Raw genomic sequence first — 72,089 nt, 5'->3', positions numbered from 1 at the left:
TACAGTTCCCCAAAGGGAACAGTGTGAGGATACGTACGATGATGACCTCTTGCGCAATGCACCTCCTTGGACCCTCAGTTGCAGATGCGAGGGGGCAAGTCGTGCAATTGTTAAATTTTTCATTTTATTGACATGTAAAATGTTGGCCCAGTAATTCCCTTCCAACTGCGCGAGTACGGTCGGGGTACTTACGCATCTGGCCGGATGAAATGCCGGTTTTCAGCATGCACAGTGCTTTTGGGGAAAACTGGCATTTACTGTCCTCTGAACGAAGGGGTTCAGAGGCAGAACGCGTGCGACTGCACAGGCAGCGCGTGCGCAGTATAATTCGCCGCTTTCATTACTGCTTTCAGTGAGGTCAAGTCATTGCAACTTACACATGAAAAAAGCATGGGTACAGTTGCTCCAGAGGCTGCGGAGGAAGATATTTATTATCGTGGAGCTTCTGACAGTATGTATGTCTGTATATATTCCTTTGCGTGTTATGTATATATTCCTTTACTTATGTGTATGAATGTATTATTTAATTATGACTTTCAGAGAAAGTAACTTATTGGAAAATCATACTTAAAAACATACATTCATACACATTAGTAAAGGAATATAAAACATACATACATATACGTAAAGGAATATATGTGGACATACATACATAACTCATTCTCACATTCCATTCACACAGCCACAATTGCTCCTTCTACCTACCGTTCTGAAAACCCTTTTAAAAAAAAAAAATTTTAACTTTAAAACTTACTTAAAATTTCTTAAAATAACTTCCCTCCCTTTCCCAAACAAAAATATTGCATTTCAGAAGCTCCACGATAAAATATTTCTTCCTCCGCAGCCAATGAACCACTTTACACTTGCTTTTTTCAAGTGTAACTTCTGAGGACTTACCCTCACGGATTTCATGAATGAAATCTACGAAGTTCACTGCGCAAGCGCTGCCTATGCAGTCGCACGCGCTCGAGGTCTGGAAATGCCGGCGTTCCCCGCATGCGCTGTTCATGCTGAACGCCGGCATTTCCAACGGCCAGATGCGTGAGTACCCCGAGCGCACTCACGCCTTTGGCCACGAATTTCTGGCCCAATCTGTTTTTTTAGTGATGTTCATTGAGGGATAAATATTGGCCAGGACCCCTGCTCCTTGTCAAAATAATGCCATGGGATCTTTTATGTCCACCTGAGAGGGCAGACGGAGCATCGGTTTAACGTCTCATCTGAAAGACGGCACCTCCAACAGTGCAGCACTCCCTCAGTACTGCACTGAAGTATCAGCCTAGATTTTTGTGCTCAAGTCTCTGGAGTGGGACTTAAACACACAACCTTCTGACTCAGAGGCAAGAGTGCTACCAACTGAGCCACGGCTGATACACAAATGTGTCTACAAGGTGGTGGACAACAAAATGGACACCAAGCAGGAGGGAGAAAGGGAAAAGAAGGGTTAGTTGGAGGAAAGCATGGCCAATAAGAAGGATCTTTTGGAAGTTTTTTTAAGCCAGTGAGGGAGATGACAGACACAGCTGATGATGAAAGGAGTTACAGGAAAAGGGTCATAGTGGGTGAAAGAACAGTCACTGATGGCGACTAACTTCAGTTGTAGGGAAACTGCTAGAGTCTATTATAAAGGATGTGATAACAAGACACTTAGAAAATTTCAACAGGATTAGACAAATTCAACATGGATTTATGAATGGGAAATCGTGTTTGCCAATCCTACTGGAGTTTTTGGAGGATGTAACTGGTAGAATAGATAAGGGAGATCCAGTGGATGTGGTGTATTTGGATTTTCAGAAGGCCTTTGATAAATTCCCACATAAGAGGTTCGTGTGCAAAATTAAAGCACATGGGATTGGGGGTAATATACTGGCATGGATTGAAAATTGGTTAACAGACAGGAAACAGAGAGTAGGAATAAATGGTTTTTTTTTGGGGTGGCAGGCAGTGACTAGTGGGGTACTGCAAGGATCAGTGCTTGGGCCCCAGTTATTCACAATATATATCAATGATTTGGATGAGGGAACCAAATGTAATATTTCCAAGTTTGCTGATGACATGAAACTAGGTGGGGTTGTGAGGAGGATGCAAAGAGGCTTCAAGGCGATTTAGACAAGTTGAGTGAGTGGGCAAATACATGGCAGATGCAGTATAACGTGGATAAATGTGAAGTTATCCACTTCGGTAGGAAAAATAGAAAGGCAGAGTATTATTTAAATGGTGCTAGATTGGGAAATGTTGATGTACAAAGGGACCTGGGTGTCCTTGTACACCAGTCACTGAAAGCAAACATGCAGGTGCAGTAAGCAGTTAGGAAGGCAAATGATATGTTAGCCTTCATTGCAAGAGGATTTGAGTACAGGAGCAAGGATGGCTTACCACAATTATACAGCGCCTTGATGGGACCACAACTGGAGTACTGTGTGCAGTTTTGGTCTCCTTACCTAAGAAAGGATATACTTGCCATAGAGGGAGTGCAGTGAAGGTTCACCAGACTGATTCCTGGGATGGCAGGACTGTCGTATGAGGAGAGATTGGGTGGACTAGACCTGTATTCACTAGAGTTTAGAAGAATGAGAGAGGATCTCATTGAAACGTATAAAATTCTGTCAGGGCTAGACAGACTGGATACAGGGAGGATGTTTCCCCTAGCTGGGTGGTCTAGAACGAGGGGTCGCAGCCTCAGGATATGGAGTAGAACATTTAGGACTGAGATGAGGAGAAATTTCTTCACTCAGAGGGTGGTGAACCTGTGGAATTCTCTACCACAGAAGGCTGTGGAGGCCAAGTCACTGAATATATTTAAGAAGGAGATAGATAGATTTCTAGACACCAAAGGCATCAAGGGGTATGGGGAGAGAGAGGGAATATGGTATTGAGATGGAGGATCTGCCATGATCATATTGAATGGCAGAGCAGGCTCAAAGATCCGAATGGCCTACTCCTGCTCCTATTTTTCTATGTTTCTATGAAGCAGAGTGAGCCAGAAATGGGAAATAAGCTGGTATTGGGAGAGTGGAAGGTGAGTACTCTGAGATAAAGTTGGGGGAGATCAGGGAGATACAGAAGCTTAAAGGGATTTGAAGGTGCGAATGAGAATATTAAAGTTGATTCTCTGAAGCCACTGGAGTTTGGCATGGCCAAGAATGGTGGGGATGTAGATCTTAGTGCAGTTGAGAACAGGGACTTTAGCATTCTGGATGTCTTGTAGTTTATGGAGGGTGGAAATAGAGACATTGGCAAGGAACGATTTCAGATAATAAAGGAAAGGATTAGACTTTTTCTGGAAAAGGGGGAGATGTAGGGGAAGAGGCAAGTGATGCTTTTGCAGGTGGCAGTCTTGGTGGTGGATCAGTGTAGAAGAAGAGGCTGAGCTCAGACTTAAAGAGTATGCCAAGGATTTGCATCTCTGGGATTAGCACAGAGGTTGACGGAGTCAAGCCTGGAGATGTGTAGCTGTTAATGGGAGTTTAAGCGATGGCTTCTATTTTGCCACCATTAAGCTAGAGAACATTATGGCTCATCCAGGCAGTTGGAGAGAAAGGCAACAACACGGGACCAATGAAGGAGGTGGAGAGATAGAGCTGAGTGTTGTCCCCATCCTTCTGGATGATGTCACTGAGAAATACCATTTAAATGATGAAGAGGAGGAGACCACCAGATGTTGTGTGCAGGCAGAGGAGGAGAAACCAGTGAAGGTGATGTGTCCACAATTAATTTTACAATAAATCGACAATGTCATAGCCACTGAGAGGCAACAGATCATTTGTTTCTGTCACATCAAGAACATTCTGAGATGTAATGTTTATTTAATTTCAACACCGAAATAAACTTTGATTATTTAATAATTAAACTTTATTAATTATTGTGCATCATTTTTTGGCAATGTTCCAAAGGAAAATTGGATGAAAAACCTTGTTCAGAGACAAGAAGGATTACTTCTTTAGAAAGACAAAGTATTTGTTGCATTTCATATCAGAAAGTGATTTAGTACTTAAAGAAAAAATAAAAGGGTCAAGAAAATGTCCTTTCTAGAGGCTTAGTTTAATGAGCACCGATGTCCTGTGCCAATGTCATTTATTGTTGTGAGATGCTAGGACTTTAGTTAGTATGCTGTGGAGCTAAAATTGATTTAGTGAGCTGGAAATTGAGTTAGAGAATGATGGAGCAGACGCTTACATTTGTTTTTGAAGAACATTAATTATACATAGCCAGTTGATCTTGCAGAACATTCATAATTATACTTAAATGACCTTTGTTCAATTGACAATCTTTTTTGCATTTATGACTGTTTGATAGTATTACATGGAGATTTTATCATGTCTTAATGGCATGGATTTCTAGAATTTGTTATGTAGCAGTCACTGTTACATAAAGTTTTCTTGCCATCTATTTATATTATAATACAAGCCAATTTGTGAGTTGTAATAATTTAAAATAAAGAGACAAATCAATTATTCAGTACGAGTTTTTAATTTAACTATAGAAACAGGAACGATCATTGTTTCTGAACAAGTAACTATTATGAGTATTAAAGTATATAACAGAAGGTAATCCTTGCCTAGATCATCACCCTGTGGGTGACCTACCAATTGTTTCCCTTCAGTCTTCAAGCCACACTTTCTTCAGTGTGTTGCTCATCCCACTCTTCAAACTTTAGAACATAAAGTCCAGTGAGGAAAATCCATGTCCCATCATGCCCACCCTATCCAGATTATTGTATCATGGACATTCCCTCTCCCAAAGAACCAGTGGATGTTCTACTTTAAGAAACAATGGGGGTGAAGTTTGATAAGGCCCGAAAATGGGCTGGGGGAAAGGGGATGAGAGATATGCTCGTGCCCATTCAGAAGGCGCAGGGAGCATGTCAATTTGGTGCTGCATGCTACTTTGCATGATAGGACCGCACAGTCTAACGACTAATGCGCTGCTGACGGTCTTTTTTTAATATTCGTTCATGGGATGTGAGCATCACTGGTAAGACCAGCATTTATTGCCCATCCCTAATTTCCCTTGAGAAGTTGGTGGTGAGCTGCCTTCTTGAACTGCTGCAGTCCATGTGATGAAGGTACTCCCACATTTATGTAGGGAGTTCCAGGATTTTGACTCAGTGACAATGAAGGATCGGCAATATACTTCCAAGTCAGGATGATGTGTGACTTGGAGGGGAACTTGGAGGTGGTGGTGTTCCCATGCGCCTGCTGACCTTGTTCTTCTAGGTGGAAGAGGTCGCGGGTTTGGGAGGTGCTGCCGAAGAAGCCTTGGTGAGTTGCTGCAATGCATCTTGTAGATGGTAAACAATGTAGCCATGGTATGCCTGTGGTGGAGGGAGTGAATGTTTAAGGTGATGGATGGCTGCCAATCATGTGGGCTGCTTTGTCTTGAATGGTGTTAAGCTTCTTCAGTGTTGTTGGAGCTGCACTCATCCAGGCAAGTCCTGGGGCTGTGATGATTGACCCCCAACTACCACAGCCATCTTCATTTGTGCTAGGTTTGACTCCAGCCTGTGGAGAGTTTTCCTCCCGATTCCTATTGACCTCAGTTTTTCTAGGGCTCCTTGATGCCACACTCGGTCAAATGCTGTCTTGATGTCAAGGGCAGTCACTCTCACCTCACCTCTGGAATCCAGCACCTTTGTCCATGTTTGGACCAAGGCTGTAATGAGGTCGGGAGCAGAGTAGTCTTGGCAGAACCCAGTCTGTGCACTCAGCAAGATACCCAAGTTTGTGTCGCTAGAGTGAGGCTGCCTTTACTTAAAGCTAGCCTGTTCCATTTCAAAGCAGTCTCTAGCCCTTAAAGCTGATCTGTCTTCTGAAAAATAAATCTCTCAGAACTAGGCAGTCTGCAGCTCTTAAAGCTGAACTGCCTTCTGCACATAAAACATGCTAAAAGTGCTTCAGCACAAACACAATGGCTCAACAGGCCAGGGAAATGGCACCCAGGGCCTTGAACTCAGCACTCCAGTTTTGTGCAGGGATTCAACACTGAAAGAGAGGTCCTCTACCCACAGGGGGCCAGTAGGACCTCCAGAAAGAAGGAAGTTGGACCAAATCACGGAGGCCATCACTGCCAGCAGTGTCACCTCCAGGACCTGGCTCCAGTGCCCAAAGAAGTTTCATGAGCTCAGATTACTGGTCAAGGTCAGTGAATGCATCTTCAAAAGCCACCTCCTATCAACTGCACCACTAGCCTCACACACTGCTCAATGCACAATTCCACCACCCCCTCCCCCCGCCCAATCACTCACCTACCAACAATCTGTACCAATTACGAGGCACACCTCCCATTCCTAGCCTCACCTCAGCATCATTTCAGCATTGTGGCCAAGAGAATGCTGTAAATGTTCAGTAACAGAGGGAAGGTAAGGTGTGGGACAAATGCTGAAAGAGGAATTGGGGTTGTTTTCACTGGTACCGCAGGCTGCTGATTCGACCCCGGATATCCTGGCCAGAAAGGGGCTGTCTGGGTTGCCTCCTTCCTTCCATTTTCTCCTTCCTTCCACTTCCTCCTCTTCTGCTTCCCCCTCTTCTGCTTCCCCCTCTTCTGCTTCCTCCTCTTCCCTCTGTGAGCAGCTTGTCACCTTTGCTGCTAGATTATTTCAGTGACCGATTCTCTCTCTAAGGTTGATCTAAATGAAAGTTTCATTATCCAGGTAACCATTAGTGATACTTTGTTAGTAACCATGCTGGGATATTCTGCTTCTGTGCTTGTCCTCTCACAGTTTTCTTCTCATTCACTTTAATGACTGGCAAGGGCAGAAGTGGAAGACCCCAGCCCAGTATTTAAGGAGTAGATATTGATGCAAAAGATAATTGCTATTAAATAATGAAGTGTGAATCCCTGCTAAAGGTAAGGTAGGGGAAAATTTTCAGTGTGGTAGGTAATGAAACCTTCAAAATGGTCAATGAGCCCAAGACGAGAGGAGATGAGCACCACAAGCCTTAAGCAAGGTTAGAGATTCGAAAAATTGATTTTCTCCGCTGGGAGTGATGATGAATACAAGCAGAATGTCAGTGTGGAGACGTAGATAACAAGAGCTGAAACCCAATTCAGATTGGAAGAATGGTGGAAGAATGGAAATTCTCAAACAGCTTAACCTTATTTGTCACAGTTGGTAACTTCACTATTCAACAAGGCTCATATTTGCCTAATGATGGACTTAGGAGTGTGTATTGGTAAGCTATTTTTTGCCAGGTAGCAGAGGAAACCCATCTCTTGCTCCTAGATTCAGCAGAATTCAAAGGCCTGTAAAGTGGGTGGGAAAGCATATTGTATGGAAGAGTCCATCCTGTATAGTATCATAGAGATGTGCCTAATGCCGATGTAAAGAGTTTTTTTATCCTCAACAATTAGTAGAATGATTTTCAATAGACAAAGATATCTCTGCTGTTACATTGTTGCTATGCTATCTCTAAACCAGGAAAGAAAGAACTTGTATTTATATAGTGTTTTTCATATCCTCAAACATTTAACAGCCAAATAAATACTTTTGAAGTAAAGTTAATATTCTAATGTAAGTAAACACTGCTGCCAATTTACATACACCAAGGTCCCACAAACAGTTTGAGATAAATGACCTGTTAATTTGTTGTTCAGTGGTGTCAATTGAGGGATAAATGATGACCAGAATTCCAAAATTCTTCTTCAAATAGTGACATGGGATCTTTTACGCCCACCTGAGTTGGTAAAAAAACATTTATACTGATTCCTGTTTTTGTTAATTATAACTATAAAACAGTTTGGACTGCAGTCAAAGTTCAAAGAAAGGCAAGACAGATGCTGACACAGCTTAGATCATTAAACTGCAATGAGAGACTCTTGCTGGAAGAAAGGATAAGGTGGAAAATGTACATGAATATAATGATCCAAATTGTAATTGGAAATTCTTGTGTAGACCTCTAGGTGCAACTTTTTTACAATCTGATAGATCTGTGTAATAAATTGCTACCATGTACTGTGAATCTATATTCTGTTGAATTATTCAGAAATAAATGGTGGTATCCCTTAATCAGCAGAAAATAGAGGGATATAAGCTTGGCTCTGCAACAAGCTAGAGATAAGGCATGGGCATACAGCCTGGATCTATACATTTGAAATAAGGTGCATAGTTTTTTTCATTCCTAGCAGTCTTGTAATTAATAAGGATGCTGAAAGCATTTTCCTTATTGTTTAATTGCACAATGCCAATACCGAAGGCTATGTTATTAGGTTAGTTAAATTAAGTAAGTTCTGTTGAAATAAATCAGCTAATTTTACAGTAGTAAAAACTGTTACAATTGTAAATTTGGTTAGCAAGTTTTAAAAGGCAAAAGCAACAAGAAGAGTTCAAAATGTTAAAGCGATTAAGGACTTTAGTTCTCAATTTATCTTATTACTGGCGTTTTTATTTCATGGGTAGAAAGGTTCAGTTTGTTACATTGTTAGGAAGATCATTGGAGATTTTTGATTGGCCTCATTCAGATCAGATCAAACTGATGAAGTATTCAAATAAACATTTGGGACTCAACCCAGAGCACATATTTTATGTAAATAAGTGGCTTATGCATATGAATGCACTCAATTAAAAGGGGTTATGGTTACATTGGAAATGATGTGGGAAAATTGGATTTTTAACCTTATGCAATGAAGAGAGTGATATGATTCTTGCAATTAAGATAACAGCTTCTCATTTGTCTCTTGACCTCCCCCCCTGTTTTTCTTACTTTTATTCATGAAAACTAATGTTTTTATTCATTAATCTACTAAACATTTTTGATCTGCAGAGTCACTGAGATAAAAGATGGGTCTCCTGGATATTTTATGTGAGAATTTATATCTAAATTGAGTTTTAAAATATCTGCAATATTTCAGGATTAATTTTCTTAGTACAGTTAGGACTGTTTTGTATTAAGATGAATTAATATACTAGCAGGATGTTAATAAGATGGACATAGAAGTTTGGGGGAAAAAACATAGAAACATAGAAAAATAGGAGCAGGAGTAGGCCATTCGGCCCTTCGAGCCTGCTCCGCTATTCAATATGGTCATGGCTGATCCTTTATCTGAATACCATATTCCTGCTCTCTCCCCATACTCCTTGATGCTTTTTGTGTCTAGAAATCTATCTATCTCCTTCTTAAATATATTCAGTGACTTGGCCTCCACAGCCTTCTGTGGTAGAGAATTCCACAGGTTCACCATCCTCTGAGTGAAGAAATTTCTCCTCATCTCAGTCCTAAATGTCCTAGACCCCCCAGCCAAGGGAAACATCCTCCTGCATCCAGTCTGTCTAGCCCTGTCAGAATTTTATACGTTTCAATGAGATCCCCTCTCATTCTTCTAAACTCTAGTGAATACAGGCCTAGTTGACCCAATCTCTCCTCATACAACAGTCCTGCCATCCCAGAAATCAGTCTGGTGAACCTTCGCTGCACTCCCTCTATGGCAACTATATCTTCTCTTAGGTAAGGAGACCAAAACTGCACACAGTACTCCAGGTGTGGTCTCACCAAGGCTCTGTATAACTTTAGTAAGACATCTTTGCTCCTGTACTCAAATCCTCTTGCAATGAAGGCCAACATACCATTTGCTTTCCTAACTGCTTGCTACACCTGCATGTTTTCTTTCAGTGACTGGTGTACAAGGACACCCAGGTCCCTTTGTACTTCAGCATTTCCCAATCTAGCACCATTTAAATAATATGCTGCCTTTCTGTTTTTCCTACCGAAGTGGATAACTTCACATTTATCCATGTTATGCTGCATCTGCCATGTATTTGTCCACTCCTCAACTTGGTCAACAAAAATGGTCTCTTATGGTCTTGCATTCTGCAACAGTTTTTATAGACGTCCAAGAGATGTCGTGGCCCCGATATTTACGGGGAGGTGGGGAAGGAGTAGAGGCAACTGTCTAACCGGAAAAATGGGTAAGACGGAGGACCTGCCGTGTTTAATGGTAGGACCTCATTAGGCTTTTTGTACTCAGTTTCCAGGTAGCCGCTGAGAGGCCTGTCGCTGTTGGGTGAGAAAGCTTGCTATACAAGACCATAGCCAAGGCACGGAGAGGAGGGAGGGAGAGATCGCTGGGGGCGGGGCGAGGGCTGTGGTCTGGAGATTGTGAGGAGGGAGGCAGATTGTGGCAGGTTAACTTGGGGGCACCATTGCGGGGAGCACTCCTACTACTCAAGGCTCACAAACAATGCTGGAAAGCACTTACTTGTTGGATCCAGCAGTTCTCTTCTTTTAGCTGCCGGGTTCCCTGAGCCCTGGGAAACCTGGCCCTCTGCTGTTAAATCAAATGGCTGCTAAAATATGAGCTTTGCAGCCTCACTTAAATGATGACCTGGAATTTTCGGTGGGTAATAACGCTGAACCACCAACGTTCATCATCATTACCCCTCTGAAACTGACTACAAATTCAAGATTTAGTGCATCCGCATCTAAATGCGGAAATCCTGAAGCTGCGGTCAGTCATTCACTGCTCCGACACTGGCTGTGCTGTGGACCACACCCCCCCCCACCCCCACCATAGCCGACAATCAGTGTAATCAGTGAAATCAGTGAAACTGATGAAAACTTGGGCTTTTCCACAGTAATATCACCGTTATAAACTCCATTAAATGTTAAGCCTTGTTGGAGTAGGTGTCACTGGGGTTTTAACAGTGTACTGACTGGTAAACAAACCTTCCGATCCTGAAAAGCTAATTTTTATATTTGTGAAGTGTCAAATTTTTCCGTTATGCTAAAAAAAATTACCATTTTTTAAAACTTGAAAAAAATGTTTTTCTAAAGTTTGTTCCTGATATTTCAGATTCTACCTTATCCCCATGTGAGAGTCCCAATCTTTATTTCACTCTCTGTAACATTTTTAAAAATCCGGATAAAGACAGCTTCTCATTTCCTGGTTTCCTGTCTGTGAGAATTCTTCATTGTGATTGGCTGCTGAGACAGCTTGTTGACGTCACTGCAGCATTGCCATAGGAATCCCCTATTCACAGTGCTGCAAACAATTGAATGCCGAAAAAGGCAAACTTCTCGCCACAGAGATTGCGAGATCTCTATTGGCAGCTTTCTTCGGGGCCAGCAGTGAGCGCCTCTGCTGGCCCCGAAGAAATGATGGGCCATTATCATTCTGTACCCACCTCTCGAAAGCAGATTACTCACCTCGGTTAAACCAGTTCGCAGCAGGATGGGGGTGGGCTTCCTGTTTTTACAATTTATCTATATAGCATTTCACAAAATTCTCATAAATTATTCACTTTAGTTACTTTTCCGAGTTGTTATGGAACAGTCTGGTAGGAATTGGGAGATGTTATGCAAGTTTTTAAGTACAATTTAGAAAATTATACTTAATTATAGCCTGATGTTCTGCAATTTCCTGTGAAAATAATTGATTCAAGTGGTAAAGTTTACTTTATGTAACTGTCTAATTGTTTCATGTTATACATGAGTCTAATTCATCTACATAATGGAGGGATAAACCATATGTGCAGTTATTTATGTGAAATTTGTTGTTCTCAAGTGGTCTACTAAGTGACACAAGTATGAACGTGTGACTCAATGATAGAACATGCCCACCATATCTAAATAAAGCAGTTTATTCAGCTGAATGTGCTTAGCCTGGCAGAGTGAGAGAAAGCATTGTGGAAGATTAGAAGCCGCAGTTATTGTTGTTCTGAAAGAAAAGCCCGCAATTTGTGGTCAGCGGTGAAGCAAAGGTGTTCGCCGCTGGCCCCGAAGAAAGCTGCCCACAAAGATCTCGTGATCACTGTGGCGAGAAGTTTGGCTTTATCGGTGTGCAGTTGAGATCAGTGCAGTGCAGTGGAAAGCTGCTGTGGCACCAACAAGCTGTCTAAGCAGCCAATCACAATGCAGAATTATCACAGACAAGGAACCAGGAAGTGATGAAGTTCCTTTTATTCTGACATTTTAACAATGTTATAGGGAGCAAAACAAAGATTGGGGCTCTCACATGGGGAAAAAGTAAACCTGAAATAAATATGAACACACTTTAAAAATATATAATTTTATTAAAGTTTCTTAAAAATTGTAATTTGGAGAAATTTGACGCTCCACGAAATTAAAATTAGTTTTTTTGGGTCCATAACCTTTGTTTAGCAGTCAATATGCTGTTAAAATCCCAGTTACACCTAATCCAACAAGGTCTACCTTTTAATGAGGTATTTAACACCGATATGTGGGAAAGCTCAAGTTTTTGTCAATTTCATTGAGTTCCCTGATTACACTGCTTGCCGGCTATGTGGGGGGTGGGGAGGGGCGGGTGGGGTGGGGGGTGGGGTGGAGGGGGGGGTGGTGCGCGGGCGGGGTGGGGGTTGGGCAGGATGGTGGGAATGTGGGAGTCCACAGCGCAGCCAGTGTCAGAGCAGTGAATGACAAACCGCAACTTCATGACTTCTGTGTTTGGATGTGCTTGTGCTAAATCCTGAAGTTGTGGTCAGTTTCAAAGGGCTAATAACGTCGAACACTATTTGTGGTGTATGTGCCTTTAAGAGCAATTATGGTGTATGTGCCTTTAAGAGCCCCAGGTGTGCGTAATGCCGGTAATTGCCACTTGGGCTATATAAGCCTGTGTATTGTGTATATCCTTTAAAACCGCCCCCCCAGACTTGCTTAGTAAATACCTATGAACCAACTCCTGTCTTCAGTGTCTTTACCTACACACGGACACTACAGTGGCGACGAGGTGGAAACGGACTTACCTGCAATTCGGCAGCACCTCAAGGACATCGATTCCTCCAGTGTCCAGAAGACTCAAGGAAGTAAGAGAAACTGTGGTTTCACCAGCTGGCCAAGCTGGTGACAGGTACTGCGCTAATCCTTCCTGGGCGTCAGGCTGGAGCTCCAGCGGCGGGCTCTACAGCTGAGACAGGCAGCGAAATCGGAGGCAAGCAATAACGGACTGGGAGGGTGCACTCGAGAGACGGCCGGCGCGGCAAGCAGGTCAGCGTTTAGACCTCCGTCGGGAACGAGTCTCCAACAGTGAATAAACGGAAACCACAGTAAAACAGCGTTGTTATCGGTAGCAGCGGCGGGAAAGTGCGGGAAACGCCATATCGTTGCTACAGAGAAAAAAAAAAGCGCGGGAAGCGCCATATCTTTTCTGAAATGCCTAAATCTGGTAATATTGAGGCTTTTGATGGCGAAATAGAAGATTGGACCACATACGTGGAAAGAGTAGAGGTTTATTGCACTGCAAATGGAATAACAGATGAAAAAAAAGCTTCAGTACTTCTGAACTTAATGGGCGCGAAGGCATACGGGCTGTTACGAAATTTAATCACTCCAGCCAAACCAAAGGACAAGACTTTTAAAGAAATTGTTGATACCCTGCAGGAGCATTTAAATCCAACACCGCTGCTGATAGCGGAACGATTCAAGTTCTTCAAGAGAAATCAACACAAGAATGAAAGTAACGCTGATTACCTAACCGAATTAAGAAAGCTATCAAAGTACTGCCAATTCGGAGCAGGACTATCGGATTATCTTCGAGACAAATTTGTTTGCGGTCTCTTAAGTGAAGGAACACAAAAAAGACTGCTTTCTGAAAAAGATTTAACATTGGACAAAGCTTTCAGTATGGCTGTATCATACGAAGCAGCAGCAAAAGGAGCTGCAGAGATATAACAAGAGACACAGGACTTCGGCACCCATAAAATGACACAGGAGTTCGGAAGATGTTATCGCTGCGGCAGATCCACCCATAACCAGAGGGACTGCTGGTTCAAGGGCAAAGCATGCAGGCAATGTGGTAAGATTGGACACATTGCACGGGTATGCCAATCTGGACAAAATAAATCCACTGACCGAAAACAAAAAATCAATAAAGAAAAGTACAGGAAGGTACAAATGATGACGGACAATAGCTCCGAAGACCAGAATAGCGATAGCGACTCCGGAAACAAGAGACTAAGCTGTCTCAAATTACATAATGTACTTGCCAAAGAGGATTACCAAACCATTTGGGTTACCCTCACAATAGCAGGGTCCCCAGTTAAAATGGAGCTAGATACAGGATCAGCTCTAACCGTAATAAATCGACGAGATTACGAGAGGCTATTTTCGCATATACCTCTAAAAGACACATCCATTATCTTAAAAACATATATGGGGCAGAAAGTCTACCCCAAAGGAAAAATAAGGGTGCCTGTGGTATACAACGGCAAAGAAATACAAAAGTTGTATTTATACATTCTACAAGATGGTGGTCCACCGTTGTTGGGACTTGAATGGATAAGGAAGATACGTTTAGACTGGCACTCCATTCAGGCACTGATGGTGACCAGTAAGAAAAAAAACAATGATGACATCATACCTGAACGATTAAAAGACATCTTGGCCAACGCCAAAGAAGTGATTCAAGAGAAACTAGGAACCTTGAAAGGCATCACCGCCTCAATAAAAGTGGAAGATACAGCAATTCCAAAATTTTTTAAGGCAAGACCGGTGCCATACGCAATACGTCCGGCAGTCGAGGCAGAGCTGAAGAATTTGGAAAAGGCAGGCGTATTATCCAAAATAGATTGGAGCGAATGGGCAACACCCATCATTCCAGTCATGAAAAAAACATTGAAAAATAACTCTGAGGAACAGAAAAAAATTCGCATCTGTGGGGACTTTAAGGTGACTGTAAACCCGGTCCTTCACACGGTACAGTATCCTCTTCCGAGGATAGAAGATATTTTCGCCTCACTATCCGGAGGGAAACGTTTCACAAAAATTGACTTGGCACAAGCATATCTACAGATGGAGGTTGAGGAGACCTCTAAAAAGTATCTCACAATAAACACACACGAAGGCCTGTACCAGTACAATCGACTGGTTTTTGGAATAGCATCAGCTCCAGCTATCTGGCAAAGAGCTATGGAGCAAGTCCTGCAAGGGATTCCGGGGACTCAGTGCTACCTAGACGACATCCTTATAACAGGAGAAAACGACAACGAGCACCTTGCCAATTTGGAGCAGGTGCTCACTAGGCTGAAAGAACGGGGCCTACGAGCAAATCGCCCCAAGTGCGAATTTTTCCAAAATCAGATATCATATTGTGGCCACATAATTAATAAGGAAGGGTTGCATAAGTCACCTGAAAAAAATTGAAGCAGTTATAAAAGCCCCAGCACCTGAAAATGTTTCACAATTAAGGTCATTCCTGGGATTAATAAATTACTATCATAAATTTTTACCGAACTTATCAACTATTCTACATCCTCTTAATGATCTTCTACAGACAGGAGTGATTTGGAAATGGAACGAAGACTGTAAACGTGCCTTCCATAAATGTAAAGACTTAATCACATCCGAGAAAATTTTGGCTCATTACAACCCATCACTACCAATCAGACTGGTGTGCGATGCATCCCCTTACGGCATAGGAGCGGTATTGTCCCATAAATTCCCTGATGGCTCGGAACGGCCGATAGCTTTTGCGTCACGCTCATTGAACTCAGCTGAGCGTAACTATGCCCAGATAGACAGGGAAGCACTCAGCCTGGTATGGGGAGTGAAGAAATTCAACCATTACCTACACGGACAAAAATTTACCTTGCTGGCTGACCATCAACCCCTCAGCTCCATATTCAACCCTAAAAAAGGTGTCCCCATTATGACGGCACAAAGACTACAGAGGTGGTCCCTTTTTCTAGGGGCACACCAATACAACATTGAATACAAAGGGTCAAAACAGCATGGGAATGCTGACGGTTTATCACGCCTACCGTTGCCAACGATAGAAGAGGCACCTACAGTAGACCCAGTAGAGATATTCCACTCTACCATAGTGGAATGTCTACCGGTGACAAATTCTGCCATTGAAAGGGAGACAAGAAATGACCCTACTCTCTCACGGGTCTACGATTTAACAGTGAAGGGATGGCCAGCACATGGCGAACCACTGTTGCCAGCATTCTCGCAAAGAAGAGAACAGCTGTCAGTGTGCCGAGGAACCTTGATGTGTGGATCCAGAGTGGTGATTCCACCCAAACTCCAGGATAAAGTACTAAAGGAGCTTCGCGAGGGGCATCTGGGTGGAGTGAAAATGAAGAACCTAGCTAGGGCGTTTGTATGGTGGCCAGGTATCGATGGAGACATCGAAGACATGACCAAGAGCTGCCTAGGATGCCAGAAGGTCCAAAATGCTCCGCCACAGGCCCCTCTACATCCATGGGAGTGGCCCTCATCTCCCTGGCAAAGGGTGCACATCAACTTTGCTGGTCCATTTATGGACTCAATGTTCTTAATCGCAGTTGATGCACACTCCAAGTGGCCGGAGGTAATAAAGATGTCCTCCACCACCACGGAAAAAACCATCACAGTATTAAGGACCATACTTGCCAGGAATGGGCTGCCGGAGCAGATATGTTCTGATAATGGACCGCAATTTGTGTCCGAAGAATTCAGAAAGTTCTTAAAGAACAATGGGGTAAAGCACTACACGTCCGCCCCATACCATCCCGCCACCAATGGATTGGCTGAAAGGTTTGTCCAGAACTTCAAGAAGGCCATCAAGGCCATGGGTAATGAAGACATAAAACTTCAGCACAAGGTGGATAACTTCTTATTTGCATATAGGAATGCAACGCATATGGTTACAAACCAAACTCCCACCATGATGTTCTACAATAGAAACCTAAGATGCTGGCTGGATTTGGTCAAGCCCAACATCTGAAGGGACGTGGAGAACCGACAGTTTCAGGGCATGAATGAAAGGCCAACTAGGGCCTTCCAGATAGGCCAACCGGTTTTGGCCCGGGACTACCGTACCGAGAAATGGCAGCCTGGAACTATCTGCACACGGCTAGGACCACTGATGTATACCGTGGACATCGGAGAAAGCATAATAAGGCGCCATGCTGACCAAATCATCAAGTCATCCGAAAAGGGACAACCTACACCACCACTCTATAGATCTAACGATGAAGTAGAGATACCCATATCTACCTCCGATCCGGTGATACTGGAGCCCGATGAACCCGACACTGGCCTTCAAGCCGAATCAGCCTTGCCAGAAGAACCTACTACACCACCAGAAACTACTACACCCCCGAGGCGTTATCCGGACCGAGTCAGGAAGCCTCCTGAGAGACTAACTTATAATTAATTAATACAGCAATGTGTATTATTTTGCATATAACATGTAATTAATAATTACTTAAAATATGATGTACTAGTTAGCTAGAAGGGGAGGAATTGTGGTGTATGTGCCTTTAAGAGCAATTATGGTGTATGTGCCTTTAAGAGCCCCAGGTGTGCGGAATGCCGGTAATTGCCACTTGGGCTATATAAGCCTGTGTATTGTGTATATCCTTTAGAAACCCCCCCCCCAGACTTGCTTAGTAAATACCTATGAACCAACTCCTGTCTTCAGTGTCTTTATCTACACACGGACACTACACTATTTGTCCGCTGTTATTACCCACTGCAAATTCTGGGCCACTGCACCACAACAAAGTCACTGACACGTCTCTTTTAATTGAAAAATAAGTAACATAACTTTTCGCGGGCATAATTAATGAATGACTAACAGCCACATGCAGCTGTGAAATGTGATTCCTGACAAATGAATTTTGTTGAAGACAACAAAAAGCTATAAACTAATCAACTGGCATGGACTCGATGGGCTGAATGGCCTCCTTCTGCGCTGTTATGACTCTATGACTTATGACTCTATAACATGTACTTGAAATGATAAAAGAAAGACTTGCATTTATATAGCGCCTTTCATGACCTCAAGATGCCCCAAAAGCTTTACAACCAATGAAGTACTTTTGAAATGTAGTCACTGTGTAATGTAGGAAACACAGCAGCCAATTTGTGCACAGCAAGCGCCCACAAACAACAATGAAATAAATGGCCAGATTTGGGTTTTGGTTGAGGGCTTAGTTTTGGCCAGGACACCAGGAAAACTCTCCTACTCTGCTTTGAATAGTACTGTGGGATCTTTAACATCCACATGAGAGGGCAGATGGGGCCTCATGGCCTCGTCTCATCTGAAAGGCGGCACCTCCAAAAATGCAGCTCTCCCACAGTACTACACTGAACTGCCAGCCTAGATTATGTGCTTAAGTCTCTCGAGAGGGCCTGAAAGTCACAACCTTCTGACTCAGAGTGCTACCACTGAGCCAAGGCTGACGGCTTTTTCTGCAGCTTATGAACAATTTCATTGATATAGGTGGCACAGTTCATTCATCTGGATGTGATGGCAATTTTTTGTGAAAATAGTTAAAATGCAAGTTGGGGGGGGGTAATATCTTGATTTATTGATGAGGGTCTGCAACGTTGCTAACTTCTTTAGTGGTGCAACAAAAGGACATTTTTAGTGAGCTCTGACGAAGGGTCATCGACCTGAAATGTTAACTCTGTTTCTCTCTCCACAGATGCAGCCTGACCTGCTGAGTATATCCAACATTTTCTGTTTTTATTATACATTTTTAATGAGTGAGGACAGTATGCAAATATTAATAAAGGGGATGCTAAGTATGGCAGTGAGATCTGTATGAACTACTTGGGACACCTGACTGGAGACTGAGAAAGAAATTCCATGACTTAAAGAAGAGCGCATAGGTATGGTATGAAGTAGTAAAGGACATGTGTGGACATAAAGGAAAAGAAAAGCATTCATACGGTCCCTTATCATAAACACAGGATGTCCCAAAGCACTTCACATCCAATTAATTACTATTAAGTCCAGTCACTGCTATGATGCAGGCAAGCTTGGTAGCCAATTTGTACAAAACAAGATCCCATAACAGCAAACGAGATGAATGACTTGTAATCTTTTCTTGATGATGTTTATTGAGGGAAGAGTGTTGGTCAGGACACCAGGAGAATGTTCTAATATTCTTCAAATAGAGTTATGGAATCTTGAACAGGCAGTCAGGACCTTCATCCACAAGACAGCACCTCTGACAATGCAGCACTCTGTCAGTATTGCATTAGTCAGCTAGATTATATGCCTAAATTCTAGTGTAGGACTTGAACACACAACTTCTGACTCAAGGTGAGAGTGCTAAATAACTAAGCCAAGCTGATACTCAAAAAAGGTAGTAGTTATTAAAAGATATGTGCAAAAAACAATGTACTGTCATGTTTTAATATTTTTTGACCATCCATGGAAAGGATCTCGATATGAATCATTTTAAATTTCACTGTTATGTTAGAGATAAAATTTACAGGACCGCTGGGCTGGTAGGTATATATTGAGTTTCAGACAGGGTGCCTGAAGTTAACATTGTGCAGACAATGAGGGATAGTTTGGCATTCCACCATTCACACTTGCTGCTGCAACAAATCTATTCGTATGAACTCAGCTGGAGCCATTGCCAAGTTAGGCTGGTGGATTTTACTCTTCGGTAATCCATCTTGTCTAAAAGCTGACGCTATAGTCAGCTTCTTTTAAAAAAGGGACACAAACACCAAAGAGGCAGTCTGGCTTTTGAAAACAGGACCGTTCAGCAGCAAAGACAGAAAACTACAAGGAGAAGAGGTTCTGGGACTGTATGCAGGAGGTTACCCTGTTGAAGATAAGTAAAATGGCTCATTAATGTGGGATAGCATGATGCATACATTATTTTTATATCATTATAAGTTGCACAGATTGAACTAAGCAACCCTGTTCAAGCATATTGTTTCAAAATATTTCCCCTACTATGTATTTTTTTTTATTCATGGGATGCGGGCATCGTTGATAAGGCCAGCATTTATTGCCCATCCCTAATTGCCCTTGAGAAGGCGGTGGTGAGCCGCCTTCTTGAATACAGCTGGCTTGCTAGGCCATTCATGTCACTGGATCATTAGTGCAGGCCTCTGGATTACTAGTCCAGTAACATAACCACTATGCTATCGTATCCTGTGGGTCTGGAGTCACATATAGGCCAGACTGGGTAAGGACTGCAGATTTCCTTCCCTAAAGGACATTAGTGAACCAAATGGGTTTCTACGACAATACCGTAGTTTCATGATACTAGCTTTTTTATTCCAGATTTTATTTAATTAAATTAAATTCCCCAGCTGCTATTGTGGGATTGTGAACTCATAACTCTGGATTATAAGCCTCTGGATTACTAGTCCAGTAACATAATCACTATGCTACCGTACCTGTAATGAATGAAGCACCTTACAGTTCAAGCCACACTTCTCCTCATCTATTATTAATGTGGTCTGCTTTTGGAGAGACTTAAGAAAGATATGTACAAACGACATGGATATCCAGTTACCCTCCCCTTCAAATCTGCCATCATCACCCCATTCCTCAAAAAACCTACCATTGACCCCTCTGTCCTTACAAACTACCATCCCATCTCCAACCTCCCTTTCGTCTCCAAAGTCCTTGAACGTGTTGTCGCCTCCCAAATTCATGCCCATTATTCCCACAATTCCATGTTTGAATCTCTCCAATCAGATTTCCACCCCTGCCATAATACTGAAATGGTCCTTATCAAAGGCATAAATGACATCCAGTGTGACTGTGACCATGGTAAACTAGCCCTCCTCATCCTTCTCGACCTGTCTGCAGCGTTCAATATGGTTGACCATACCATCCTCCTCCAGCGCCTCTCCTCTGTCATCCAGCTGGGTGGAACTGCAATCACCTGGTTCAATTCTTATCTATTTCTTTGTAGCCAGCGAATCACTTGCAATGGCTACTCTTCCCATTTCTGCACTGTTATCTCTGGAGTTCCCCAAGGATCTATCCTTGGCCATCTCCTATTTCTCATTTACATGCTGCCCCTCAGCGACATCATCCGAACACACAATATCAGGTTCCACATGTGTGCAGACAACACTTAGCTCTACCTCACCACCACCTCTCTCAACCCCTCCAAGACCCCTGTCTCTGAGTTATCACACTGCTTGTCTGACATCCAGAACTGGATGAGCAGAAATTTCCTCCAATTAAATATTGGGAAAACCGAAGCCATTGTCTTTGGTCCCCGCCACATACTCCATTCCCCAGCCAACAATTCCATCCCTCTCCCTGGCAACTATCTAAGGTTGAACCAGACTGTTTGCAACCTTGGTGTCGTATTTGACCCCGAGATGAGCTTCCAACCACACATCCACTCCATCACCAAGACCGCCTACTTCCATCTTTGTAACATCGCCCAACTCCACCCCTGCCTCAACTCATCTGCTGCTGAAACCCTCATCCATGCCTTCGTTACCTCTAGACTTGGCTATTCCAATACACTCCTGGCTGGCCTTCCTTCTTCCACACTCTATAAGCTTAGAAGCATAGAATCATAGAATGGTTACAGCACAGAAGGAGGCTATTCAGCCTGTCGAACCCGTGCCGGCTCACTGCAAAGCACTCCAGCTAGTCCCATTCCCCTGCCCTTTCCCCATAGCCCTGCAAATTTTTTCCTTCAGGTACTTATCCAATTCCCTTTTGAAAGCCACAATTGAATCTGCCTCCACCACCCTCTCATGCAGTGCATTCAGATCCTAATCACTCGCTGCATAAAAATGTTTTTCCTCATGTCGCCTTTGGCTCTTCTGCCAATCACCTTAATCTTGTCTTTTGGTTCTCAACCCTTCCGCCAATGGTAACAATTTCTCTCTATCTACTCAGTCTAGACCCCTCATGATTTTGAACGCCTCTATCAAATCTCCTCTCAACCTTCTCTGCCTTAAGGAGAACAATCCCAGCTTCTTCAGTCTATCCACATAACTGAAGTCCCTTATCCCTGGAGCATTCTTTTAATCTTTTCTGCACCCTCTCTAAGGCCTTCACACCCTTCCTAAAGTGCGCTGCCCAGAATTGGACACAATACTCCAGTTGAGGTCAGAGCAATGTTTTATAAAGGTTCCTCATAACTTCCTTGCTTTTGTACCCTATGTCTCTATTCATGAAGCCCAGGATCCTGTAAGCTTTTTTAACTGCTTTCTCAACCTGCCCTGCCACCTTCAATGATTTGTGCACATATACCCCCAGGTCTCTCTGTTCATACACCCACGTTAGGATTGTACCCTTTAGTTTATATTGCCTCTCCTTGTTCTGCCTATCAAAATGTATCACTTCGCACTCTTCTGTGTTAAATTTCATTTGCCATGTGTCCGCTCATTCCACCAGCCTGCCTGTGGTGTATGGGCCTTTAAGAGCAATTATGGTGTATGTGCCTTTAAGAGCCCCAGGTGTGCGTAATGCCGGTAATTGCCACTTGGGCTATATAAGCCTGTGTATTGTGTATATCCTTTAGAACCCCCCCCCAGACTTGCTTAGTAAATACCTATGAACCAACTCCTGTCTTCAGTGTCTTTATCTACACACGGACACTACAGTGGCGACAAGTGGAAACGGACTTACCTGCAATTCGGCAGCACCTCAAGGACATCGATTCCTCCAGCGTCCAGAAGACTCAAGGAAGTAATAGAAACTGTGGTTTCACCAGCTGGCCAAGCTGGTGGCAGGTACTGTGCTAATCCTTCCTGGGCGTCAGGCTGGGGCTCCAGCGGCGGGCTCTACAGCTGAGACAGGCAGCGAAATCGGAGGCAAGCAATAACGGACTGGGAGGGTGCACTCGGGAGACGGCCGGCGCGGCAAGCAGGTCAGCGTTTAGACCTCCGTCGGGAACGAGTCTCCAACAGTGAATAAACGGAAACCACAGTAAAACAGCGTTGTTATCGGTAGCAGCGGCGGGAAAGCGCAGGAAGCGCCAAATCGTTGCTACACAAAAAAAAAAGCGCGGGAAGCGCCATATCTTTTTTGAAATGCATAAGTCTGGCAATGTTGATGCTTTTGATAATGAAACAGAGCCTAACTTTGGCAATATTGATGTTTTTGATAACAAGATAGAGGATTGGACCACATATGTAGAAAGAGTGGAGGTGTTTTGCACCGCAAATGGAATAGAAGATGAAAAAAAAGCTTCAGTGCTTCTGGATCTAATGGGCGCAGAAACATACAAGCTGTTACGCAACTTAATCACTCCAGCCGAACCGATGGACAAGAATTTTGAGGAGATTGTTGATAACCTACACTGTCAATTCGAGGCAGGACTGGCAGATTCTCTGCAAGACAAATTCATCTGCGATCCCCTAAGTGTAGAAACACAAAAAAAGGTATCTTCTGGAAAAGATTTAACACTGGACAAGGCTTTCAGTGCAATAGGAGCGGCAAAGATACAGCAAAGGCAACAGGACTTCGGCACCCATGAAATGACACGGGGTTTCAAGAGATGTTATCGCTGCGGCAGATCCAACCATGACCAGAGGGATTGCTGGTTCAAAGAAAAAGCATGCAGGCGATGCGGAAAGATGGGACACATTCCACGTGTATGCCGATCGGAAAATAAAAAATCCACTAACGGGAAGAGAATCAATAAGGAAAAGCACAGAAAGGTACAAATGATGACGGACAGTAGCTCCAAAGACCAGAAGAGCGATAGCGACTCCGGGAACAAGAGACTAAGCACTCTCAAATTACATAATGTAATTGCCAATGAAGATTACCAGACCATTTGGGTTACCCTCATAATAGCAGGGTCCCCAGTTAAAATGGAGCTAGATACAGGATCAGCTCTAACCGTAATAAATCGACGAGATTACGAGAGGCTATTTTCGCATATACCTCTAAAAGACACATCCATTATCTTAAAAACATATACGGGGCAGAAAGTATACCCCAAAGGAAAAATAAATGTGCCTGTGGTATACAACGGCAAAGAAATACAAAAGTTGTATTTATACATTCTACAAGATGGTGGTCCACCGTTGTTGGGACGTGAATGGATAAGGAAGATACGTTTAGACTGGCACTCCATTCAGGCACTGACGGTGACCAGTAAGGAAAAAAACAATGATGACATCATACCTGAACGATTAAAAGACATCTTGGCCAACGCCAAAGAAGTGTTTCAAGAGAAACTAGGAACCTTGAAAGGCATCACCGCCTCAATAAAAGTGGAAGATGCAGCAATTCCAAAATTTTTTAAGGCAAGACCGGTGCCATACGCAATATGTCCGGCAGTCGAGGCAGAGCTGGAGAATTTGGAAAAGGCAGGCGTATTATCCAAAATAGATTGGAGCGAATGGGCAACACCCATCGTTCCAGTCATGAAAAAAGCATTGAAAAATAACTCTGAGGAACAGAGAAAAATTCGCATCTGTGGGGACTTTAAGGTGACTGTAAACCCGGTCCTTCACACGGTACAGTATCCTCTTCCGAGGATAGAAGATATTTTCGCCTCACTATCCGGAGGAAAACGTTTCACAAAAATTGACTTGGCACAGGCATATCTACAGATGGAGGTTGAGGAGACCTCTAAAAAGTATCTCACAATAAGCACACACAAAGGCCTGTACCAGTACAATCGACTGGTTTTTGGAGTAGCATCAGCTCCAGCTATCTGGCAAAGAGCTATGGAGCAAGTCCTGCAAGGGATTCCGGGGACTCAGTGCTACCTAGACGACATCCTTATAACAGGAGAAAACGACAACGAGCACCTTGCCAATTTGGAGCAGGTGCTCACTAGGCTGAAAGAACGGGGCCTACGAGCAAATCGCCCCAAGTGCGAATTTTTCCAAAATCAGATATCATATTGTGGCCACATAATTAATAAGGAAGGGTTGCATAAGTCACCTGAGAAAATTGAAGCAGTTATAAAAGCCCCAGCAGCTGAAAATGTTTCACAATTGAGGTCATTCCTGGGATTAATAAATTACTATCATAAATTTTTACCGAACTTATCAACTATTCTACACCCTCTTAATGATCTTCTACGCACAGGAGTGATTTGGAAATGGAACGAAGACTGTAAACGTGCCTTCCATAAATGTAAAGACTTAATCACATCTGAGAAAGTTTTGGCTCATTACAACCCATCACTACCAATCAGACTGGCGTGCGATGCATCCCCTTACGGCATAGGAGCGGTATTGTCCCATAGATTCCCTGATGGCTCGGAACGGCCGATAGCTTTTGCGTCACGCTCATTGAACTCAGCTGAGCGTAACTATTCCCAGATAGACAGGGAAGCACTCAGCCTGGTATGGGGAGTGAAGAAATTCAACCATTACCTACACGGTCAAAAATTTACCTTGCTGACTGACCATCAACCCCTCATCTCCATATTCAACCCTAAGAAAGGTGTCCCCATTATGACGGCACAAAGACTACAGAGGTGGTCCCTTTTTCTAGGGGCACACCAATACAACATTGAATACAAAGGGTCAAAACAGCATGGGAACGCTGACGGTTTATCGCGCCTGCCGTTGCCAACGATAGAAGAGGCACCTACAGTAGACCCAGTAGAGATATTCCACTCTACCATAGTGGAATGTCTACCGGTGACAAATTCTGCCATTGAAAGGGAGACAAGAAATGACCCTACTCTCTCACGGGTCTACGATTTAACAATGAAGGGATGGCCAGCACATGGCGAACCACTGTTGCCAGCATTCTCGCAAAGAAGAGAACAGCTGTCAGTGTGCCGAGGAACCTTGATGTGTGGATCCAGAGTGGTGATTCCACCCAAACTCCAGGATAAAGTGCTAAAGGAGCTTCACGAAGGGCATCTGGGTGGAGTGCAAATGAAGAACCTAGCTAGGGCGTTTGTATGGTCGCCAGGTATCGATGGAGACATCGAAGACATGACCAAGAGCTGCCTAGGATGCCAGAAGGTCCAAAATGCTCCGCCACAGGCCCCTCTACATCCATGGGAATGGCCCTCATCTCCCTGGCAAAGGGTGCACATCGACTTTGCTGGTCCATTTATGGACTCAATGTTCTTAATCGCAGTTGATGCACACTCCAAGTGGCCGGAGGTAATAAAGATGTCCTCCACCACCACGGAAAAAACCATCACAGTATTAAGGACCAATATTTGCCAGGAATGGGCTGCCGGAACAGATATGTTCTGATAATGGACCGCAATTTGTGTCCGAAGAATTCAGAAAGTTCTTAAAGAACAATGGGGTAAAGCACTACACGTCCGCCCCATACCATCCCGCCACCAATGGATTGGCTGAAAGGTTTGTCCAGACCTTTAAGAAGGCCATAAAGGCCATGGGTAATGAAGACATAAAACTTCAGCACAAGGTGGATAACTTCTTATTTGCATATAGGAATACAACACATATGGTTACAAACCAAACTCCCACCATGATGTTCTACAATAGAAACCTAAGATGCCGGCTGGATTTGGTCAAGCCCAACATCCAAAGGGACGTGGAGAACCGGCAGTTTCAGGGCATGAATGAAAGGCCAACTAGGGCCTTCCAGATAGGCCAACCGGTTTTGGCCCGGGACTACCGTACCGAGAAATGGCAGCCTGGAACTATCTGCACACGGCTAGGACCACTGATGTATACCGTGGACATCGGAGAAAGCATAATAAGGCGCCATGCTGACCAAATCATCAAGTCATCCGAAAAGGGACAACCTACACCACCACGCTATACATCTAACGATGAAGTAGAGATACCCATATCTACCTCCGGTCCGGTGATACTGGAACCCGATGAACCCGACACTGGCCTTCAAGCCGAATCAGCCTTGCCAGAAGAACCTACTACACCACCAGAAACTACTACACCCCCGAGGCGTTATCCGGACTGAGTCAGGAAGCCTCCTGAGAGACTAAGTTATAATTAATTAATACAGCAATGTATATTATTTTGCATATAACATGTAATTAATAATTACTTAAAATATGATGTACTTGTTAGCTAGAAGGGGAGGAATTGTGGTGTATGTGCCTTTAAGAGCAATTATGGTGTATGTGCCTTTAAGAGCCCCAGGTGTGCGTAATGCCGGTAATTGCCACTTGGGCTATATAAGCCTGTGTATTGTGTATATCTTTTAGAACCCCCCCCAGACTTGCTTAGTAAATACCTATGAACCAACTCCTGTCTTCAGTGTCTTTGTCTACACACGGACACTACACTGCCTATGTCCTCTTGAAGTCTATCACTATCCTCCTCACTGTTCACTATACTTCCAAGCTTTATGTCATCTACAAATTTTGAATTTGTGCTCTGTACACCCAAGTCCAAGTCATTAATATATATCAAGAAAAGCAGCGGGCCTAGTACTGACCCCTGAGGAACACCACTGTATAAGTTTCTCCAGTCCGAAAAACAACTGTTTGCCACTACACTCTGTTTCCTGTCAATAAGCCAATTTCGTATCAATGCTGCCACTGTCTCTTTTATTCCATGGGCTTCAACTTTGCTGGCAAGCCTATTGTGTGGCACTTTATCAAACACCATTTGGAAGTCCATGTACAGCGCATCAACTGCATTGCCCTCATCAACCCTTACTGTTACCTCATCAAATAATTCAATCAAGTTAGTTAAACATGATTTGCCTTTAACAAATCTGTGCTGGCTTTCCTGAATTAATCCATACTTGACCAAGTAACCGTTAATTTTGTCCCGGATTATCACTAATATAAACTTCCCCAATACCAAGGTTAAGCTGACTGGCCTGTAGCTGCTGGGTTTATCCTTGCACCCTTTTTTGAACAAGTGTGTAACATTTGCAATTCTCCAGTCCTCTGGCACCACCCCCGTATCCAGGGAGCTCTGACTTTGGTTGTCCTACTTTTCCCCCTCGTGTCAATGTACCCTGAGTGTACCCAAACCAGCTCCTCTTTAAAGGCAGCCCATTGTTCGATTACAGTTTTGCCTGCCAAACTTTGCCCGGGCCAGATCTGTTCTCAACCCACTGAAACTGGCCATCCTCCAATTCATTATTTTTACTCTAGGTTTACCCCTGTCCTTTTCCATAACTAATCTAAACTAGGGTTGCGAAATTCTGGGAATTTTTAAAAGAGGAAACTTTCCATGGGAATTTTTGGGAATTTATGGGAATTTGGGGAATTTATGGGAATTTTGAGTTTTTTTGAACACTGATGGCTTTTGTCTCTGACCCTTATATTAGCTTTGTCATCAAAATAGACATACTGTTCCATACAAATAAAAACAGGCTTTCAAAACTTTAGTTAGGTTATAATTTTGAACTTTATTGAACCCTCACAAAAAAGACCCAACTAAAATAAAATAAAAATAGCGTCAGCTTATTTAGCCTGTAATTATTCCTTATTTTGTCCCTTTGAGCCTTCTACTCATGAGTCTTCTGAGTCTTCTAATCATCATTGCTCCTCCTGATTCTCTGACTCTGGCTCTGACGTGTCCATTTCCTCCTCTGTGTCACTGTCTAGCTGTGTGGTGGACACTTCTGTATCTGGCTCAATAAGTTGTAGGTTCGCCCGGATAGCCACCAGTTTCTCCACTCTCTTGTTAGTCAGCCTGTTGCGCACCTTTGTATGCGTATTCCCAAAAAGTGACCAGTTTCATTCAGAGGCCACTGATGAAGGTGGGATTTGGAGTATCACCGATGTAATGGGTGACAGGGCCTCAGATGCACAAAGTCACCAGGTATGTGCACTGATATGATTCCCATATCTCGTCCCCAAAGACCTTGCTTGGTAGAGAACTTTGCCAGACTTCCCAGAACTTTGCCCACGTCCAGATTGAGGTGGCGTGAGAGGGTAGAAATCACACTGTAAGCGCTGTTGATCTGTTCTCCAGAAAGTATTGGTCTCCCAACATGCTTTGGGTCCAGCATGTATGCTGCAGCATGAATCGGCTAGACACAAAATTCTTGACGCGTCTGTATGAATTGAACAATTGCCTTCTCCTCTGCTTTGAGCAGCAAGGATGTGGGTAGGGCAATGCTGATTTGTTCTTTTAAATCAGCAAAAAGCCTGAGAACATCTGACAAGACAGCATCATCTCCTTCAATCTGAGCAATTGCAGATGCTACTGGTGAGAGTAGTTTAAGGATGCTAATCACTCTCTCCCAAAACACATCATTGTAGTGTATGTGCTTTAAGTCAGAACTACTTTTTACAGCTCCTGTATACTGTAGTACCGGCAGTGACCACACCGGTATATAAGCTGTGCGCATGCCTCTGTACCCCAGTCGAGAGATAACCCTCCTCCAGTAAAGACCTGTTATTTGTTTATGTACAGCATCCGTGTAATTATTTATCCACTGAACCACGGATCTAACAGTGGCGACGAGTGTTGATGCGAATCTAGCTGCAACATAAAAAAAAAAGTCGAGTCCAGGAACACGGGCGTCGACCGCAAGCAACCGCCCAGCAGTCAGGCAGAGATCCAACTTCACTGGGGAGGCTGTGGAGAGCCGGGCTTGGTTCCCCAGCCACAACGAGCAGTAAGAGACCGACGACAGGTCCAGAGCAGACCCTTCCCGAGCAGCGGCGGCTGGAGCCGACCGATGGCAGAGAGAGAGAGCCAGGCAGCGTCGACGGGGTAAGAAAGAGGGTGAAGAGAGCAGGGCGCAGCCGGGGGTTGATCACCGAGCGGCATCGAGGAAAAATACTGCAAACCGGAGAGAGAGAGGGTAAGAAACAGCCGGGTTCTAGACTGAGTGGCATCGACAAATATCAAGAGAAGAACGCGCAGAGCACAGCCAGGGATCACGGGCTGATCAGGGTCCGTGGGGCGAAGCAACGGGAGATGCCATTGAGCCGCGGAGAAGCAGGGAGAGCGCAGGAGATGCCATTGAGCCGCGGAGAAGCAGGGAGAGCGCGGGAGGCACCATTGACCCGCGGAGAAGAAGGAAGAGCGCGGGAGACGCCATTTTGCGAAGCCGCAGCGGAGAAGACGGGTGAGCGCGGGAAGGAAGGAAAGCGCGGGAGATGCCACTTTGTGCCAGCGGAGAAGAAGGGGAAGCGCGGGAGGTGCCATTGGTGATAGTTAATGCACAACCAAGGATGCTGAAGAGTGGCAGTATCTCCACATTCGACAATGAAGTCGAAGATTGGGCGACATATGTGGAACGTATTGAGGTGTACTGCAGGGCGAATGAAGTGCCAGATGCTAATAAAGCACTGGTTCTGTTAAATTCCATGGGTGCAAAAACTTATGGGTTACTGCGGAATCTAATAACCCCAGAGAAGCCGGTAAACAAGAATTTTGAAAGCATAGTAGAAATCCTACAGGACCACTTAAACCCCACACCGCTGCTGACAGCAGAATGATTTAAGTTCCATAAAAGGAACCAACACAAAGATGAAAGCAATGCTGAGTACCTAACGGAACTGCGCAAGCTATCGAAATACTGCCAGTTTGGAGCGGGACTAGCAGACACGTTAAGGGACAAGTTTGTGTGTGGGCTACAAAGTGAAGGAACCCAGAAACGGCTTCTATCAGAAAAGGACCTTACGCTGGACAAAGCTTTCAGTATGGCAGTATCACACGAAGCAGCCGCAAGGGGCGCTGCAGAGATACAACGGAGACCGCAAGAATATGGCACCAATGAAATGACCTATGGAACAGGGAAGTGCTATCGCTGCGGCAGAACAACACATGACCAGAAAGATTGTTGGTTCAAGGACCAAGTGTGCAGACAGTGTGAGAAAGCAGGACACATAGCAAGAGTCTGCAGGTCTGGGAAGAAAACCAACAGTAAGAAATCTCCACAGGAGAAGTACAAAAAGGTACACCAGGTGATGGACAGTGGTTCAGACGAACAAAAAAGTGACACAGACTCCGGAAGCAAGGAGCTGGGTTGTCTGAAACTACATAATGTAACCGAAATGGAGGATCACCAGACTATCTGGGTTACACTCAAGATAGATGGAATCCAAGTGGAAATGGAATTGGACACAGGGACAGCTCTAACAGTCATAAATCAAAGAGCCTACAAGCGGCTATTTTCACACATACCCTTGAAAGCTACAGAGATTGTCTCGAAGACGTATACGGGGCAAAAAGTCTACCCCAAAGGAAGAATAAGGGTGAAAGTGACATATAAAGGTCAGGAAATACCTAAAATGGATATATATGTATTGCCAATTGGAGGACCACCACTGCTAGGACGTGAATGGATCCGGAAGATACAATTAGATTGGCATTCCATACAGGCACTGAAGGTGGAGGCCAAAAAGGATGACGACGTCACACCTGGACGACTGTCAAAAATGCTAACTGACACAAAAGAAGTGTTCCAGGAGGGACGAGGAACACTAAAAGGAATAACAGCAACAATTAAAATCGAGGATAATGCAAGCCCAAAGTTTCTGAAGGCCAGACCAGTGCCTTTTGCAATCAGACCAGCGGTTGAAGCAGAGCTGGAAGGGTTGGAATGTTCAGGAGTACTGTCCAAAGTGGACTGGAGTGAGTGGGCTACACCCATCGTTCCTGTAATGAAGAGGTCATTGAGTAATACGCCTGGGGAACCAAAGAAGGTCCGCATCTGTGGGGATTTTAAGGTGACAGTGAACCCAGTCCTTCACACGGTGCAATATCCACTTCCACGAATTGAGGATATTTTCGCCTCGCTATCTGGTGGTAAACGCTTCACCAAAATTGATCTAGCCCAGGCGTACTTGCAAATGGAGGTAAAAGAAGCTTTGAAACATTACCTTATGTTCAACACCCATAAAGGTCTCTATCAATACAACCGGCTGGTGTTTGGAGTAACCTCGGCTCCGGCTATCTGGCAAAGGGCGATGGATCAGGTCCTGCAAGGGATTCCAGGGACCTAGTGTTATTTGGACGACATCTTGGTCATGGGCAAAAATGACGGTGATCACCTCGCTAACTTGGAGAAGGTGCTCGCCAGATTAAAGGAATATGGGCTACGAGCTAATCGCCACAAGTGCGAGTTTATCCAGAAACAGATCTCGTATTGCGGCCACGTCATCGATGAAGAGGGGTTACATAAGTCCCCTGACAAGATTGAGGCAGTAGTCAAGGCTCCAGCACCGGAAAATGTGTCACAACTGAGGTCGTTCCTCGGGCTGGTAAACTATTACCACAAGTTCTTACCAAATTTGTCTACGGTATTACACCCGCTGAACACCCTACTGCAAACAGGGGTACCATGGAAGTGGGATGACGAACGTAGACGAGCTTTCCAGAAGTGTAAAGAATTGATCACATCAAAAGAGGTGTTGGCCCATTTCAACCCAGCACTACCAATTCGTTTGGCATGTGATGCATTACCCTACGGCATTGGAGCGGTGCTGTCGCACAAATTCCCAGACGGGTTGGAGAGACCAGTAGCCTTTGCGTCTCGGTCACTAACCTCAGCTGAGCGCAACTACGCCCAGATTGACAGGGAGGCCCTCATCCTAGTATGGGGAGTAAAAAAATACAACCACTATCTGCATGGTCAGAAGTTCAGATTGCTGACTGACCACCAACCACTTGTCTCCATCTTTAGTCTTAAGAAGGGCGTGCCAGTAATGACTGCACAGCGGTTATAAAGATGGTCCCTGTTTCTAGGGGCGAATCAATATGAAATAGAATATAAAGGCACGAGACAGCATGGGAACGCTGAAGGGCTATCGCGCCTGCCACTGCCTACTGTGGATGAAGCACCAGCAGTGGACCCTATCGAGATATTTTATTCGTCAATAATTGAACGATTGCCAGTAACAAACGCGGATATAGAGAAGGAGACCCGCAATGATCCAACGCTGTCACGGGTAAATGAATTGACGGTGAGGGGATGGCCAACACATGGCGACTCACTGTTGCCAGCAATCTCATCCAGAAGAGAACAGCTGTCAGTATGCCAGGGGACAGTGATGTGTGGATCCAGAGTGGTGATTCCACCCAAGTTAAGGGAGAGAGTGCTAAATGAGCTACATGAAGGTCATCTGGGGGAAGTGAAAATGAAAAGCCTAGCTAGGGCTTATGTGTGGTGGCCGGGAATCGATCAACAAATCGAAGACCAAACTAAGAGCTGCTTAGGATGCCAGAAGGTCCAAAATGCACCACCACATGCCCCTCTACATCCATGGGAGTGGCCCTCCTCTCCATGGCAACGGGTGCACATTGATTTCACTGGTCCATTCATGGACTCAATGTTCTTAATAGCAGTGGATGCTCATTCAAAGTGGCCTGAGGTGATAAAGATGTCTTCAACCACTACAGAGAAAACGATTGCAGTCCTACGGACCATATTTGCCAGAAACGGGTTGCCAGAGAAGATCTGCTCTAATAATGGACCACAGTTTGTGTCCGACGAGTTCCAAAAATTCATGAAAAGGAATGGGGTAAGGCATTACACATCCGCTCCATATCATCCAGCCACCAATGGATTGGCTGAGAGGTTTGGACAAACCTTTAAGAAGGCGATAAAGGCCATGTGCGACGAGGAAATTCCACTACAGCATAAGATGGACAATTTCTTATTAGCCTACCGAAACGCGACACATGCAGTTACCAACCAGACCCTGGCCATGATGTTCTTTAACCGAAGGTTGAGATCTCGTCTGGACTTGCTCAGACCAAATGTGCGAAGAAATGTTGAGGACAAACAATTCCAGCACATCAACAAGAAGCCGACAAGGAGCTTCAATGTAAGGCAACCAGTATTGGCCCGGGACTATCGAACAGAGAAGTGGCAACCCGGAACGATATGTACAAGGCAGAGGCCATTAATGTACACAGTGGATGTCGGGGAGAACATTGTGAGACGCCACGTCGATCAGATCTTAGCATCACAGGAATGCGTCAACCCCATGTCTCGAGTACCTGGGGATGAACCCGACATACCGGTAGTATCTACTTCTGACCCAGTAGCAGTGGAACCCGATGAACTACCCGATGAAAGGGGGTCAGAATCGCCTCTGCACCAAGAACAAGAACCTCCGAAAAGGCGCTATCCCGAAAGGGTCAGGAAGCCGCCCCAAAGACTGAATCTATAAATGGACTTTTGTTATTGAATGTACATGTAAAAATGTAATTGTTATTTGAATATTAAGGGGGTATTATTAATCTAAAAAGGGAGGAATTGTAGTGTATGTGCTTTAAGTCAGAACTACTTTTTACAGCTCCTGTATACTGTAGTACTGGCAGTGACCACACCGGTATATAAGCTGTGCGCATGCCTCTGTACCCCAGTCTAGAGATTACCCTCCTCCAGTAAAGACCTGTTATTTGTTTATGTACAGCATCCATGTAATTATTTATCCACTGAACCACGGATCTAACAATCATCCAGCAGTATTTTCTTGATGCTGGTTTCCATATCCCCAGACTGGGATATTGCCATTTCTTGCAGCGACTCCTTACCCTCCAGAAGGCTGTTGTACATTATGACAATGCCACCCCATCTAGTGTTCCTGCATAACTTCAGTGTGGTGTTCTTGTTCTTTGTCGTTTGCTTGGAGTTGTAGGTTGCTGCAACTACCTGTTTTCCCCTGACATACTTAACAACTTGCTTGGCTCTCTTATACAGTGGCTCCATGGTTCTCAAACCCATGATGTCCTTGAGGAGCAGGTTGAGCCCATGAGCTGCGCACCCAATAGACGTAAATGAGGGTAGGCCTCCTCCACTTGCGCCCAAGCAGCCTTCATATTCGCAGCATTGTCAGTAACTACTGCAAAGACCTTTTGTGATCCAAGATCATTGATGACCGCTTTCAGCTCATCAGCAATGTATGTGCCTGTGTCCTTCATGTCTGTGCTCTTGAAGAACACTGGAAGAGGAGTGGAGACGATGTAGTTTATGATGCCCTCCCCTCGTACATTTGACCACCCATCTGAGATAACTGCAACATAGTCTGCCATCTCTATCGTTTCTTTGAGCTTTCCTTGGACTATGTTATACTCAGCCTCCAGCAAATAAGTAGACAAAGCACGTCTGGTGGGAGGACAGTATGCAGGGCGAATAACATTGAAAAATCTCTTCCAGTACACACTGGCTGTGAGCATGAGGGGTGAGCCTGTCGCATATACAGCTCGAACAAGGCACTCATCTGCATTCTTCTGGCTATGGTTATCTATTGTATCAAAGACCCTTCCAAGTGGGCCAGGAGTTGCTGATGATAAGTAGCCTGATGATGAATGTGAACCATCATCTTCTTGAATGGAAGCAGAGGAACTCTGGTCTGACTGCTGTCAGCTTTGAGTGAAGTTGTTGCATTTGGATAAATGCTGCTGCATCTTTGTGGCATTCTTTACATATGGCTTTGTACAGTGTTTGCACATATACACAGTCTTTCCATCTTTAATGCCTGGGGTAAAATGCTTCCACACATCCGACGGTAAACGTGACATTGTTCTATGCAGAGAAATAATGGGCATTTGTCTCTGTGTTGAACTGCGGTCGATCAGCACAATTGCAACAGGGTGAGTAAATTTTCCTGATGCTCCATGTGATGGAAGTACGACCTGTGCATGCACGATGCTACATCACCAATAGAGGGAGCTAATCGCTCATCCACTCATCCAACCAATCAGGACACATTTGTTCACAGTCACACACACACGCCATTAAGAAGATAAACATATATTGATTAAGAAATTCCTTAATAATTAAGATTCCATCTCTGTTAGTAATTTTAAGAAAGGACCTGTGAAAAAAATGGAAGAAATACAAAAAAAACAATATTATGCTAGCATATGCTTTCTTGGGCAAAATTCCCCAAATTCCCAAGCTAAACTTCCCGTGGAAAATTTCCAGAAATTTACCAGAAACTTTCTACCCCTTCGCAACCCTAATCTAAACCTTATAATACTATGATCACTGTTCCCTAAATATTCCCCTCTTGACACTTGCTCTACTTGCCCCACATCATTCCCCAGAACCAGATCCATCAATGCCTCCTTCCTCATTGGGCAGGTAACGTACTGATCAAGAAACTTCTCCTGAACACACTTCAGAAATTCTTCCCCCTCTCAGCCCTTTACACTATTACTATCCCAGTCTATGAAAGGATAGTTGTCATAGTCATAGAGTCATAGATTTATACAGCACAGAAAGAGGCCCTTTGGCCCATCGTGTCTGTGCCAGCCATCAACACCTGTATATTCTAATCCCATTTTCCAGCACTTGGTCCGTAGCCTTGTATGCTGTGGCGTTTCAAGTGCTCATCTAAATGCTTCTTGACTTGTGAGGGTTCCTGCCTCTACCACCCATTCAGGCAGTGAGTTCCAGATTCCAACCACCCTGTCCAGTCTCTCTTCATAGCTGAAGCACTCCAGCCCAAGTAACATCTTGGAGAATCTCCTCTGCACCCTCTCCAATGCAATCACATCCTTCCTATAGTGTGGCGACCAAAACTGAAAACAGTATTCCAGCTGTGGCCTAACTAGCGTTTTGTACAGCTCCATCATAACCTCCCTGCTCTTATATTTTATGCCTTGGCTAATGAAGGCAAGTATCCCATATGACTTTTTAGCCACCTTAACTACCTGTCTTGCTGCCTTCAGGGATTTATGTACATGCACACCAAGGTCCCTCTGATTCTCTGTCCTTCCGAAGGTCCTCCACTCCTTGCCTTGTTAGTCCTCCCAAAATGCATCACCTCACACTTTTCAGGGTTAAATTACATTTGCCACTCTTCTGCCCATCTGACCAACCCATCTATATCGTCCTGTAGCCTGAGGCTTCCCTGCTCGCTATTTACAACTCCACCAATTTTCATGTCATCTCCGAACTTCCTGATCATACCTCCTACATTCATATCTAAATCATTAACGTAGACTTCAAGCAGCAAGGGACCCAGCACCAATCCCTGTGGTACACCACTGGACACAGGCTTCCAGTCACAAAAACAACCTTCGACCATCACCCTCTGCCTCCTGCCACTAAGCCAATTTTGGATCCGATGTACCACATTGCACTGGATCCCATGGGCCCTTACCTTCTTGACCAGTCTCCCATGCGAGACTTTGTCAAAAGCCTTACTGAAGTCCATATAGACTACATCAACTGCACCACCCTCATCCACACACCTAGTCACTCCCTCAAAAAATTCAATCAAATTGGGTAGACATGATCTCCACCTGACAAAGCCATGCGGACTATCTTTGATTAATCCTTGCCTTTCCAAGTGGAGACTAATTCTGCACTGAGAATTTTTTCCAATAATTTCCCTACCACTGATGTTAGGCTCACTGGCCTGTAATTCCCTGGTTTATCCCTACTATACTTCCTGAATAATGGTACTACGTTAGCTGTCCTCCAGTCTTCTGGCACCTCCCCTGTGGCCAGAGAGGTTCTGAAAATTTGTGTCGGAGCCCCTGCAATCTCTTCCCTTGCCTCACGCAGCAGCCTGGGATGCATCTCGTCTGGTCATCGGGGTTTATCCAATTTTAAGCCTGCTAAAACCGCTAGTACCTCCTCCCTCTCAATGCTAATTTGTTCAAGTATATCACAATCCCCCTGCCTGATTTCTATGCCTAAATCATCCTTCTCCATAGTGAATACAGATGTAAAATATTCATTTAACACCTCACCTACATCTTCCTGCTCTACACACAGATTGTAACGTTGGTCCCTAATGGGCCCTACTCTTTCCCTGGTTATCCTCTTGCCCTTAATATACATATAAAACACCTTGGGATTTTCCTTTATTTTGCCCTCCAATGTTTTTTCATGCCTCCTCTTCGCTCTCCTAATTTCTTTTTTAAGTACCCCCCTGCACTTTTTATACTCCTCTAGGGCTTCCACTGTTTTTAGTCCTTTGTATCTGCCAAAAGCCTCCCTTTTTTTCCTAATCCATTCTTGTATATCCCTTGACATCCAGGGTTCCCTGGACTTGTTGGTCCCACCCTTGACCTTTACGGGAACTTGTTGGCACTGTACTCTTTCGATTTCCTTTCTGAATGACTCCCACTGCACTGATGTGGATTTTCCTACAAGTAGTTGAACCCAGTCCACTTTGGCCAGATCCTGCCTTATCATATTAAAATCAGCCTTCCCCCAATTTAGAACCTTTATTTCCAGTCCATCTTTGTCCTTTTCCATGACTAACTTAAATCTCACCAAATTATGGTCACTGTCTCCAAAATGCTCTCGTACTGACATTTCTAGCACTTGTCCTGCTGCATTCCCTAAAATTAGGTCCAGTACACCCCCTCTCCAGTAGGACTTTCTACATGCTGGCTCAAAAAGCTCTCCTGGATGCACTTTAAGAATTCCGCACCCTCTAAGCCTTTTGCATGCTGACTATCCCAGTTAATATTGGGGAAGTTGAAATCCCCTGCTGTTATTACCCTATTATTTCTACACTTCTCTGAGATTTGCCTACATATCTGTTCCTCTATCTCCCCCTGACTGTTTGGGGGCCTGTAGTACACTCCCAGCAAAGTGCTTGCCACCTTTTTGTTTTTAAGTTCTACCCATATGGCCTCATTAGAAGAACCTGCTAAGATATCATCCCTCCTTACTGCAGTAATTGACTCCTTGATTAATATTGCGACACCCCCTCCTCTTTTACACCCCCCTCTGTCTCGCCTGAAGATTCTATACCCTGGAATATTGAACTGCCAGTCCTGCCTCTCCCTCAACCATGTCTCTGTGATAGCAACAATATCATACTCCCATATATTCATCAACACCTTCAATTCACCTGTCTTACTCGCAAGACTCCTTGCATTAAAATAAATGCCATCCAGCCTTGCCATACTCCCTTGTGCCATTACATATTTGCTCTGCCTTCCAGGCTGACTTGTTTTTTCCTCTATATTTGGCTGTGCATCACCCCCTACTATAGCTCCACTCTGTATCCCATCCCCCTGTCAAGTTAGTTTAAACCCCCCCTCCCCGCAACAGCATTAGCAAACGTCCCTACAAGGATATTGGTCCCGTTCCGGTTCAGTTGCAGTCCCACCTTCCCCAGAAGCCTATCCAGTGACCCAGGAAAACTAAAGCCCTCCCTCCTGCCCCATCTCTTTAGCCACTCATTCATCTGCTCTAGCCTCCTGTTCCTATACTCACGTCCAGCCTGTACAGGTCCCACCTCCCCCAGAAACAATGTCCCAGGAATCTAAAGCCCTCTCTCCTGAACCATCTCTCCAGCCATGTATCCCTCTGCTCTATTGTTCTATTTCTATACTCACTAGCTCGTGGCACCAGGATTAATCCGGGGGTTGCTATTTTTGAGGTCCTGCTTTCTAATCTCTTTCCTATCTCCCTAAAATCTGCCTGCAGGACCTCATCCCTCTTTCTGCCTATGTCGTAGATACCGATATGGACCATGACCTCTGGTTGTTCACCCTCCCCCCTCAGAATGTTCTGCAGCTGCTCAGTTACATCCTTGACCCTGGCACCAGGGAGACAACATACCATCCTGGAATCACATCTGTGCCTGCAGAAAGGCCTGCCTGTTCCCATAACATTATTGCTTTCCTGATTTTCTTCTCCCCCCCGCATACAGCTGAGCCACCCGTGCTGCCATGGACTTGGCTCTGGCTGTACTTCCCAGAGGAACCATCACCCACACCAGTATGAATACTGGTTAGAGAGTGAGATGCACCCAGGGAACTCCTGCACTACCTGCCTGGTCCTCCTTGTCTATCTGGTGGTCACCCATTCCCTCTCTGCCTTTACACTCTTACGCTGTGGGGTGACCACCCCTTGAAATGTGCTGGCATCACAGAACCATCGCAGTGATGCCAGTTGCTGCTCAAGCTCCAAAACCCGGAGCTTGAGCTCCTCCAGCTGACGACACTTCCTGCACATGTGGTTGTCCAGGACATGAGAAGCATCCTGGAGATCCCACATGGCATAAGATGTGCATTCCATGGGACTGAGGTGCCCTGCTATGTCTCTATTTAATGTACTATTCGCTAACTTAGCTACTGACTAATCAGCTCCTTCCCTTGTGCTGATGTTACTTTCTTTTTTTTTTTACCTCGCTCCCTGATGCTCGTGCTCCCTCTGGGCTCTGGGGCCTACCTTTATCTCCAGCCACTCCTCTCGCTCTCCCACAGGTCCGCTCTCGGGCCTATTAACTTAGAGCCCTTGGGTTCTGTGGCTTCACTCTTCCTTTTCAGTTAGATGTCTCAACCGCCTTCCTCCTCACCACCAAATTCCTGCTCTCACCAAATTCTTCCATTCTGCTTGCGATCTACTCTGATTGCATTCACCCAGCTCTGCCTCTAAGCTCTGTGCATCTAAAACTCTGCTGCCCATATCCTAATTTGCACCATGTCCCGTTCACCCATCAACCCTGTGCTCGCTGACCTACATTGGCTCCCAGTCCGGCAACGTCTCAATTAAAAAATTCTCATCCTTATGTTCAAATCCCTTCATGGTCTCACCCCTCCCTATCCCTGTAACCTCCTCCAGCCCAATAACCCTCCAAGATTTCTGCACTCCTCCAATTCTGGCCTCTTGCACATCCCTGATTTTAATCACTCCACAATTGACAGTCATGCCTTCAGGTGCCTTGGGCGTAAGCTCTGGAGTTCCCTACTTAAACCTCTTTGCCTCTCTACCTCTCTCTGCTCCTTTAAGACGCTCCTTAAAACCTACCTCTTTGGTTAAGCTTTTGGTCACCTGTCCTAATATCTCCTTATGTGGCTCGCTGTCAAACTTTGCTGGATAATGCTCCCGTGAAGTCCCTTGGGACGTTTTACTACATTAAAAGGTGCTATCTAAATGCAACTTTTTGTTGTAATGAAGTGCTGTGTGGTAATTAAGTGACCTGTAACATAGATATTTATATTATGGGTCACAGACTAACCTCAAGACTTCGTAATTAACTGAGCCAAAGACACAAGGCCAAGCAAATGCAGCTTCTTTCTTGAGTACGATAGCAAAATACTGCAGATGTTGGAAATCCAAAATAACAACAGAAAATGCTGGAAAAACTCAGCAGGTCAGGCAACATCCGTGGAGAGAAATTTGAGTTGACGTTTCGGGTCGAACCCTTCTTCAAATGGGTTCAACCCGATAAGGAGCCACATAAGGAGATCTTTCTTGAGTGGTTGGTTTCACATTTGAGGGGATAATATTGCTGCTCCTGCTCAATGTCCCTTTTCCTTTTCTTTTCTGTTCCTGTTTCTCTACACCGGGCATTTCAGAAAATGGAAGTAATATAACCACTTTCTTGTTTCATCCGACCATAACCTCTAAAGATTCAACAAAATAGATTCTCTTAGATCAGTCCTATTTGCTATAACACAGAATGTGGACCAGGAGAAAATTAAATGTCTTTTCACTTACCTTTATGTGTTGAAAATACTTAGATTTGCAAGTCTAACTCCTGTGACTGATGGCATACTGCAGGGAATGAATGGGGAATAGGAGCACTGACCTCTCCCTATATGGGTCATCTCAGAGTCAAATCTACATCCCATCACTGTAATTTCCCAATCTTTTCTCTGTCACAGAATGTGGCTTTGAACATCAGGATTTCTTCTCCACCCCTAGATTAAGATGCAACCAACAGCAAGTGTCAATGACAAATTTATAGCAGTCTTTATGATAGGCTAACACCATATTTGCGTGCCCATTTGCTGTTGTGGAATGCCAGTGCAGATGGTGATATAGGTGCAGGAAAAATCGTACATTTCCGACAACTCCTATGGAAAACAAATTGTGGACAGAAATACATGTACAGGAAACTTTTTTTTATCCGGCACTGACAGGACCGACGTGGTGCTGGTTCATCAAAAATTCCAGATAACCGAAAGCTATAGTAAAAGATACGGAGAGATGAGAGCTCCGTATAAAGCAACAAACCCTGTTGCTTAGCAACAGATTCAGAACAATGGCCACAAGTTCCAAGTGTCTCTGTAGCTTAGCAACAGCTGCAGCCACACCCTTGCACAGATCGAGGAAGGCAAGTACAATATGAAGTAAAACTTACCTGAACCTACTCCTGAATTTTGCCGGTTAACCGAGATTTCCGGTTATTTAGGTGCCGGTAAATCAAAAGTTTCCTGTACATATTTTGTTGCTCTTATTAAATCTGCAGTTGTTATGACCAAAAGGCCTAGAAATTAAAGCACAACGCACCCTTTTTACAGGCATAAAATGGGTGCCTACAGGTCCAATATGGCAGGCAGCATGCTTGCACGCAGTCCATGTCGGAAGTGTGCCGGATCCATATTGGTTAGGGCAGCTCAGTAGGTGTTCTTGGTCTGCGCCTGAAACGAGCATTAGGTCCCTGAATTGCACATGCAATGGACTTAATGCCTGTTTGAGGCCTATTTGCCACACTGGTCTGCGAATGACCGCAGTCCGCACTGTGCACGCTGATGTCAGCTTCTTCAGGTGCTCAGCAGCCAAACTAGTGGTCCTTAAAAGGAACACTGGAGACTGCCACTGAAAGGGTAAGTTTTGCATTCTTTGCTTACATTATTGTTGCGCCAAGAGGACCAGGGGTGATCTTCTCAGCTCCACATTAAAACCGTGGGCGGCTGTTGGCCACTTCCGGATTCTCCTGAGGACATGGTCCTGCCACTGGCTTCATTAGGCATGTGTAACATGTGCTGACCCGGGATTGTGCTCCGATTCAGGCGGACCCAATTTCTAAACCAAGGAATCTAAGGACACCAAGGACAGCTTCAGTAGTAAAGTAAAATCTAAAAACAAATGCCAAAGAAAATGAAGACCTGGATATCTGTATTCCTGATTTATGCTTTCTGCAGTATTGTAGGAATGGAGGTTCCTATCAAAAGACTGAGTTCGACTCAGATAATTAAATTAATGAACTTTAATGAAAACAAATGAGTTTAAACTGGAAACTGCTAGGACACATCAATAACAGGTCTATTCTCTCTGAGGACTCCACGAGGACTGATCCCCTGATCAGGAGAGTGACGTCATGACGTCATCACGTTCTTCCCGCCATTGGGGCATCACGTGACTAACGGCATGACGTCATCACGTGCTGTAAAGGTAACTGGCATTGTACAGTCAAACAGTGTAATTAAAGGTACAGGCACAGACATTAACTACATTGCTGTTAAAGGAATTATGTACAACCGCTCTGAGTCCTTTGGTGGCTCCGCCACATGCGCCCCCCCCAGAATTGTCTTTAACAGAAAAGGTAAGGCGAGGAGGAGGCCTGATGAGCCTGTGTGATCGACTTCGATACCCTGGTAGAGGAAGCTGATGACTGGTGGACGTGTTAGCAGACGATGGTGGCTGAGCAGGCGCGGCGAGCGCAGGCGGGATGTCAGGCAGCTTTGGTTGACCAGGTGCGGCGGCCATGGGCGGTCGGCCACGTTTGGGTGGTTGAGCGACTATGACAGGGTGATCCAGGTCAAGGTGAGCCGGCTTCAAGCGGTCCACTGAGATGTGATCCGGTTTCCCTCCGACGTTGACCAAAAAGGATTTGTCACCCGGTTCAATGACACGGAAAGGACCAGTGTAAGGAGGCTTGAGTGGATCCCGGTGAGCGTCGCGTCGGATGAATACATACTCCGCAGTCTTCAGTCCCGGTGGCACGTAAGAGGTCTGCAAACCGTGATTCGACGCAGGGATCGGGGCAAAGCATCTGGCCGCTTCTTGGTGGCGAACAAGTTGCCGGGAGGCGGATCATGGCTCTGTGGGCGAAGGGAGGAAATCTCCTGGTACCCAGAGCGGCTGGCCATAGACGAGGAGGAAATCTCCTGGTACCCAGAGCGGCTGGCCATAGACGAGTTCAGCTGAAGACGATTGTAGATCATCTTTGGGCGCCGTCTGGAGACCCAACAGGATCCATGGGAGTCTGTCCACCCATCCTGCGCCTTGAAGACTGGCCCACAGAGAGGCTTTAAGCAACTTGTGGAATTGCTTGCAAAGGCTGTTTGCCTGAGGATGGTAGGCGGTGGTGCGATGAATCTTGGTACTGAGCCCCTGAGCCACAGCATTCCAAAGATCCGAGAAAAACTGCAGCCCGCGGTCAGAGGAAATGTCCGCCGGTGCTCCGAAATGGGCGACCCAACAGGAGATGAAAGCTCTAGTGACGTCTGCCGACGTGGTGGAAACCAAAGTAATTGCCTCTGGCCACCTAGTGGTGCGGTCCACTATGGTAAGGAGATCAGTATAACCCTGAGAAGGCGGAAGCGGCCCCATGAGGTCCACATGCACATGGTCGAAACGACACTCTGGCACAGTGACTGCAGCTACTGGAGTCTTGACATGACGCTGGACTTTGGCCTTCTGACATACAACGCAGGTATTAGCCCAGTCACAGACATCGATGTGCATCCCCTTCCAGACGAATTTGGCTGACATAAGCCATTGCGAAGCCTTCATCCCTGGGTGCGACAACCCGTGTATGGCATCAAAAACCTTCTGGCGCCATTCGACTGGCACTATGGGACGAGGGACTCCCATGGAGACGTCGCAAAGGAGCGTGGCACCTGCGTCCTGGAAGACGACGTCAGTCGCTTGGAAGCTGGAGGGAACGGTTCGATATGATTAGACCTCCGAATCCAAAACCTGATCTTTCGCCATGAAGGCGTAGTCGATCCCCAGGTGCACCGCGTGGACCGTCGCACGGGGGAGGCAATCTGCCACCAGGTTGTCCTTACGAGACACATGTTGAATGTCCGTAGTAAATTTGGAAATGAACGTCAAGTGATGTTGTTGACGAGCGGACCATGGTTCGGTGGTCTTGGCCATGGCGAACGTAAGGGGTTTGTGGTCGACAAAAGCCGTGAAGGGGTGCCCCTCCAATAAAAACCGGAAATGGCGAATGGCAAGGAAAAGGGCCAGTAGTTCCCTATCAAAGGTGCTGTACTTTTTCTCATTTGTTCACAATTGATGGCTGAAAAACGCCAGCGGTTGCCACGTGCCGTTGACCCATTGCTCTTGCACTGCACCAATGGCGTAGTCTGACGCGTGGGTGGTAAGGGCGATGGTAGCACCTGGAAGTGGGTGTGCTAGCATGGTTGCATTGGCCAAAGCATTCTTGGTGTCACCGAATGCCTGGATCATTTCAGCTGTCCAGTTATCACAGAAGAGTTGTATATCACAGAATCTACAGTGCAGATAGAGGCCATTTCGGCCCATCGAGCCTGCACTGACACATATCCCACCCCATCCCCGTAACCCATGTATTTAATCCCCTAACACTAAGGGTCAATTTATCATAGCCAAATCAACCTAACCTGCACATCTTTGGACTGTGGGAGGAAACCGGAGCACCCGGAGAAAACCCACGCAGATTGGGTCTTTACCGGACTTGCCCTTGAGGGCCCCGAACAAAGGTTGCATGAGTTGAACCGCCTTGGGGACGAAACGGTGGTAGAAGTTAACCATCCCCAGGAACTCCTGCAAGGCCTTGACTGTTGATGGCTGCGGGAAAGAAGTAACCGCCTCAACCTTCGTCGCCAAAGGGACGGCGCCGCCTGATGTTATGCGGTGTCCCAGGAAGTCGATTTATTCTAGGCCGAACTGGCACTTGGCCGGGTTGATGATTAACCCGTGCTGGCTGAGGTGCGTAAAGAGGGAACGCAAATGGGAGATGTGCTCCTCCTTGCTGGCACTGGCGATGAGTATGCCGTCCAGGTAGATGAAAAGGAAACGCAGGTCCCGTAGAACGGAGTCCATTAAACGCTGGAACGCCTGTGCTGCGTTCTTTAAGCCAAACGGCATCCGCAGGAACTCAAAGAGGCCAAAAGGGGTGATGACCGCGGTTTTTGGAACGTCTTGTGGGTGCACTGGAACCTGGTGATATCCACGGGCGAGGTCGACTTTAGAGAAGATAGTATTTCCCGCCAAGTGGGCCGAGAAGTCCTGGATATGCGGGATCGGGTACCGATCCGGAGTGGTGGCGTCGTTGAGGCGTTGGTAGTCACCACATGGCCACCAGCCGCCGCCTGGTTTCGGCACGATGTGGAGAGGCGAAGACCAGGGACTGTTCGATCGCCTAATGATGCCGAGCCGCTCCATTGTGGCGAACTCCGCCTTCGCGACTGCAAGCTTGCCAGGTTCGAGCCTTCTAGCCCGTGCATAAACCGGGCAGCCAGTAGTGGTGATGTGATGTTCAACACCATGTTTCGTCACTGAAGAGGAGAAGGTGGGCCTTGTCAGCTCCGGAAACTCCCTGAGGAGCCGCGTAAAATCATCTGGAGGAGGAAAAGCACAGGCAATGGAACGGGCCACGGAGGTACCGTGGAAGCACGGAATCGAGTGGAAGGTGGCCGCGTTGATCAGCCGGCGGTGTCGGACATCGACTAGCAGGCTGTTGGCACACAGAAAATCTGCCCCTAGGATAGGCTGTGAGACTGTAGCTATGACGAAATTCCAAAAGAAGCGCTGACCGCCAAAACAGACTTCGACCCGCCGCTTTCGGAACGTTCGAATAGCTGCGCCATTAGCCGCTATGAGGGAAAATCCAAGGTTCCCAGTCTGCGTGTCGAGCTTCGACGCAGGTAGAATGCTACACTGCGCCCCGGTGTCACAAAGGAAACGGCGGCCCGAGAGGGAATCGGTGATATAGATGAGTTTCCCCGTAGAACCGACAGCCATCGCCACCCCGGAACGCCCGTTAGATTTGGTCATCCGTCGCCAGGGACACTGCCTGCACCTTCTTGGTTTTTTTTTGGCAAAAAACTGCAGGGGGAACGGCAGCATCGTCCTTTCGCGCCAAAACGGGTGTGGTAGGAGCACCAGCACGCTGTAGGAGAAGCCGGGACCGCGTCTGTGGGGGGTGGGCGCCTCGTGGCCGCACAACACTGCTGGGTAACCGTGAAAATCTTATCGGCTTTGGCCGCAAGCTTGGCGCAGTCAGTAATGTCGGAGCTGGCCAGGGCAGCCTGAACCTGTTCAGGCAGTTGGTTGAGGAAAAGCTCCCGGAAGATGAAACATTCCGGTTCAGCTCCCAAGAGCATGAGCATTTGGCTCATGAGCTCGGACGGTTTGGAATCTCCGAGGCCGGGCAGCGTGATGAGCTGGCGAGCACGCTCCGACTTTGATAGCCCGAAAACCTGAAGCAACCGCGCCTTAATTGCATCATACTTGCTGTCAGTAGGAGGACTACCGATGAGGCTGATGACCCGGGATGCAGTTGCGTTGTCGAGGGCGGAGACCACGTAATAATAATGGGTCTGATCCGCGTTGATGTTCCGGATGGCGAACTGGGCTTCAGCCTGGATGACCCAGGTGTCCGGTTGCTGCTCCCAGAACTGTGGCAGTTTCAGCATGACGGCGTTCGTGTCCATGTCGAATCTTCCACGAAAATCGTTCGTAGAAGTCGGGGTCACCAATGTAGGAACGGAGGTTCCTATCAAAAGGCTGAGTTCGACTCAGATAATTAAATTAATGAACTTTAATGAATACAAACGAGTTTAAACTGGAAACTGCTGGGATACATCAATAACAGGTCTATTCTCTCTGAGGACTCCACGAGGACTGATCCCCTGATCAGGAGAGTGACGTCATGATGTCATCACGTTCTTCCCGCCGTTGGGGCATCACGTGACTAACAGCATGAGTCACCACGTGCTGTAAAGGTAACTGGCATTGTACCGTCAAACAGTGTAATTAAAGGTACAGGCACAGACAGTAACTACATTGCTGTTAAAGGTATTATGTACAACCGCTCTGAGTCCTTTGGTGGCTCCGCCACAGTATCTAATTTATGCTACCTATAAAATGTATGGGACATTTTGAATACATGGGCTGTATTGGACAATACTGGGTCAACTATGCTAAAATGCTGAAAAGAGGATGCACATAACTAATTTTGCCTGAAGATGCATTAATCTTGTGTTTAGATATTATCACTTCCTGGACATGAGAAAGATGAGCTAAAGAACCACACTCCACTGTAGCACCTGTACAGAGGGTAGAGTGACTGCCGACTGGTAAGCACCATTATCACATCATTGCTGATAGCCAAACTGAAATAGATGAGTGTCAATGAGCTTTGCAATTACTCTGTATGCATACATCTATTACCTCACTACTAATGCACATGATTGTGACAGGTGGAGGGATTGGTGAAGGAAATGTGCTGTCTCCGTTGTGTGATTGGGTTTTATCTGTATATAATAAAACATAGGCAATAGCCTAAAAAAAACTCTGGAGCTGATGTGGGAAAAGCACTGCTGAATAAATTGTAATTTCTGCCAATTGCTCTGCTGAATATAAATTTCAGCTGGTGAGAAACAGCAAGAGCAAGTCTGGCAGATGTTGCAATTACATAGTGCAGTATTGTCTGATATATCATTATTTACCAGCTCTGGCGTTACACAGTGGTTCTCACTGCATGGGATATGATTGAAGCATACTGCTAATGTAAACTACACACTCTCATTTACAATTATCCATTCCCCATTCATTCCAATATAAAACAGGATGATTGAGTAACAAATCTTGTTGTCTCAAACTGCTAATATATTCACTTGAATTTTACTGCATTAGGTTTCTTGGAGTTTGCACAGCAAAACAAATAAGTATAGACCATCTGCCAAAGAGGAAAGAGTGAATGACTGAAGAAAGAATGAAGGTCAACTCCATCAGCTCTCCAGCTTATTGTCAATTTGGCAAGACAATTTACTAGAAGTTTTTTATTAAGGAAAGTGAATTGTTCATATGGGGCTTGAAAAAAGGTGCAAGACTATTGCATAGAGTTAGAATATACAATAGAGTAAAAGGCCATTTGGCGCAACTAATCTGTGCTGGTGCAGAGATTAACCATTGTAAGAATACTTCATTTACTGTAAAAGTTTGCAGTAACTTAACCAAACTTAAAAATTTACCAAGTTTAATGTATCAGCATGCATTTAGAGGCCAAGAGACTTTCTGCTGAACATATGTTAAAATAAAACTGCTGCGTCTGCAAGCTGCTAATCAGATAAGGAAGCGACAGGCCCTGAGCAGGAACAAACAGTTGAGTGTTACAAAGACAGGAACATCTTCAGGAAAATGGTGTGAATGGCCTTGGGGCCCACTGATTAACTGACTAGGTGATAAGAAGAAGAGGAAAACAACTGCCGACCATTTGTCACACTGTTTGGGACACATACGCATTGAGGGGCCTGCCCAGGTTTTGGGGTATAAAAAGTGCTGCTAAAAGACACTCGGGGCTGCAGTCAGGGCAACTTGGTCAGTTGCCAGTTCAAGTCATATGTCTAGTCATCGTCAAACCAACCGCTCGCTGGTGTTAGCACATATGTGGTGTTTGCTTATGATCACTTGAGTTTAAAGCAAAGGAATAGATCTGTATATGCTTAAATATAATCGAGAATTGTTATACGCAACAGTACTATTAGATGCTTACTGGTAATCTCTTGCTGATTTAAGTTAAATAAAGTTTTTCCCTGAAATCCTTGGGTTTTGTGTTGGCTATTTCACAGGACTGAACTCTATAAACTGTTAGATGGGGCAAGGGGTAATTCTGCACATCTTACACTATTTATTTTTGTAAAGAAACAAAAAAAATTGGAGATTGGTGGAACCCTATTGTGTGACTCACTTGCCATTCTATCTAAAGTGTACCCAAAAGTTGCAGTCCTTCTAGATTATCCTGGGCTGTCCATTGGGAAGATTTGATGGTATTGCAGAAAAGTAGGAGGATGCACATTTCAAATATGCTGACTCTATCTGACAAAGATGGGGAAAGGGAAGATCGTCCAGGACAGGGGTGGTGCTCCGTGGATGAAGAGTGACTCTTTGTTTAGCTGTGCTTCCTACGCACTCAATTCCACTCAGAGCCTGTCAAAGGAACAAACAATGACTGGCACTGACACTGCCGCTGCCACAAGCACAGAAGGAAGAAGACACTCATGGCAGCAGAGAGATCAGCCAGAGATGACGTGGAGCACAATCCATTGCTGGTATTAAGACACACTCAAGCAAATCTGATTTGGGATGCATTCTCTTGGCAATCATATCTGGCAACTAAATGAACAGTTCGGCTACATCTTCCGCCTTCCAAACACAAATACACCATCATCAACAACAACTTTTATTTATATAGCACCTTTAATATAGTCAAACATCCCCAGGTGCTTCACAGGAGTATAATAAAGACAAAAATTTGACACCGAACCAAATAAGGAGAAATTAGGGCAGATGACCAAAAGCTTGGTCAAAGAGGTAGATTTTAAGGAGTGTCTTAAAGGAGGAAAGAGAGGTAGAAAGGTGGAGAGCTTTAGGGAGGGTATTACAGAGCTAGGTAACAGAAGGCATGGCCACCAATGTGTGAGCGATTATGTTGTGTCCGTCAGTAGTAAGACACAGACTGCAGGAGAACGGTACAACAGGTGTTTACTCAACGTGGCTCACTCTGGAACTGAACTGTACAGTTTACTACTCAGTGCTATATACAGGCGTGGTCACTGCCGGTACTACAGTATACATGAGCTGTAAAAAGTAGTAACCCCCTTAAAGGTATATACATTACAATTCCTCCCCTTTTAGATTAACAGTACCATAACACTCATTTAACAATTAAATATCAAACTAATTACAATTAACACTTTTAACATACAACATTAGCTGAAAATAGTCCAGTTATATATTCAGTCTTTGGGGAGGCTTCCTGATCCTTTCTGGATAGCGCCTTTCCCTAGTGTCTCGCTCTTGGTGCGGAGACGATTCTGGCACCCTGTCATCGGTTGGGTCATCAGCTTCCGATGCTACTGTTTCTGTGGTAGATGCGACCTGTACGTCGGGTTCCTCACCAGGTACGTATGGGCGAGGCATGGGGTCGACTTGTTCCTGTGACTCTAGGATCTGGTCAGCATGGCGTCTCACGATGTTCTCCCCAACGTCCACTGTGTACATTAGTGGGCCCTGCCGTGTGCATATCATTCCTGGCTGCCATTTTTCTGTTCAGTAGTCACGGGCCAAGACTGGTTGCCCTGCATTGAAGCTCCTTGTTGGCTTCTCATGGATATGCTGGAACTGCTTACTCTCAACATCTCTTCGTACGTTTGGTCTGAGCAAATCCAGGCGAGATCTTAATCTTCGGTTAAAGAACATCATGGCCGGGGCTTGGTTGGTGACTGCATGTGTCGCATTCCGGTAGGCGAACAGGAAATTGTCCACCTTATGCTGCAGCGGAATGTTGTCATTGTACATAGCCTTTATTGCCTTCTTAAAGGTTTGTACGAACCTCTCAGCGAATCCATTTGTGCCTGGATGATACGGGGCGGATGTGTAATGCCTTACCCCATTCTTCTGCATAAACCTCCGGAACTCTTTGGACACAAACTGTGGTCCGTTATCGGAGCAAATCTGTTCTGGCAAGCCGTTCCTGGCAAAACTGGTCCGTAGGACAGCAATAGTTTTCTCCGTGGTGGTGGAGGACATTTTGATGACCTCAGGCCATTTCGAGTGTGCATCCACGGCTATTAAAAACATTGAGTCCATGAATGTGTAGTGTATGTACCTTGAAGAAGGAACTATATTCTGCAGCGCCTGTATACTGCAGTACACTAGTGACCACCCCTGTATATAAGCCTGTGTAGTAACTTTGTATAGTAGTTCCAGTTTTGTCTCCATTCAGTAAACACCTGTTATAACCAACTTTTGTAGTCCGTGTCTCAATTACACACGGACATTACATTGGCGACGAACAGATCCGAACTTACTTACAGTTCTGCACACCTCACGGGGATCCATCCCTGAAGCGAAGTTATTAGAGGTCTGTAATGAAATCTGTTTGTCTTGATCCTGTATTCGTTTTGCACTCATGTATATTATCCTCCCCCACTGTGTATAGTTTCACTTCCTCTTTCCCGACTAACCTGGGAGGCTCCAGGTCTTGGCTCTTGGCTCCGCCCCTGACTTCTCTTACATAAAGATCCCAGGATCTGTATGACTCATTCCTGTGAACCAGTCGGCGTGTTGAGATGTTAGCTCTGATCTTAGTGATTAAAAGCCAACTTGTTTAAGTCTATAACTTCTAGTTTTGTGGTTATTGAAGGCCCATCAATTTTAATCACTAAAGAATACTAGGATGGATCGACTCCTAAAACCAAAGCATCTGGACTTGGATCCACACTCTGCTGAAGCATCAAATCAATTTGGACACTGGCTCAAATGCTTCGAACTCTTCGCGGGGGCCTCATCTGCTAGCGAGGTAGATAAACTGAGTCTACTGACTACTCGCGTAAGTCATCGGATTTATTCGTTCATCCGGGACGCCACCTCTTACACGGAGGCCATCACTATCCTGAAGGCCCAATACCAGAGGCCGGTAAACGAAGTGTACGCCAGACATCTGCTGGCTACACGCAGGCAGCGACCAGAGGAATCAATGGACGATTTCTTACAGGGCCTAAAGGACCTGGTCCGGGACTGTAACTGCAAGGCCGTGACGGCCAACGCGTACTCTGACGAATTGGTCCGTGATTCCTTCATCACGGGCCTCAAATTGAATTATATCCGGCAGAGACTGCTGGAGAAGGAGGTCCTGGACTTAAAAAAGGCAGTGGCCACTGCGTGATCGCTGGACGTGGCCCAGAAAAACTCTGACTCTTATTCTTCCGGCCATGCGGCCCTCACCGCCTCGTGCACGCCAAGGGGGCCGCCATCTTGGAATCAGCCATCTTCCCCATCCAGGTCTCAGACCAGCTCTACGCCGCCGGAGTCCCCACACAGAAGTTCACCCAGGAGTCCTACTACAGCGGCAATGTCTCGAGGCCCGAAATGCTACTTCTGCGGCCAGGCCAAGCACCCCAGACAACGATGCCCAGCGAAGGACGCTACATGCTTCAAATGTAAGAAAAAGGGGCATTTTAGCAAAGTCTGCAGGGGGAATCCGATTTCCAACTCCATCACCGCCTCGTGCGTGCCGTGCGGGCCGCCATCTTGGGATCCGCCATCTTTTCCCGACTCAACGGCCGCCCAGGGCCCAACAGTGGCTTCGATCACGGTGGATCAATCCAGGCCACACCCGTTGACAAAATCCATGATGGACATACAGGTAAACGGGAATTTAACGAAATGTTTAATTGACTGTGGGAGTACCGAGAGCTTTATCCACCCTAGCCTGGTACGGCGGCACTCATTAACGGTAACCCCTACACGGAGCAGAATTGCTATGGCTGCTAAGACCCACACTTCGGACATTTTGGGCTACTGTGTGGTAACACTGACTGTAAAAGGCATGGACTACAAGGATTTTAAACTCCTCGTGATGCCAGAACTCTGTTAATGTAATCTTGGGCCTGGACTTCCAGTGCCACCACGAAAGTGTCACGCTAGCATATGGCGGGTCCCAGCCGCCACTCACAGTCTGTGGCCTATCAACCTTAAAAATCAGCCCGCCCTCTTTATTCGCTAATCTCGCTCCGAACTGTAGGCCCATAGCGACCAAAAGTAGACGGTACAGTCTGGAAGACAGACACTTTATCAAGGCGGAAGTGGACAGACTCCTGCGGGAAGGCATTATTGAATGCAGTACCAGCCCGTGGCGTCCCCAAGTAGTCATAGTTAAAAATAGCGAAAAGAAATGGATGGTAATTGACTACAGCCAGACTGTTAATATTTATACCCAGCTGGACGCCTACCCATTACCCCGCATATCAGAAATGGTCAACCAGATTGCGCAATACCGAGTCTTCTCGACTATCGACCTCAAATCCGCGTATCACCAGCTCCCCATTAGAACGGAGGACCGCCCATACACCGCCTTCGAGGCAAACGGGCGCCTCTACCATTTTCTCAGAGTGCCCTTTGGGGTAACAAATGGGGTCTCGGTCTTCCAACGTGAGATGGACCGCATGGTTGACGAGAATAAACTACAAGCTACCTACCCCTATCTGGACAATGTCACTATCTGCGGGCACAACCAGCAAGACCACGATCTAAATCTTGCGAGATTTTTAAAAACTGCCCTAAAGCTGAATCTGACCTACAACGAAGACAAATGTGTCTTCAACACAACCCGTCTCTGTATCCTCGGCTGTGTGGTGGAAGATGGGGTAATTGGACCGGACCCTGACCAATTACGCCGCCTAAAGGAACTGCCCCTGCCACACAATCCCAAAGCTTTAAAAAGGTGCCTGGGATTTTTTTCGTATTATGCCCAATGGGTGCCCAATTACTCTGATAAAGCCCGACCCCTCATTAAATCGACGTCCTTCCCACTATCAGCTGAAGCTCGGGAGGCTTTCACCAGTATTAAACAGGACATTGAAAGGGCTGCAGTGTGTGCAGTGGACGAATGCATTCCCTTTCAAGTCGAAAGCGATGCGTCAGACTTTGCCTTAGCTACGACCCTCAATCAGGCTGGGAGACCTGTGGCCTTCTTCTCCCGAACCCTTCAGGGACCTGAAATCAGGCACTCTTCTGTCGAGAAGGAGGCACAGGCTATAGTGGAGGCAGTGCGGCACTGGAGACACTACCTAGCCGGCAAACGTTTCACCCTGCTCACCGACCAGCGGTCGGTGGCTTTCATGTTTAATAACAAACAAAGGGGGAAAATCAAGAATGACAAAATACTCAGGTGGAGGATTGAACTATCCACGTTCGACTATGATATTATGTACAGGCCGGGAGCCCTTAATGAACCCCCAGACACCCTATCGTGGGGAATGTGTGCCAGCATTCATACGGACAAATTACAGGGTCTCCACAACGACCTCTGTCACCCAGGGGTCACCCGACTATACCATTTTATAAAGTCCCGCAATCTGCCCCACTCCATCGAGGAGGTCAGGGCAATGACCAGAGCCTGCCGCATCTGTGCGGAATGCAAGCCTCGTTTCTACAGGCCTGACCGTGCACACCTTATCAAAGCCACACGGCCATTCAAGCGCCTAAGTCTGGACTTCAAGGGACCCCTTCCCTCTGCCGACTGTAACGTATACTTCCTCAATATCATTGATGAATATTCCCGCTTCCCCTTCGCCATTCCCTGCCCAGACATGACCAGTGCCACGGTCATCAAGTGTCTCTGTAATCTATTCTGCATGTTTGGCATGCCGAACTACATACACAGCGATAGAGGGACGTCATTCATGAGTGACGAGCTGCGTCAGTTCTTGCTCTCGAAGGGGATAGCCACTAGCAGAACCACTAGCTACAACCCCCGGGTTAATGGGCAAGTGGAAAGGGAGAATGCTACTGTTTGGAAGGCTGTCACGTTAGCCTTAAAGTCAAAAGGCCTTCCGACCTCCCGCTGGCAGGAAGTCCTCCCAGACGTGCTCCACTCCATAAGGTCTCTGTTATGTACTGCCACTAATGCTACCCCTCACAAAAAGATGTTCGTTTTCCCCCGGAAATCCACCTCGGGCATATCTCTACCCGCGTGACTGACGTCTCCGGGGACAGTACTATTGCGGAAGCACGTGAGAGGCCATAAAACAGAACCACTTGTGGAAAAGGTACAGCTCCTCCATGCAAACCCTCAGTACGCCTATATCGAATACTCTGACGGGCGAGAGGACACTGTTTCCATAAAAGACCTCGCTCCCTCGGGGAGCGGAGAGAACGATGGGAGACTACCCGATGAAGACCTACACTACAAAGAGACAGGGCGCCCAGAGGTATCAATACCCAACTTTAACCTGGAGGACACTGCAGATAACCTGGAAGACACTGCGGAGGCCCGGACAGCGGAGGAACCAGAATCCACTCCCCTAGAGGCACCCCAACCGGCTTTGCACCGATCACTGAGAACTGCAAAACCTCCTGACAGACTCACTTATACCAACTTTTAAGAAACATCACCCCGATGGACTAAATCTATAGAAGGGGTGAATGTAATGAAATCTGTTTGTCTTGATCCTGTATTCGTTTTGCACTCATGTATATTATCCTCCCCCACTGTGTATAGTTTCACTTCCTCTTTCCCGACTAACCTGGGAGGTTCCAGGTCTTGGCTCTTGGCTCCACCCCTGACTTCTCTTACATAAAGACCCCAGGATCTGTATGACTCATTCCTGTGAACCAGTCGGCGTGTTGAGATGTTAGCTCTGATCTTAGTGATTAAAAGCCAACTTGTTTAAGTCTAAAACTTCTAGTTTTGTGGTTATTGAAGGCCCAGCAAGGTCGAAGCCAGAAAGAAGAAAGAAATAAAAAGAAATAAAAAAAACAAACAGAAGAAATGGGCGTCGACCGTGGGCAACCGCCCTCTGATTCATCGAATTCAAAGATTTGCAGGAGAGGCTGTCGAGAGCTGGGCTTGGTTATCCAGTCTATGGTGTTCCAGCTAATCGGGCTCATGGCAGGTAGTACACTGATCCTTCCTGGGCTGCGGCGGGCTAGAGCTCGATCGGGTGGCTTTTCAACGGGGCCGAGCAGCGTTGTCGGGAAGAGGAGAGAGAGAGAGAGGGTGGCGCACACAGGGCGCGGCCGGTGCTATGAAGCCAGGCAGTGTACAGACCCGAGAAGAGGGAGGGAAGTGTCCCATAGGGTCTGCTCTGATGACGGGAACAGTAATTAAAAGAAAAGAAAAAGAAATTAGAAGCGCAGAAAGCTGCGAGGAGCTGCAGTTTGCCACGGGGACCGCGGAGAGCGGCGTTGGCAGCAGTGCGGGGGGAAGTGCGCGAAGACCATAGGGCATCACCATCAAGGCATAAAAATGCCAGCAACAGCGCTGGCAGCAGCGGAAATGCAGAAAGTGCGGGAGGCGCCATCTTAATCCAACGGGGAAGAAGGCAAAGCGCGGGAGGTGCCATTTTGTTCAATCGGGGAAGAAGGCAAAGCACGGGAGGCGCCATCTTAGACCTCCCAGATGCCGAAGACTGGCAATATCACTGCCTTCGCTAATGCAATAGAAGGCTGGACCACGTATGTGGAAAGAGTCAAAGTATATTGCAAGGCAAATGAAGTAGCCGATGAGAAAAAGGCATCGCTACTACTAAACTTAATGGGTGCAAGAACGTACGGCCTATTGCGGAACCTGATCACTCCAGTCAAACCGATGGCGAAGAGTTTTAACGAAATTGTTGATATCCTACAGGAACACCTAAATCCTACACCGCTGCTGATAGCAGAAAGATTTAAATTCCACAAGAGAAATCAGCATAAAGATGAGAGCAATGCTGATTACCTTACGGAACTACGCAAGCTATCAAACACTGCCAGTTCGGAGCAGGACTGGCAGATACCCTACGGGACAAATTTGTCTGTGGACTCCTGAGTGAAGGAACCCAGAAGAGGTTACTCTTAGAGAAAGAGCTGACGCTAGATAAGGCTTTCAGCGTGGCAGTATCGTATGAAGCAGCAGCAAGGGGAGCTGCGGAAATACAGCAAAAGCCACAGGAATACGGCACCCATGAAATGACACGGGGATTTGAAAAATGTTATCGCTGCGGCAGAACAACCCATGACCAGAAGGACTGCTGGTCCAAGGACAAAACATGCAGGCAATGCGGAAATTTGGGACAAATTGCACGAGTTTGCAGGTCCGGGAAGAAGACTAGCGACAACAAAAAGACTACAAAGGAAAAGTACAGGAAAGTACAAAAGATGACGGACAGTAGTTCCGAAGACCAGAAGAGCGATAGTGAATCCGGGAAGAAGAGACTGAGCTGTCTCAAACTACACAACGTAATCGCAAAAGAGGATCACCGAACCAATTGGGTCACCCTCACGATAGCAGGGTCCCAAGTCAAAATGGAATTGGATACAGGTTCAGCCCTGACCGTCATGAATCGACGAGACTACGAGCGGCTATTCTCACACATACCCTTGAAAGACACATCCATTGTCTTGAAGACATATACGGGGCAGAAAGTATACCCCAGAGGGAAAATAAGGGTGCCTGTCGAATACAACGGCAAGGAAATACAGAAATTGTATCTGTACATACTGCAAGATGGTGGACCACCGTTATTGGGATGTGAATAGATCAGAAAGATAAGTTTAGACTGGCACTCTATTCAGGCACTGACTGTGGCTGGTAAAAAGGATAACGACGTCACACCTGGACGATTGTCAAAAATCTTAGCTAATGCGAAAGAGGTATTTCAACAAGGACTGGGAAATCTTAAAGGCGTAACCGCCTCGATAAAAATAGAAGAGAATGCAATTCCCAAGTTTTTCAAAGCAAGACCGGTACCGTATGAAATTCGCCCAGCCGTCGAGGCAGATCTGGAGAATCTGGAGAATGCAGGCGTGTTGTCTAAGGTAGACTGGAGCAAGTGGGTGACACCCATCGTTCCTGTCATGAAGAAAACGTTAAACAATAAGTCTGAGGAGCCAAGGAAGGTTCGCATCCGTGAGGACTTCAAGGTGACTGTGAACCCAGTCCTTCACACAGTACAGTATCTTCTTCCGAGGATAGAAGATATTTTCCCCTCACTATCTGGAGGGAAACGTTTAACAAAAATTGATCTAGCGCAAGCATATTTGCAGATGGAGGTTGAAGAATCCTCTAGGAAGTATCTCACGATAAACACTCACAAAGGTCTTTACCAGTATAATCGACTGGTATTCGGAGTAGCATCAGCTCCGGCGATATGGCAAAGAGCGATGGAACAAGTCCTGCAAGGGATTCCGGGGACTCAGTGTTACTTGGACGACATCCTAGTGACAGGTGAAAATGACAGTGAACACCTTGCCAACCTAGAGCACGTGCTCACTGGACTGAGAGAATATGGGCTACGAGCCAATCGCCCCAAGTGCGAGTTTTTTAAGAAACAAATATCGTATTGTGGCCACATGATTGATGAAGAGGGGTTACATAAGTCCCCTGACAAAATTGAAGCGGTAGTTAAGGCTCCAGCGCCTGAAAATGTGTCGCAACTGAGGTCATTCCTCGGATTGGTGAATTACTACCATAAGTTTTTGCCAAATTTGTCCACAATTCTGCACCCACTGAACGCCCTGCTACAAACTGGAGTAGCATGGAAATGGAGCGATGAATGTAAGCGGGCCTTTCAGAAGTGTATATGCCTGATCACTTCAAGAGAATATTGGCTCACTACAACCCATCACTACCGATAAGAGTGGCGTGTGATGCGTCTCCCTACAGCGTTGGAGCGGTACTGTCACATAAATCCCTTGATGGTAAAGAGAGGCCGATAGCTTTTGCGTAACGCTCGTTAACTGCAGCCGAGCGTAACTACGCCCAGATTGACAGAGAGTCCCTCAGCCTGGTGTGGGGGGTGAAGAAGTTCAATCACTACCTGCACGGACAGAAATTTACTCTACTAACTGATCATCAACCTTTTGTCTCCATTTTCAACCCTAAGAAGGGCGTGCCGATAATGACAGCACAACGGCTACAGAGGTGGTCCCTTTTCCTAGGGGCACACCAATATGACATAGAGTACAAAGGAATTAAACAGCATGGGAATGCTGATGGATTGTCGCGCCTGCCGTTGCCGACGGTGGAAGAAGCACCTGCAGTGGATCCTGTGGAGATATTCCACTTGACCATAGTCGAATGTCTACCTGTGACGAATGCAAACATAGAAAAGGAAACACGAAATGATCCGACACTCTCCAGGGTCTATGATTTAACGGTGAAGGGATGGCCAGCACATGGCGAACCACTGTTGCCAGCATTCTTGCCAAGAAGAGAACAGCTGTCAGTGTGCTGACGAACCTTGATGTGTGGATCCAGAGTAGTAATTCCACCCAAATTGAAGGATAGAGTGCTCAATGAGCTTCATGAGGGTCATCTGGGAGGGGTAAAAATGAAGAACTTAGCCAGAGCGTTTGTGTGGTGGCCGGGAATCGATAGAGAAATCGAAGAGATGACCAAGAGCTGTACAGGATGCCAGAAGGTCCAAAACAACCCACCACAAGCCCCTCTACATCCATGGGAGTGGCCCTCACCTCCATGGCAAAGGTTACACATTGATTTTGCTGGTCCATTTATGGACTCGATGTTTTTAATTGCGGTGGATGCACATTCAAAGTGGCCAGAGGTAATAAAAATGTCCTCAACCACCACAGAAAAAACTATCACAGTCTTACGAACCATATTCACCAGAAATGGGCTGCCTGAACAGATTTGCTCCGACAATGGACCACAGTTTGTGTCTGAAGAGCTCTGGAGGTTCTTAAACAACAATGGTGTTAAGCATTACACATCCGCCCCATATCATCCAGCCACCAATCGATTGGCTGAGAGGTTCATTCAAACATTCAAGAAGACTATCAAGGCAATGTGTAATGAAGACATACCCCTACAACCCAAGGTGGATAACTTCTTGTTTGCCTACCGGAATGCGACACATGCGGTTACCAACCAAACTCCAGCCATGATGTTCTTCAATCGAAGACTAAGATGCCGCTTGGATTTGGTTAAGCCAAACATCAGAAGAGATGTGGAGAACAGGCAGTTTCAGAATATGAATGAAAGGCCAACCAGGAGTTTCAAGATAGGTCGACCAGTTTTGGCCCGGGACTACCGCACAGAGATATGGCAGCCAGGAACGATCTGCACACGGCAAGGACCTCTAATGTATACCGTGGACGTTGGAGAGAGCATTGTAAGACGCCATGCTGACCAGATTCTAGAGTCACTGGAAAACGTCAAATCTACACCACGATCCTATACACCTGGTGATGAAACCAAAGTACCAATTGCATCTACCTCAGAATCGGTGATATTGGAAGCAGACGAACCAAACAACGACGTTGATCCAGAATGAACTTTGCCAGAAGAACCTGATACCCCAAAGAGGCGTTATCTGGACAGAATCAGGAAGCCTCCTCAAAGACTGAATTTATAATTGATTAACTTCAGCTAATGTATATAGCAACTGTAATTGTAAATATGTTATTTAATTATTAATCTAATGTTATGTAATGTTTAGTTAAAGGGGTGGAATTGTAGTGTATGTACCTTGAAGAAGGAACTATATTCTGCAGCCCCTGTATACTGCAGTACCAGCAGTGACCACCCCTGTATATAAGCCAGTGTAGTAACTTTGTAGTAGTTCCAGTTTTGTCTCCATTCAGTAAACACCTGTTATAACCAACTTCTGCAGTCCGTGTCTCAATTACACACGGACATTACAGAATGGACCAGCAAAATCAATATGCACCCATTGCCATGGAGATGAGGGCCACTCCCATGGGTGTAGAGGGGCAAGTGGTGGTGCATTTTGGACTTTCTGGCATCCTGAGCAGCTCTTGGTCAGCTCCTCGATTTGCTTATCGATTCCCGGCCACCACACATAAGCCCTGGCAAGGCTTTTCATTTTTACCCCTCCCAGATGACCCTCATGAAGCTCATTGAGCACTCTATCCCTTAACTTGTGTGGAATTACCACTCGGGATCCACACATCAAGGTCCCCTGGCACACTGACAGCTGTTCCCTTCTTGTCGAGAATGCTGGCAACAGTGAGTCGCCATATGCTGGCCATCCCTTCACCGTCAAATCATATACCCGAGACAGTGTCGGGTCATTTCGGGTCTCCTTTTCTATACGAGCATTAGTTACCGGTAGGTATTCAACTATAGTCGAATGAAACATTTCGACAGGATCCACTGCTGGTGCTTCCTCCGCAGTAGGTAGTGGCAGACGTGGTAGCCGATCAGCATTTCCATGCTGTTTCGTGCCCTTATATTCAATCTCATAGTGGTGCGCCCCTAGAAAGAGTGACCATCTTTGTAGTCGTTGCGCAGTCATCACCGGAACGCCCTTCTTCGGATTAAAAATGGAGACAAGAGGCTGGTGGTCAGTCAGCAAGGTGAATTTCTGCCTGTGCAGATAGTGATTGAACTTTTTCACTCCCCACACTAGGCTGAGGGCCTCCCTGTCAATCTGGGCGTAGTTGCGCTCGGCTGAGGTTAGTGATCGTGATGCAAAGGCTGTTGGCCTCTCTGAGCCGTCCGAGAATTTGTGCGACAGCACCGCTCCAAGGCCGTAAGGTGACGCATCACACGACAACCTAATTGGTAGTGCTGGGTTGAAATGGGCCAATACCTCTTTCGATGTGATTAGTGTTTTGCTCTTCTGGAAAGCTCGTTTACATTCGTTACTCCACTTCCATGGCACTCCAGTTTGCAGTAGGGTGTTCAGTGGGTGTAGTATTGTAGACAAATTTGGCAAGAACTTATGGTAGCAGTTGACCAGCCCGAGGAAATGTTGTGTATGTACCTTTAAGGGAATAACTGGTCTTAGACTGTAGTACCGGCAGTGACCACCCTTGTATAAAAGGCCCTAGCAGGCTTCTGTATTTTCAGTCTGACGCTGCCTCCTATTCAGTAAAGTACCTGTTAAACTGTTCTCCCGAAGTTCGTGTATTATTGAGGCGCGGATTTACAGTGGCGACGAGTAAGTTCGAACTCACCTGCAGTGTGGCATTATCTCATGGGGACCTCGCCTGAGAGGAGGGTCGTGGAAGGTCGTAGTCTGAGCAACGGGCGTCGACCGAGGGCAACCGCCCAAAGAATTCATCGGTGTTTGGAGAATTGCGGGAGCGACTGTGGTTCCAGCGAATCGTGCTGGTAGCAGGTAGCGCGCTGACCCTTCCGGACTCCGGCGGGCTCAAGCTCGATCGAGCGGCTCTACGAAACGGACCGCGCAGCGTCGCCGGGAAAAGAAAACAAGAGAGAGATGGTGGAGCGCACAGGGCGCGGTTGGTGCTCAAGAACAGGACAGCGGAGAGAAACTAAACGGGGGGAAGGAAAGCGAGACGCGCCGAAGCTGCGGGTCGCCGCCATTACCCCATAGAACGCTAGGAGCAGCGTGGCAGTAAGAGGAAGAAGCAAAAGCACGGGAGGTGTAGTGTATGTACTTTGCAGAAGGGACTATATTCTGCAGCCCCTGTATACTGCAGTACCAGTAGTGACCACCCCTGTATATAAGCCTGTGTAATAACTTTGCATAGTAGTTCCAGATTTGTCTCCACTCAGTAAACACCTGTTGTAACCTACTCCTGTAGTCCGTGTCTCAATTACACACTGACATAATACTGGCGACGAGCAGATCCGAACTTACCTACAGTTCTGCACCACCTCATGGGGATCCATCCCTGAAGCGAAGTTGTTGGAGGTCGAGGCCAGAAGGAAGAAAGGAAAAAAAACAATAAGAAGAAACGGGCGTCGACCGTGGTCAAACGCCTCTGATTCATCGGAGTTGAAGATTTGCAGGAGAGGCTGTCGAGAGCGGGGCTTGGTTATCCTGTCTATGGTGTTCCAGCTAATCGGGCTCGTGGCAGGTAGTACACTGATCCTTCCTGGGCTGCGGCGGGCTAGCGCTCGATCGGGTGGCTTTTCAACGGGGCCGAGCAGCGTTGTCGGGAAGAGGAGAGAGAGAGAGAGGGTGGAGCACACAGGGCGCGGCCGGTGCTACGAAGCCGGGCAGCGTACAGACCTGAGAAGAGGGAGGAAAGTGACCTGGAGGGTTTGCTCTGACGACGGGAAAATAAAGAAATTAGAAGCGCAGAAAGCCGCGAGGAGCTGCAGTTTGCCACGGGGACCGCGGAGAGCGGCGTTAGCAGCAGCGTGGGGGGGAAGTGCGCGAAGACCATAGGGCGTCGCCATCAAGGCATAAAAACGCCAGCAACAGTGCTAGCAGGAGCGGAGAAGACAGAAAGCGCAGGAGGCGCCATCTTAATCCAGCGGGGAAGAAGGCAAAGCGCGGGAGGCGCCATTTTGTTCAATCGGGGAAGAAGGCAAAGCACGGGAGGCGCCTTAGATTTCCAAGATGCCGAAGACTGGCAATATCACTGCCTTCGATAATGCAATAGAAGGCTGGACCACGTATGTGGAAAGAGTCAAAGTATATTGCAAGGCAAATGAAGTAGCCGATGAGAAAAAGGCATCGGTACTACTAAACTTAATGGGCGCAAGAACGTACGGCCTATTGTGGAACCTGATCACTCCAGCCAAACCGATGGTGAAGAGTTTTAACAAAATTGTTGATATCCTACAGGAACACCTAAATCCTACACCGCTGCTGATAGCAGAAAGATTTAAATTCCACAGGAGAAATCAGCATAACGAGGAGAGCAATGCTGATTACCTTACGGAACTACGCAAGCTATCAAAGCACTGCCAGTTCAGAGCAGGGCTGGCAGATACCCTATGGGACAAATTTGTCTGTGGACTCCTGAGTGAAGGAACCCAGAAGAGGTTACTCTCAGAGAAATAGCTGATGCTAGATAAGGCTTTCAGTGTGGCAGTATCATGTGAAGCAGCAGCAAGGGGAGCTGCGGAAATACAGCAAAAGCCACAAGAATACGGCACCCATGAAATGACATGGGGATTTGAAAAATGTTATCGCTGCGGCAGAACAACCCATGACCAGAAGGACTGCTGGTCCAAGGACAAAATATGCAGGCAATGTGGAAAGATGGGACACATTGCACAAGTTTGCAGGTCTGGAAAGAAGACTAACGACAACAAAAAGGTTACAAAGGAACAGTACAGGAAAGTACAAAAGATGACGGACAGTAGTTCCGAAGACCAGAAGAGCGATAGTGAATCCGGGAGCAAGAGACTAAGCTGTCTCAAACTTCACAACGTAATCGCAAAAGAGGATCACTGAACCATTTGGGTCACCCTCACGATAGCAGGTCCCAAGTCAAAATGGAATTGGATACAGGATCAGCCCTGACCATCATGAATCGACGAGACTACGAGCGGCTATTCTCACACATATCCTTGAAAGAGACATCCATTGTCTTGAAGACGTATACGGGGCAGAAAGTATACCCCAGAGGGAAAATAAGGGTGCCTGTCGAATACAACGGCAAGGAAATACAGAAATTGTATCTGTACATACTGCAAGATGGTGGACCACCATTATTGGGACGTGAATGGATCAGAAAGATAAGTTTAGACTGGCACTCCATTCAGGCACTGACTGTGGCTGGTAAAAAGGATGACGACGGCATACCTGGACGATTGTCATAAATCTTAACTAACGCCAAAGAGGTATTTCAACAAGAACTGGGAACTCTTAAAGGCGCAACCGCCTCGATAAAAATAGAAGAGAATGCAATCCCCAAGTTTTTCAAAGCAAGACAGTTACCGTATGCAATTCGCCCAGCCGTCGAGGCAGAGCTGGACAATCTGGAGAATGCAGGCGTGTGATCTAAGGTAGACTGGAGCGAGTGGGCGACACCCATCATTCCTGTCATGAAGAAAACGTTAAACAATAAGTCTGAGGAGCCAAGGAAGGTTCGCATCTGTGGGGACTTCAAGGTGATGGTGAACCCAGTCCTTCACATAGTGCAGTATCCTCTCCCGAGGATAGAAGACATTTTCGCCTCACTATCTGGAGGGAAGCGTTTTACAAAAATTGACCTAGCACAAGCATATTTGCAGATGGAGGTTGAAGAATCCTCTAGGAAGTATCTCCCGATAAACACTCACAAAGGTCTTTACCAGTATAATCGACTGGTATTTGGAGTAGCATCAGCTCCGGCGATATGGCAAAGAGCGATGGAACAAGTCCTGCAAGGGATTCCGGGGACTCAGTGTTACTTGGACGACATCCTAGTGACAGGTGAAGATGACAGTGAACACCTTGCCAACCTAGAGCAGGTGCTCACTAGACTAAGAGAACATGGGCTACAAGCCAATCGCCCCAAGTGCGAGTTTTTTAAGAAACAGATATCGCATTGTGGCCACGTGATTGATGAAGAGGGGTTACATAAGTCCCCTGACAAAATTGAAGCGGTAGTTAAGGCTCCAGCGCCTGAAAATGTGTCGCAACTGAGGTCATTCCTCGGATTGGTGAATTACTACCATAAGTTTTTGCCAAATTTGTCCACAATTCTGCACCCACTGAACGCCCTGCTACAAATTGGAGCAGCATGGAAATGGAGCGATGAATGTAAGTGGGCCTTTCAGAAGTGTAAAGGCCTGATCACTTCAAGAGAAGTATTGGCTCACTACAACCCATCACTACCGATAAGATTGGCGTGTGATGCGTCTCCCTACGGCGTTGGAGCGGTACTGTCACATAAATCCCTTGATGGTACAGAGAGGCCGATAGCTTTTGCGTAACGCTCGTTAACTGCAGCCGAGCGTAACTACGCCCAGATTGACAGAGAGGCCCTCAGCCTGGTGTGGGGGGTGAAGAAGTTCAATCACTACCTGCACGGACAGAAATGTAACCTACTAACTGATCATCAACCTCTTGTCTCCTTTTTCAACCCTCAGAAGGGCGTCCCGATAATGACAGCACAACGGCTACAGAGGTGGTCCCTTTTCATAGGGGCACACCAATATGACATCAAGTACAAAGGAACTAAACAGCATGGGAATGCTGATGGATTGTCGCGCCTACCATTGCCGATGGTGGAAGAAACACCTGCAGTGGATCCAATGGAGTTATTCCACTCGACCATAGTCGAATGTCTCCCTGTGACGAATGCAAACATAGAAAAGGAAACACGAAATGACCCGACACTCTCCAGGGTCTATGATTTAACGGTGAAGGGATGTCCAGCACATGGCGAACCACTGTTGCCAGCATTCTCGCCGAGAAGAGAACAGCTGTCAGTGTGCAGAGGAACCTTGATGTGTGGATTCATAGTAGTAATTCCACCCAAATTGAAGGATAGATTGCTCAATGAGCTTCATGAGGGTCATCTGGGAGGAGTAAAAATGAAGAACTTAGCCAGAGCGTTTGTGTGGTGGCCAGGAATCGATAGAGAAATCGAAGAGATGACCAAGAGCTGTTCAGGATGCCAGAAGGTCCAAAACGCCCCACCACAAGCCCCTCTACATCCATGGGAGTGGCCCTCATCTCCATGGCAAAGGTTACACATTGATTTTGCTGGGCCCAGCAACTGCACTCCCCTGCAACACTTCCCCCCTCTGGGGAGAAGGCCGCCGAGCTGGCCGACCCTTCCCGCGTGGCAGGATGCCACTGGGCACAGGAGCTACACCCCCCTGCAACACTTCCCCCTGGCTCTCCTCCAGGCAAGACGTGTCCCCTCCATTGCCATCTCCTGGCGCAGATGAGGGTTCCCCCGATGTGCCGCCTTCCTCTTGCTCCTCGTCGTCCTCCTCTTCCGAGGGACTGACACTCGCAGCCTCAGGGACCTCCTCCTCACCAGCTGAAAGCAGGAAGGCACAAGAGTAGCTTTAGAGTGAGGACAGGGCGTCAGCGAGGGAGGCATGAGTGGTGGCATTATGCGCATTGGTCGGACAGTGGCAAAGGATGTAGATCTGAAGCGCAAGGGGAACGAGAGAGGTCCAAACGCTCATGTCCTTACCATTGGGGCCCAGCACAGGGTCGGCATCTCCAATTGCAACGGGGCCAATCACCCGGGCACCCATGAGTCGACCCACGCGCTCCTCCAGGTCACTGAGCTCCTGGAACTGGGCACGGCCTCCCCCGGTGACAGTCCGGCTCTTCAGATTCTGGGCCAGCTTGGCCTGCAAGAGGAAGGACGGCCTCTAAGTACAGTGTGGTGCCCTGTTGTTGTGTGCACTGCCTCCCATGGTCGAATAGCTTGGCCAGTGTGGTGCCCTGTTGTTGTGTGCACTGCCTCCCATGGTCGAATAGCTTGGCCAGTGTATAAAGTGCAGAAAGTGCTATTGATGTTCATGCCAGTGCCATAGCTGCTGGAGGAGGGCTGGCCGTTAGACCTTTGAGGTCCCTTTGCCCATAATGTGAGGTGCACATGCAAGGATGAGGAGGACAATGGAAAGGGTACTCACCCTGACCAACCGAGTGAGGTCGTTAAACTTTTTCCGGCATTGGTCACCAGTCCTGGGGACATTGCTGTTGGCTGTGACCCTCTGGGCGATTTCCCTCCAGGCTCTCCTGTACAGCCTCTTGGGAGCCTTCTTGCCACTGTCCGGGCACAAGATATCTCTTCTGTTCTCCAAACCCCTAAGCAGCACCTTCAAATCATGGGCAGAGAAGCGCTGCGCTCGCTCACGGGCCCTCTGCATCGTTGCTGGCGCTATTTCTCTCCAGCAGCAGTGTTTAGGCCTAGCTGGAGGGCTGCAGTATCCAGGGCGTGGCAGCAGACTAAGTCGACCCTTCCCCCTTTAAGAGCTGGCCGGCGCCAGTGTGTCTGCTGTCAATCAAAACATGACCGCACCTGCGCTGCGCACGGCCTCGGCGGTATCAGTCTGCACCGCCGGCTTAGCGCCTAAAGATAGGGGTGCAACGCCAGTTTTAGCGCTCGAGCAAACTCCTTGGCCAAAGCTACTGAATATCGGCGAAGTGGCCTCCACTTTCCGGCGGGCGCAAACTTTAGCGCCCGCCCGACTTTACCGCCCCAAAAGTGGCTATACTGAATTTCTAGGCCGATGTTTTTAATTGCGGTGGATGCACATTCCAAGTGGCCAGAGGTAATAAAAATGTCCTCAACCACCACAGAAAAAACTATCACAGTTTTACGAACCATATTCACCAGAAATGGGCTGCCTGAACAGGTTTGCTCCGACAATGGACCACAGTTTGTGTCTGAAGAGTTCCGGAGGTTCTTAAAGAACAATGGTGTTAAGCATTACACATCCGCCCCATATCATCCAGCCACCAATGGATTGGCTGAGAGGTTCGTTCAAACATTCAAGAAGGCTATCAAGGCAATGTGTAATGAAGACATACCCCTACAACCCAAGGTGGATAACTTCTTGTTTGCCTACCGGAATGCGACACATGCGGTTACCAACCAAACTCCAGCCATGATGTTCTTCAATCGAAGACTACGATGCCGCTTGGATTTGGTTAAGCCAAACATCAGAAGAGATGTGGAGAACAGGCAGTTTCAGAATATGAATGAAAGGCCGACCAGGGGTTTTAAGATAGGTCAACCAGTTTTGGCCCGGGACTACCGCACAGAGAAATGGCACCAGGAACGATCTGCACACGGCAAGGACCTCTAATGTATACCGTGGACGTTGGAGAGAGCATTGTAAGATGCCATGCTGACCAGATTCTAGAGTCACTGGAAAACGTCAATTCCACACCACGATCCTGTTGTGTATGTACCTTTAAGAGAATAACTGGTCTCAGACTGCAGTACCGGCAGTGACCACCCCTGTATAAAAGGCGCTAGAGAGCCTCAGTTGTTTAGATTCGTTATGGACTTCCACCAGTAAACATCTCTTTGTTTTCTCTCTTGCTAGTCCATGTATAAATCATTCACGGACTTAACACTGGCGACGAGTAAAGAAACGAACTTACCTGCAACTCAGCAGCAGCTCCGACGACGTTGTTGAAGGTCGGAGCCAGAAGAACGAAAAAAAAATAGAGGCCATTGAAACTCGAGAAACGGGCGTCGACCGTCAATCATCGGGTTCAAGGCTTTGCAGGAGCGACTTTCCAGAGCCAGGCTGGGTGCCTCGGTCCGTGGTTTCCCAGCTAATCGGGCTGGTGGCAGGTAGTGCTCTGATCCTTCCTGGGCTGCGGCGGGCTGAGGCTCGATCGGGTGGCCTTTCAACGGGGCCGGGCAGCAAGTCGGGAAGCAAGGAGAGAGAGACAGGGTGGAGCATACAGGGCGCGGCCGGTGTTTCGAAGCTGGGCAGTGTTCGGACCTCAGAAGAGGGCGGGATGTGTCCCAGAGGGTCCGCTCCACAACGGGAAAATAATAAAAGAAAAAGAATACGCGCAAGAAACCGTGGAAAGCAGCGCTAACAACAGCGGGGAAGAAAACAAAGCGTGGGAGGCGCCATTTTGTTAAATCGGAGAAGAAGGCAAAGCGCAGGAGGTGCCATTTTAGATTTGCAAGATGCCGAAGACTGGCTGTATCACTGCTTTTGATAATACATTAGAGGACTGGACCACGTATGTGGAAAGAGTAGAGGTATATTTCGAGGCAAACGATATAGCGGAGGGGAAAAAGGCATCGATATTGTTAAACTTAATGGGCGCTAGAACGTACGGCCGATTGCGGGATCTGATTACTCCAGCCAAACCGAAGGCGAAGAGTTTTAACGAAATTGTTGCTGTTCTACAGGAGCATTTAAACCCTGCACCGCTGTTGATAGCAGAAAGATTTAAATTCCACAGGAGAACTCAGCACAAAGATGAGAGCAATGCTGAGTATCTTACGGAACTATGCAAGCTATCAAAGCACTGCCAGTTCGGAGCAGGACTGGCAGATACCCTACGGGACAAATTTGTCTGTGGACTCCTGAGTGAAGGAACACAGAAGAAGTTACTCACAGAAAAAGAGCTGACGCTAGATAAGGCTTTCAGCGTGGCAGTATCGTATGAAGCAGCAGCCAGGGGAGCTGCAGAAATTCAACAAAAACCACAGGAATACGGCACCCACGAAATGACACGGGAATTTGCAAAATGTTATCGCTGCGGCAGAACTAACCATGACCAGAAGGACTGCTGGTCCAAAGACAAAATATGCAGACAATGCGGGAAGATTGGACACATTGCACGAGTTTGTAGGTCTGGGAAGAAGACCAGCGACAACAAAAAGGCTACTAAGGAACCGTACAAGAAAGTACAAAAGATGACGGACAGTAGTTCCAAAGACCAGATGAGCGATAGTGAATCCGGAAACAGGAGACTAAGCTGTCTCAAACTTCACAATGTAATCGCAAAAGAGGATCACCGAACCATTTGGGTCACTCTCACGATAGCAGGGTCCCAAGTTAAAATGGAATTGGATACAGGATCAGCGCTAACCGTCATGAATCGACGAGACTACGAGCGGCTATTTTCACACATACCCTTGAGAGAGACATCCATCGTCTTGACGACGTATACGGGGCAAAAAGTATACCCCAGAGGAAAAATAAGGGTGCCTGTCGAGTACAATGGCAAGAAAATACGGAAATTGTATCTCTACATACTGCCAAATGGTGGACCACCGTTACTGGGACGGGAATGGATCAGGAAGATAAACTTAGATTGGCATTCCATTCATGCAATGATGGTGGACGGTAAAAAAGATGAAGACGTCACTCCTGGACGATTGTCAACAATCTTAGCTAACGCCAAAGAGGTATTTCAACAAGAACTGGGCACGCTTAAAGGCGTAACAGCCTCGTTAAAAATAGAGGAGAATGCAGTTCCCAAGTTTTTCAAAGCGAGACCGGTACCATATGCAATTCGCCCAGCCATCGAGGCAGAGCTGGAGAATCTGGAGAAGGCGGGCATGTTGTCTAAGGTCGACTGGAGCGAGTGGGCGACACCCATCGTTCCTGTCATGAAGAAAACATTAAGCAATAAGTCCAGAGAGCCAAGCAAGATTCGCATCTGTGGGGATTTCAAGGTGACGGTGAACCCTCTCCTTCACACAGTACAATATCCTCTTCCAAGGATAGAAGACATCTTCGCCTCACTGTCTGGAGGGAAGCGTTTTACAAAAATTGACCTAGCACAAGCATATTTGCAGATGGAGGTTGAAGAGTCCTCTAGGAAGCATCTCACGATAAACACTCACAAAGGTCTTTACCAGTATCATCGATTGGTATTCGGAGTAGCATCGGCTCCGGCGATATGGCAAAGAGTGATGGAACAAGTCCTGCAAGGGATTCCGGGGACTCAGTGTTACTTGGACGACATCCTTGTAACAGGTGAAGATGACAGTGAACACCTTAACAACCTAGAACAGGTGCTCACTAGACTACGGGAACATGGGCTGCGAGCCAACCGCCCCAAGTGCGAATTTTGTAAGAAACAGATATCGTATTGTGGCCCCGTGATTGATGAAGAGGGGTTACATAAGTCCCCTGACAAAATTGAAGCGGTTGTTAAGGCCCCAGCGCCTGAAAATGTGTCGCAACTGAGGTCATTCCTCGGGTTGGTGAATTACTATCATAAGTTTTTGCCGAATTTGTCGACAATTCTGCACCCACTGAACGCCCGGCTACGAACGGGGGTAGCATGGAAATGGAGCGATGATTGTATACGTGCTTTTCAGAAGAGTAAGGACCTAATCACTTCGAAGGAAGTATTGGCTCACTACAACCCAGCACTGCCAATCAGGCTGGCGTGTGATGCGTCTCCCTACGGCATTGGGGCGGTACTGTCACATAAATTCCTTGATGGTTTGGAGAGGCCGATAGCTTTTGCGTCACGCTCGTTAACTTCTGCCGAGCGTAACTACGCCCAGATTGACAGAGAGGCCCTCAGCCTAGTGTGGGGGGTGAAGAAGTTCAATCACTATCTGCACGGTCAAAAATTTACTCTACTAACCGATCATCAACCTCTTGTCTCCATTTTCAACCCTCAGAAGGGCGTACCGATAATGACAGCACAACGGCTGCAGAGATGGTCCCTTTTCCTAAGGGCACACCAATATGACATCGAGTACAAAGGAACTAAACAGCATGGAAATGCTGATGGATTGTCACGTCTACCGTTGCCGACGGTGGAAGAAGAAGACCTTGCAGTGGATCCAATGGAGTTATTCCACTCGACCATAGTCGAATGTCTCCCTGTGACGAATGCAAACATAGAAAAGGAAACACGGAATGACCCGACACTATCACGGGTCTATGATTTAACAGTGAAGGGATGGCCAGCACATGGCAAATGACTGCTGCCAGCATTCTCGCCGAGAAGAGAACAGCTGTCAGTGTGCAGAGGAACCTTGATGTGTGGATCCAGAGTAGTAATTCCACCTAAGTTGACGGA

The sequence above is a fragment of the Somniosus microcephalus genome, chromosome 8 (genome assembly GCF_052327205.1).
Source record: "Somniosus microcephalus isolate GS21.2 chromosome 8, FLI_Smic_1.0, whole genome shotgun sequence".
In the NCBI taxonomy this organism is placed as follows: Eukaryota; Metazoa; Chordata; class Chondrichthyes; order Squaliformes; family Somniosidae; genus Somniosus; species Somniosus microcephalus.
Note: the sequence above shows the minus strand (reverse complement) of the source record.